At 38.4% G+C, this 71,950-nt stretch overlaps 4 protein-coding genes across 6 annotated transcripts; 3 read left to right on the top strand and 1 right to left on the bottom strand.

The window, feature by feature from the left end:
- The first annotated feature begins 11,608 nt into the window (after nt 1-11,608).
- LOC131431909 (fatty acid synthase-like) lies at nt 11,609-19,031 on the top strand. The gene is made up of 6 exons (XM_058597862.1): nt 11,609-12,083; nt 12,146-14,110; nt 14,166-14,586; nt 14,660-16,810; nt 16,872-17,221; nt 17,290-19,031. Exons 1-6 carry the CDS (start codon nt 11,653-11,655, stop codon nt 18,965-18,967), a joined length of 6,996 nt encoding a protein of 2,331 aa, XP_058453845.1. The 5' UTR covers nt 11,609-11,652; the 3' UTR covers nt 18,968-19,031.
- Nucleotides 19,032-19,071: 40 nt separating this feature from the next.
- Nucleotides 19,072-32,334, top strand: LOC131431910 (sodium- and chloride-dependent glycine transporter 2). Of its 3 annotated transcripts, none has more exons than XR_009229756.1 (7): nt 19,072-19,659; nt 30,695-31,152; nt 31,215-31,366; nt 31,424-31,552; nt 31,605-31,805; nt 31,900-32,033; nt 32,093-32,231. XR_009229756.1 is itself a non-coding variant. In XM_058597864.1 (7 exons), the coding sequence occupies exons 1-7, from the start codon at nt 19,166-19,168 to the stop codon at nt 32,189-32,191; spliced, it is 1,671 nt and encodes a 556-aa protein (XP_058453847.1). In that variant the 5' UTR covers nt 19,073-19,165; the 3' UTR covers nt 32,192-32,334. The 3 variants fall into 3 exon arrangements, 2 of the variants coding, with proteins under 2 accessions (XP_058453847.1, XP_058453846.1); XM_058597864.1 differs by having other exon boundaries at nt 19,073-19,659; nt 31,605-31,809; nt 32,093-32,334; XM_058597863.1 differs by having other exon boundaries at nt 19,083-19,659; nt 31,866-32,033; nt 32,093-32,327.
- Nucleotides 32,335-40,779: 8,445 nt separating this feature from the next.
- On the top strand, nt 40,780-42,635 carry LOC131429376 (uncharacterized protein K02A2.6-like). The gene is made up of 4 exons (XM_058593454.1): nt 40,780-40,797; nt 40,893-41,242; nt 41,320-41,976; nt 42,047-42,635. The coding sequence occupies exons 1-4, from the start codon at nt 40,780-40,782 to the stop codon at nt 42,633-42,635; spliced, it is 1,614 nt and encodes a 537-aa protein (XP_058449437.1).
- Nucleotides 42,636-62,535: 19,900 nt separating this feature from the next.
- On the bottom strand, nt 62,536-63,179 carry LOC131431912 (adult cuticle protein 1-like). The gene is made up of 2 exons (XM_058597865.1): nt 63,120-63,179; nt 62,536-63,044 (listed from the first exon to the last, which is right to left on the bottom strand). Exons 1-2 carry the CDS (start codon nt 63,123-63,125, stop codon nt 62,673-62,675), a joined length of 378 nt encoding a protein of 125 aa, XP_058453848.1. The 5' UTR covers nt 63,126-63,179; the 3' UTR covers nt 62,536-62,672.
- Between the last annotated feature and the right edge of the window lie 8,771 nt (nt 63,180-71,950).

Raw genomic sequence — 71,950 nt, 5'->3', positions numbered from 1 at the left:
AAATTGTTGCAAATAGGAAGACTCATTCGGAGTCGGATGGAAATCCCAGACGAAAGAGAAAAGTTATTTCAAATACTGATGATGAACCGCTTGATAATAATATTGTTAATGAAGGTAACGACGAAGTATTTGATAGAAACAACAAAAAGTCATACGCGGACGTTCTATCTGGGAAATTTTCTAGAAAAAGAACGAAAAGCAATAGAAATAGTAAGACTCGCTCGGTTATTATGATCAAACCTGCCGAGTCTTCGCAAACGAGCGATGACACGAGAAAGGTTTTGAAGGGTAAGTTAGATCCAAGAACACATAAAATTAGTAATTTTAAAAATGGTAAAGATGGCTCGATTATTGTTGAGTGCGCAGCAGGAGAGGACATTCAATCAGTGAAAGAAAACATTGAAAGTAATTTAGGAACTGAATACAATGCTGTTATACCCAAGCCCGGGAAACCAAAACTGAAAATAGTGGGGATGAGTGATCGATATTCCTCTGATGTATTTATTGACCTATTGAAAAGTCAAAATCAGGAAATTTCGATTGAAGATGTAAAAGTTGTTGCTGACTTTGAGAATCCACGCTTCAAATATAACAAATATAGTGTTATAATTGAGGTTAATAAAAATACTTATTCCAGCTTGATGGCAGCCGGCAAGGTTTGCGTCGGCTGGGATAGGTGTTCGGTTTTCGAGTCGTTTAACGTATTGCGCTGTTTCAGGTGTGGTGAGTTTGGTCACAAGAGCACCGAATGTTTAAACAGTGAAAATTGTTCCAAATGTAATTCCGCACATAGAACATCTGAGTGTTCTTCAACTGAATTCAAATGCGTTAATTGTCTGAAAATGAACAAAGAAAGGAAATTGAATTTAGACATTCACCATCCAGCATTTAGTAAGCAGTGTCCTGTATATCTGAGATTGCTTGAAACGAAAAAGAACAACATTATGTCAATGGAATAGCAACTAATCGATGGGAGGCATTCAGATATTTTGTATTTGAACATAGCCGGTTTGTCTTCTAATTATGTCGCAATGCGTCATCTTATAGAGGATAGACATCTTTCATTAGTTTTGCTCTCAGAGACACATATTGTTGATCAGTTCAGTGTTCCGGGTTACACTGTTGCTTTTTGTTTGTCCCATTCCAGGCACACGGGTGGAGTTGCAATTTACGCCAGAGAATCAATTAAATTCAGCATTCAATCAAACGAAGCAGTTGGAAATAATTGGTTCTTGGGTATATCAGTTGAAAGAGGCATGCAGATGGGAAATTATGGAGTTGTTTACCACTCTCCAAGTTCAACCGATCGCTAGTTTCTGGAAATTCTAGAAAACTGGTGGGAGAATTTCGTAGATTTTGGTAAACTAAATATTATTACTGGAGATTTTAATATCGATTGGCTCAGTGATCAAGGTTCGACTCAATTGAAACAGTTAGCAGAATTCTTCAATTTGAAGCAAACTGTGAATGAATTTGCAAGAATTTTGAGATACAGTAAAACATTGATAGATCACGTGTATTCCAATTTCGACGGTGTTTATTCAAATGTGGAATCCGATTGCAAGATTTCAGATCATGAAACAATTGCAATTTCCGTAATGAGTAGCTCTAGAAATGAGGAAGATACGGTGAAAATCAAGTGTTGGAAAAACTATTCAAAGCAAACCCTATCTCGACTTGTATCAAGAAGCTTGGGTTGTACACAGTTGACTGGAAATTTGGATCACAGGACATCTATTCTTACTGACATATTAAAAAAGTGTACTAATGTATTAGTAACTGAAAAGTATGTTAGTTTGAACAGCTCGAGTAGTTGGTACTCAATAGACCTCTTACGGTTAAAACGGGAGAGGGATAAACAGTATAAAAGATTCTGTAGAACTAACAATGATAGTCACTGGAGTAGATATACACAAGCACGAAATATTTATTCACGGGCCCTGAAGAAGACTAGATGTGAATACATACAGAGGAGAATCGATCAAAATCAACAAAACAGTAGAGAGTTATGGAAAATTCTCAAACAGTTGATCAAGCCTACACATAGTGCATCGAAAACCATAACTTTTAACGGTATAGAAGAGCACACAGAACAAATTGTATCTGAAAAGTTCAACAGTTATTTCATAAATAGTGTTCAGCAGATCAATCAAAGTATTGAATTGGTAGGTGAACCTGTTGAAATAACACAGCCGATGAATAACTATTGTAGACTTGATGAATTTCAACCAATCACTTTTGAACAATTGAAAAATATTTGTTTTAATTTGGGAAAATCGACGGGTATTGACAATGTAAACTCAAAAGTGATACAGGATTGCTTTCATGTTATCGGACACGACCTACTGGATTTGGTAAATGAATCGTTGTACACGGGGCACGTGCCAAAATTGTGGAAAGAATCTCTGGTTGTTCCTATCCCCAAGGTTACTGGAACGGATAAAGCCGAGGAGTACCGTCCCATTAACATGCTGCACACGCTGGAAAAAATTTTGGAACTTGTTGTTAAAGATCAGCTGATTAACTATTTGAACTCTAACAGTTTGCTGATACCGGAACAATCGGGATATCGTAAGGGTCACTCTTGTGAAACCGCTTTGAACCTAGTATTGGCAAAATGGAAGGAGAAAATCGAAGCCAAAGAGAGTATCTTTGCTGTGTTCTTGGATCTGAAGAAGGCCTTTGAAACAATTTCAAGACCTTTATTGTTTCAGACATTACGGCGTTTTGGCATCGGGGGAATGGCACATGAATGGTTTGAAAACTATTTATGTGGTAGATCTCAAAAGACTGTTTTTAACGATGTAGTGTCTAGTTCCCTCGGTAATTCACTTGGTGTGCCTCAGGGAAGTGTGTTAGGTCCTATTCTATTTATTATGTATATTAATGATATGAAGCGAGTTTTACGTTTCTGTGATATAAATTTGTTTGCTGATGATACTGTTCTGTTCATTACGGCTAAAGATTTCAATGAAGCTGTTGCACACTTAAACGAGGATCTAAGTTCGCTGGTTCGATGGTTAAAATTTAAGCAACTGAAACTAAACGTCGCGAAAACTAAATATATGGTTATTTCTTCTGTTAGCACCGGTCATGACGCCAATGTGGAAATTGATGGTGAAACTATTGATCGCGTTAGAGAAATGAAGTATCTTGGAGTCATAATTGATTAAAGGTTAACATTCAAATCTCATATCAATAACGTCATCAAGAAGATTGCCAAAAAGTATGGTGTATTATGTCGTTTGAAAAATGACTTAACGACCCATAGTAAGATTCTTTTATATAAAACAGTCATTTCACCACACATTGACTTTTGCCCATCCATTCTATTTCTTGCTAATAACACACAAATCTTGAGATTACAGCGACTGCAAAATAAAATCATGCGATTAATTCTAAAATGTAGTAGATATACCTCGTCAGGTTTTCTACTGAACGCATTACAATGGCTTTCAGTGAAACAGAGAATTTACTACTTAACCATGGTATTTATTTTCAAGATATTGAACGGCATGCTGCCTCGATATTTGTGTGATCGAATTGAAAGAGGAACTGATTTGCATAGGTACAATACTAGAAACGCGTCTGATGCTAGAACACCAAGCTTTTTGTTAGCCAGATCGCAAAACTCATTGTTGTACAAGGGAATAAGTTTTTTCAATTCGATGCCAAGAGAGATCAAACGCGCGGCCTCATTGGTGGAGTTCAAAAAGTTATGTATTTCACACATAAAGTCCGCTTTGTCAGCAAATATTTAGTTAGTTAGTTCAATTTTTTTAGATTTTTTATTTTTTTACGTATTACGAAGATTGTATTTTTTTTTGTTTATATATATTATTGTGAGACGTATTAGGTTACTATGTTCGGTATGATGATGATGGATTTTTAGTTTGTTTGAGAGTTAAAAATAATGAGCAATCTACAAACGTTTGAGCCTCGCGCGCGAAGCAGGTAGTGACTATTTGGAAAGCGAACAGGACTGGCCGAAGAGCCTTAGCATTCAGTGTGTTAAGTTTGCTCTTGGCCTTGATCGCAAGGTTTGATTAATAATTTAAGGAATTGATTCGGGAGATTAATTGGGATCGACAGTTGTTGATGGAATTGGGCTTGGCTCTGCTCATCCGCAGTCTCGTTACTCCATCGTAGCTGATGTGTGTAGCGATGAACTGGTCCGGCGGGAAGGGCCAGGTGAATTACTGTCTGATACTGGTAAAGATATCGGGTTCGATTCCTGATGTGATCAAGGATCTTCCCGGGTTGGAAATTTTCTTGATTAACCCTGGATAGTAAATCCGAGATATTTGAATGTTATTTTGTGGTCAGTCGTTCTTTTGAAGAAGAATCAATACCTGCTGGATTAATCAGATCGTTTTCTTTTGTTTACTGGTTAAGATATGTGCAAAAATATTAATTATCATTTAGATAACTCGTTCTGCTCACACCTTTGTAGGGGTATGAGGTGGGACCATCATCATCATCATCATCATCATCATCAAATTGCTCAAAAATTCTCGAAAATTGAACGATGCCAAAATAGCTCAAAATATAAAAACTGCTCGAAAACGGTAAAAAAAATTGCTTGAAAATTTATTATATCCATTTCGAGCAATTTTTTTAAGTAGGTTATTTCTGGTCAGTATCGATAAAAAATATCTCGAAAACAGTTCAAAAATAATAAAATACAACTGCTTGAAAACGGTGGAAAACTGCTAGAAAACAATTAGAAAAATGAACCATGAAAAATTGCTTGAAAACGATGAAACTGCTCAAAGTCTAAAATAGGATCTGCTCAAAAAACTGCTTGAGTACTGTTCCTACAGAACCGAATGAAACACTATTTTTGATAGCTGTACATATATTTACGCTTCAAACTGGAATATTTCATTTTTATTATAATATGCCAAAATAATTACTTCAAACAGTACTTACAAAATAGTGTAATTAAATCAAACTGACGGCGAGAGTGGCATAAAGAATCCAATAACCCTGTTATTACACTCGTTAAATCGTTAATGCAAACAAACTGTATCAAACATTTTCTTACCATCTAATTGTACAAAAAATCTATTATATTCTTATTATATCAGACTACGATCACTGCTTGCTCGAAGTCACTTCCTCCTTTCCACTTGTACGCGGCGGGCAGATTTCCCCCCAGACGGCTGGCTATGTCTGCCAGCCATTTTTGCCGGAATTCTGCCAGAAAAAAGAAAGAGGAAGGAAATAAACAAGACACGTACGGTGAGATAATGACGCAATTTCGCCTGGACAATTTTGACAGCAGCCGGAATGCAGCCAGCCTTCTGACGGTTGCCAGAATTCCTCACAAGCGGGTTGCTGTCCGAAATGTCAGTGTTCTTTTCCTCGCTCAGCCGTGTTGCCAATCGTGTTGTCTCCGCGGCAACAAGTACTTATAAAACACGATGAAAAACAACTCAAAAACTACAAGGATCAGCCCCAAGGGGTTGTTCGAGCCATTGATGTGGAACAAGGCAACCAAAATTTCTAATGATCGACATTTTCAATTAATCGTCACACTTTTGAATCCGCAAATGCACGAGAGTCTGCTTAGTCTTTATTATGAACCAACACCGAACACGCGAACCCAGAATATATACTATATTTGTCATGATTTGTATTTGTTTTTTAGCCGACGAAATTACATCAATAGCCCAAATGTATGAAATTATATGTTTGTATATGATTGTGATACAGATATCGATATTTAAGCTTCTTTTCGCCAAGCTTGTGTTCAAGTTTTGTATCCAAGTAGTTATTTTTATAGCGTTTCTCTACCATTACTACCATTCTGCGATTTCGGTTGAAGCGATAAACTTTTTCTCATTATCAATCGAGTTCATCTTATATAAATAAGAAGTTAGTCTTATGCACTCAAAATTTACCCTGGGGTAGTTGTCAATTTCTCAGGCGAAACGACATAACATGGGATTTCATCCAATCTTTCATGACACAAGATCAGGGCATAGTAATTAAAGCTTCAAATCGTTTTATGGCACTTTTTGTCTTGCTGTCTAGCAACAACCTACCTCTAGCAAGCTACGTGTAGGACTGAAATAGAGATGGGCAATTCGCTCCTGAGCTGTTCCAGTGAATCGAATCATTGAAGTGAGCTGACAGCTCACAGCTCTTTTCAAAAGAACCGCAGCTCACCAGCTCACTCATTTGCTACCCAGTTCACTGCATTATGACGAAAGGAACACGCTACGAGCTGATCGGATTTCGGCTCTTTAAGAGATTCAATTTAGTCGACATCAATCAAAGATAAATTAATTCGCATTGCATTCATTGCATCATTGCAAATCAATGAGTCAATTTCGATCATGCATATGAAAGAAAACCGGTGCATAAGAAAAACGGCGCACAAAATGAAACTTAAGTTCAAACTAAAATGGCTGATGAGCTGATACATCGAATCGATTCACTTTGGTGAGCTGATCGGTTCGGAGCTGTTCACCAAAATGAGCTGTTTTGCACGCCTCTAGACTGAAACGTTAGCTATAATTTTGCTTCTATTTATAGCTTCGCGTGCTTCTAACCAGGGTTGCCACATTTAAATCTGCATTTTTCAGAAGAAAAATCTGTAAATCTGTATCGGGAGCTCATAAACCTTATTGAAAATCTGTATGTAAAAGTTATAAGAAATCGAAGCACAACGGAATAAAAAAGTCTTTAGAACCCAAATTTAAAGAAACCAAAACTTTTCTTAGTCTGAATTTTATGATTTTTGTAGTTGAAAAAACGCTGGAAGTTGTTTTTGCGTTGGAGCCTTTCGAAATAATGATTTGACGAAAAACTTTCAAAATCCAATCTGAAAGTGAAACTTAATCTGATTGATCAATTGGTAATCTTTCTTCTTTACTACCTTACGTTATGGCCGAGGTCATCATCTTTTCATCGTATCAGAAGCAATTTTTGAAAGCATAAGCAATTACGCTACACTAGTTGTAAATAAATGTAAGCATGAACAAATCTTTATTGGCTGATAGAACATCTGTGTTTACTGTCCTTAACATACTCTTTTATATTTAGTTTTATCCTCATTTTAGAATTAACACACAATCAGGATAAAGTTTTCACTTTGAAATAATAATCAATACCATCATTTAATATATTTTAACTTGATCTTTATTCAATTTTCAATCCACGCTATCAAAAATCTGTACAAATCTGTATTTTTTGCCAAAAATCTGTAATCTGCATATACAGAATCTTGGTCACAAATTTATCTGAAAAATCTGTAAAATGCAGATTAATCTGTATATGTGGCAACCCTGCTTCTAACAGCTTCGCTTTTGCATCGTTTGACCAATCAGAACGATGCTTTCCCTTTGATATATCGCTTACTCCTTCAAAACCGTTGACTATGGCAGGGAAATCTGGTATGCCGGAGATTTTTTGCTGACAAAATAAGACACTTCTAGTTATTAACCAACATTTCAATGATATATAATTAAAAATTCATGGCTATGAACATTCAAATCAATACGTAGAAATATTTCCAATCAAATGGTGACATGATATTAATAATTGATACAAAATTGATTGAGCTGTAATTGTTCAAAACCTGACCACATTTCTACGTGTATTTTTCTTGGGTTTCTAGTTTGCACCCCTATATAGAAAACAAAAATGTGTTCCACATTAAAACGATAACAATACGCTCGAAAACAATAAAAATCGCTCGCAAACAATTAAACAACTGGCAGATAATGGCAGCATTTTCGAGTTGAAAGCAACTCCATAATTATATTGATTCAAACTACTTACAGCAATCAATGCTGGAAGAACATTACAGCCATATACCATTAGAATCAGTTCGTCGAGATCAGCAAATGCGTGTGTGACAAATAATTTCACTCAATTTTCTCGGAGATGACTCAACCGTTTTCTACAAACTCAGATCCATATGAAAAGTCGTACGCTCCCAAATAAAATGCCTGAATTATGTTTGGATCCGACTTCTGGTTCCGGAACTACAGGATATGTGAAACGAAATTAAAACTGTGTAACTCATTTTTCTCGTAGATGGCTAAACCGATCTAAGATTCAAACGATATCTAGGAACCATAAAATATTAAAATGAAAGGTCTTAAGATCCTATAAAACATCTCGCTTTTTAGTCAGATCCAACTTCCGGTTTGGGGTGATTAGTATAAAAATGTCCATTTCACATAAATTTTTCAGGTATATCGGGTATGTAGATTTGGATTGTCGATAACCAAATAAACTTATTTCAGTTTTAGCGGTAATCAGTTTTCGATTCGGAAGGTACCCAAAAATGTAATATGCACTACGATTTTTCAAAGACTACACTGATTTTCCAACATTTTGAATCAAATGTAAACTATACAGCTCCTGAGGAGGATTTACCTGACTTCGGCTACACCGGTTTTAGAATTCCGGTTCCAGTATCGAATCGTTTCTCAAAGCTCAATCGTTCTCTCAAAAAAGCCCAAATCGAATTTTAAAAACAAAAATTAAAACTAAAGGATTTATGGTCCCATACAAAATTAATAAATTCTATCCGAGTCTGGAATTACAGGGTGATGAGTTTTTAAAATTCATATCGATAGAGAAGATGACAATTCAAAAAAGCTTCCAATTTGGACTCAAAACAATTGCAATTTATTTGTCATATTAATTTATGGCCATACGAATACCGGTTCTGGTAGTACCGTAAATGTATGTATGTATGTATGTATGTATGTGTGAAGCCACCATCAGTTCAAGGCATTACCAGTGGATGCAGGTAGACTTACAGTAGATCCGAATTTGATTATCAGATAACTTTCATATTACTGCTGTTAAGAAGGCCAAAATGGGCGCCTTCCAGCAATAACATCCGGCCATATAATAAAAGAATTCGCTGTACCAGCTTAAACCTGCCTGATGGTTTGTTTGTTAGAAGGGTGCGTCTTACTCATTTCAGACCTTCTGGGGAAAACACACAGCTTTCCCCTGTGAATCGGGTTGACATTTCACTCCTTCATCCAGTCATTCACTTGTAAGATACCCTGATGCACTCCCATCCCTCTTCCCTTACAATGTACTTGAGCATAGTATTATATATAATGTAACATAATACACTTTAATATAATTTCCGGCAGTATAATACAATAAAATACAATATAGTATAAAACGGTGCAAAATCGTATGGTACAGTGTATTATAGTCTACTATAATATTTAATGATGAATATAATAGTATCATAATGTTATGTGACATAATATAGTAAAATATACCATAATATATTATAATATAGTTTGTTCACTATACGACACTGAATATAATAAAATATTATTATGCATAAAATATAAAAATGTAATACATCACAATGCAATATAATACACTTTTAATTGTGTATTAAAAAAATACCTTACAATACTATATAAAACAATACCAAACATTGTCCCATAATGTAGTATAATATAGTACAATGTAATATAATATAATACCACAAAATATGACGTAATATAATATGATACAATTTAATAATATATGTGTAAAGTGAAATGTTTAGTATGGAAATGTAAATTTAGCTGATAATGATAAAGATTATAATAATGGTAACAATAGTAATAATAATAATAATAATCATAAAAATAATAATAATAATAATAATAATAATAATAATAATAATAATAATAATAATAATAATAGTAATAATAATAATAATACTTAAATACTACAAAATAATATAATATAACATAATATAGTATAATATATTTTAATTTAATATAATATAATACAATGTCATACAATATAATATATTATAAATCAATATATAAAATAACAGTTAATGTAGAGTGTCAGTTATGCTCTTCTATCTTCGCAATACTGCAGGAAGTAAAATATTTCTCTTCTAATAACAATAGTAATATCCACAGCTATAAAAATAATATATGTTATTATTATTGATGACAAATTAATAATACTAACAATAAATATAATAATGAAAATAATAATAAAAAACAACATAATATAGTACAATGAATTATATAATAAATAATAGAATGAATAAAATGATATGTTGCGATATGCTATGATATTATATTACTTCAATTTATATGTCATTTCTCATCCTCTCATTCTGCCATCAACGCATTCCATCGACCAATTGTCACCACAGATATACGTGTAGGCATAAAACAGGAACCAGTGAGGACCAAGCTCACCTTGTGACGACCTTGATATTTAGTTAAAATTTACTTTAAAAATGATAACTTATAAGGAAAACAAATTTATATTTTGCGCAGAGGAACGTAGTACTACTCATAATAAACCCTATAATATAATATAATATAATATAATATAATATAATACAACATAATGCAAAACAATATAACATAATATAATAGAATACAATATAATATAATATATATAATATAATACCATATAATATGATATAATGCAATGCAGTATAATACCATACAACATAGTATATAATAACATAAAATAGTGTAAGACGATAATATGTGAAATAATATGCTATGATACAATATAACAGTTAATGTCGCAGTGTAAGTTACGCTCTTCTAATAATAATAATAATAATAATAATAATAATAATAATAATAGTAATAATAATAATAATAATAATAATAATAATAATAATAATAATAATAATAATAATAATAATAATAATAATAATAATAATAATAATAATACATGATGTAATAAACAACAGAATTATATGTTGTAATATACTATGATAAACACTGCACTTTAGGATGGGCTTCAACCTACATGCCATTTCGCACCCTCTCATTCTGCTACTAACGCAGAAGGCGATAGCACCCAGTCGACGCCGTTCTATTGACCAAATGTCATCATAGACGCTCGGGGAGGCATGAGATAGGGACTTGTGAGGACTTAGTTATCTCACCATTTGACGACCATACCGGTTCTGGTAGTACCGTAAATAACCATAAACTCTAAAGTAAAACTTATTTCGACATCTCATGGAAAGTTCCATCGATTATCACACGTTTAGATTAAAATTCGATCCGATTTGCAGTTTCGACATTACAGGGTAAGCACGTTTTTAGAGCAAGTTTCGAACAGTTTTGGAGCAATTTCTAAGCATCCTAAGCAATTAGGGAGTAAAAACCCTTTGCCCCTTAAACTTACCAAAACTGTACGGCTCGAAAAACTGTTCGAAAACGATAAGAAAGCACTTGATATTGTCAATCGAACTAATAAACATGCTTGGAAATGGCTCGAAAACGATAACTGCTTGAAAACGAAAACTTTGTAGAACTGTTCGAGAAGCTATTCGGAAATGAGAAAAAGTGCTCGAAAACGATGGATTAATGACTTTTCCGAACATTGTCTCCGAAGTATCAATTGACCTAGTTGCCGTGCTATAGTGAAATCATTTGAATTGTACGGAAGCGATATGGGTTCTGACAATTTAAGCAGCTTTCGCTTTATCGCATCCCTACCCGATAGCAGAAACGTGAGAAATTAAAAATTTAAATTTTTTCGTGTTCACCGCTGGGTCACTGACAGGGATCATCACGTGTTTTCGTACTTCACTATAAATTGGCCGGTGGTGAATTAATCGCCTCACTTAACCAATTAGTTCGCTGCGATCGTACCGAATCGTGTGGTGTGTTGTGTGAAAAAATGCCGTCACTGAAAGTGCTACCGACCGACTCCGACGAAAGCATTGTGATATCGGGAATCTCCGGACGGTTTCCCCAAACGGACAACCTGCGCGATTTCGCCCGTAATCTGTTCGAAAAGCGAGATCTGGTGGATGACTCGGAGATACGGTTTAAGTATGTACCGGGCATACCGAAGCGGGCGGGTAAAGTTAACAATTTGTCCAAGTTCGATGGGCAGTTTTTCGGGTACGATCGACGGCGATGTCACACGATGGATCCGCAACAGCGGATGCTGCTCGAACATACGTACGAAGCGATACTAGATGCCGGCGTTAATCCGGAGAGTATGCGTGGTTCGCGAACCGGTGTCTTCTGTGGGTTATGCTTCTCGGAGACCGAAGTTCGGATGTATTACATGGCATGTCCACCGGATGGGCTTGGGGTGTTAGGGTGAGAAGAAAGGGCGGTTGTTGTTGGCTAACGAAAAACGTTAAAACGAATTTCAATTCCAGGTGTGCCAAATCCCAGCTTGCGAATCGAATATCCTACTCGATGGATTTCCGAGGACCGTCCTTGGTAATGGATACGGCATGTAGCAGTTCGATGTATGCCCTGGATGTTGCGTACCGAAGTATTCGGAATGGGGTCTGTGATGCGGCCATCGTCATGGGAAGTAACCTTACGCTCCATCCGTACATCACGTATCAATTTGCGTTGCTGGGGGTGTTGGCGAAGGATGGTTACTGCAGACCATTCGACAAAAACGGTTCCGGTTATACGCGATCGGAGGCAGTTTGTTCTGTGTTTCTGCAGAAAGCTAAGGACGCTAAACGCATCTACGCACATTTGGTGCACTCGAAAACCAACTGTGATGGGTTCAAATCCGAAGGGATCACCTATCCGTCGAGGATCATGCAACAACAATTGCTAACCGAGTTCTACAGTGAGGTGGGTATAAAACCGACGGAAATTAACTATGTGGAAGCTCACAGCACCGGTACGATGGTCGGTGATCCGGAAGAGTGCGATGCACTGGACAAGGTTTACTGCACCGGACGGAAGGAACCGCTGCTGGTGGGTTCGGTGAAATCGAGCATCGGGCACTCGGAAGCGGCCGCCGGAGTTTGCTCGATCTCCAAGTGTATCATTGCGATGGAGACGGGTTTCATTCCGCCCAATATCAACTTTCAGGAAAATAAACCATCGATCGCTCCGTTGGTGGAAGGTAGGCTGAAAGTGGTAAATGAAGTGACTCCGTTATCTGGTTCTTACATTGGCATCAATTCGTTTGGGTTCGGTGGAGCGAATTCGCATGCTTTGCTGTTACGAAACCAGAAGGAGAAGAAACAGCATGGGCTACCCGTGGACGACCTTCCGAGGTTGGTGGTTTGGTCGGGACGAACCAAGGAAGCGTTGGAAGTAATGATTCGAGATATTGAAGAGCGTCCTCTGGACACCGAGTTTATTGCTTTGTTGTACAACATCCAAGAACAATCGATTCCTGGCCATCGCTATCGAGGTTATGGCATTTACCGGAAAAATGGCGATAAGCCTGCCTTTCGGCTGGAGATGAACATCTCTCGGATTCCACTGGAGTCGCTACCGTTGGCAGCGGTGTTCGGAGGGATAAATTCACGATGGCGACTGGAGCTTGGCGAGTTGAGAAAATTCGCTCAAGTTGAGGAAACATTAGCCAAATGTTGTAATATTTTAAAAGCGTTAAAATTTGACTTGTTCAGGAAATGCTCCGGACGAGAACCGTTGTTGAATTCGATGGTTGGAACGGTTGTGCTTCAGCTAACAGTCGTTGAACTGCTAACCTCCATTGGAGTGGAGTTTGATTCGTATGGAGGACACTCCATCGGCCAGTTTACGTGCGCTTACTTGGACGGCAGTCTCAGCGTGGAACAGGTTGTCCAGCTTGCTTTCTGGCATGGTCTGGTGTACACGGAAGCGAAAGCGATCGACGAATACAGCGCCTTCGTGAAATTGAACTCTAAATCAGATCGTTTACCTCTGAAGGAGGTCATAGAGAATGATTCGTCCAGCTTTGGTATCTTCGTTGGTTCAAGGCAGAGTACGCTTGAAGGAATTGGACAACTCAAATCGTCCGGTTATGTAGCAGAAGTGCTAGACTACGTAAGCCTTACGTGTGAATCTTCCAGGGAAGAAATACTCGGTGACAAACTGAGCCATGCGTTGAAAACTGTACTACCAAAGATGGTTGCTTCGACTTCGAAATGGTTCAACGCTGAACTGACGCAAACATCATCCCTGTTCCACTCGATGAAGTTGCATAGTTCAGATTCCATCGTTAACCTGCTGGATCGGATACCCAGGAACGCTCACATTTTGGAAATCGGTAGTGGCCAATCATGTAGTAAGGTGCTTAAGATATTGCATTTCAACCCCAACGGTTCGTCACTTGCTCCGAACTCCTCCGATAGCGTCACTGGGCTGCTTAGTAAAATTGGCCAGTAAGATAGTTGCTAACGGTAAACGTTTCGTATCTCAATATTGATCCCTTTTCAGCTTGTATCTCACCAATAAGAACCTTCGGATATTCGAACTCTATCCAGCAGTTCAGTTTCCAGTTTCGCGTGGAACGGCCATGATCGCACCACTGATCCGCTGGGATCACCGCGAGGATTCCTATGTCGTCCGCTATGGTTGGGACTTGACTGTCAAGACCAATATGATGCATTTTAAAATTTCGTTAACCAGCGAAGACAACAAGTACGTTCTGGGTCACTGTATCGATGGGCGTGTCTTGTTTCCGGCTACCGGATATCTGCAGTTGGTGTGGAACCTGTTGGCATATCTCGCCCACTGTGAGTTGTTTCACTTTGCGATTGAGTTTGAGGATGTGCAGTTTCTGCGAGCCACCACGATCACCAAAGGGCAGACGGTCAATCTGATCGTGATGTATCAGAGCGCATCGGGATTTTTCGAGGTATGATTCGGGTGGTGTTACTTCTAGTTTCGATACTAATGTAGGTTTTATCTTCCGATTCTTCTGGATTCAGATATTGGAAGGAAACACTGCGGTAGTGATCGGATATACGCGAGTTTTGGATCCGTCAGCCAAGGAATCGATCATGGAAATGAAATCTTCGGCCAAACTACTGCAGACCAGAGATTTCTACAAAGAGCTTCGCCTTCGGGGTTATCACTACGCGGAAATGTTCCGATCGGTCCTAGAAACCAAGATCGATGGATCCGAGGCTAAAATTGAGTGGAAGGGAAACTGGGTGGCTTTGATGGATTGCATGCTACAGATCGGCATCGTTGCCGTAGACTCTCGCTCATTGATGGTACCGACGGCTATCGAGAAGGCTTCAATTTCTCCCTTAGATCATTTGAAGGCTCTGAAGAAAGACGACCAAGGGCGGGAGTACTGCGAGGTGAGATGTTGTAGGGCGACCAACGTTTCGATTTGTGGCGGAATTGTTATTGCGAATCCCCGTGTGAGCACAATCGGACGCAGGAACCCTCCCGGTGTGCCGATATTGGAAGCGTATAAATTTATCCCGTATCGATCCGATCAGCAGGTGTCTACCTTGGAAGCTATCAGGATGTGTGTTCAATTGGCTCTGGAAAATGTACCGACGCTGTCGGTAGCGGTAACTGAGGTTCACAATAGCAAACTTCCGATCGTTAGTGACATGTTCGGAATGGCTATTGCCGATCTTCCGTTGGTACAAGCCAATCTGACTTTATTAACTGCTAAGCATCAAGAGGTCGGTACGGTCGTGCTGAAAAACGAGAAAATTGCCGATCAAACGAACTGTCTGTTTTTGATCGCGGACAACAGGTTGAATGATGTGAACTTCCTAAAGGACGCAAAGTCCTGTCTAGTGGACGGTGGGTTTCTTCTGATACGTGAGGCGCCCAACTTTGACCAAGACAGTTTTAATCCACCGAACGATTTCAATCTGATCGCTTCGTTCTACGTAGACCAGGAGGAAACATTCCTACTTCTTCAGAGCAAAAATCAACGGAAGTTCAACGAAACACCCACAGTAATAGAAGTACAAACGAACGATTTCAACTGGTTGGCAGAATTGAAGAGATCGTGCAAGTTTGGACCGGTGATTTTGTACTCCCAGAATGATTCAATATCGGGCATCGTTGGACTTGTCAACTGCATACGGAAAGAACCCAAACTTCAAAATGTTTGTTGTGTTTTCATAGATGATCCGGTAGCGCCACCATTCGCTCTGAACGATCGCTTCTACCAGAGCCAGCTGAGCTTGGGTCTTGCAGTGAACGTGTTCAAAAATGGGAAGTGGGGCTCTTACCGTCATGAACTATTGCCGCAGGTTCGGAAAACTGAACCTGTTAGGAACCATTGCTATGCGAACAGTTTGACCAGAGGCGATATATCGTCAATGATGTGGTTCACGGGGCCGTTGAATGAGTGTTCCGTCGTACCGAACCGGATTCGTGTGGTGTACAGTGCGTTGAATTTCCGGGACGTGATGGTCGCCACGGGCAGACTGTCGTCGGATGTTCTCAATTCCGACCGATTGGATGAAGAATGCGATATTGGCTTTGAGTTCGTTGGGGTTACCGAGGACGGTAAACGTGTGATGGGAGTCATTTCCAGTGGTGGTATGGCCACAATGGTAAACGCGGATCCATTGTTAACTTGGCCAGTGCCGGATCACTGGTCGTTGGAGGAAGCCTGTACGGTTCCGGTTGTGTATGGAACGGTTTGTATTGCATTCTATATGTGCACACACATTCAGAAGGGTAAATCGATTTTGATCCACGCTGGCAGCGGAGGTGTTGGACAAGCCGCCATCCACGTAGCTCTCGCTGAAGGTTTGGATGTGTTCACCACGGTGAGTACGAAGGAGAAGCGAGAATTTCTGCTGGAACAGTTCCCTGGGTTGAAGCAGGAGAATATTGGCAACTCCCGTGATATTTCCTTCGAGCAGATGATCAAGCTCAGAACCAACGGGAAAGGCGTGGACTACGTGCTGAATTCGTTGGCCGAGGAGAAACTGCAGGCCTCGGTTCGTTGTCTACGGCAGGGTGGCCATTTCCTGGAAATAGGAAAGTACGACATGGCAAGGAACTCCAAGATAGCGATGAGTCTCATGCAGAAAGGGTTAACCTTCACCAGTGTAATGCTTGATCTGATGTTCAAAGAGTCTCGCGAGAAAAAAATGGTAGGCTATCGTTATAGAATATTTTGATCCGTCGAAGCTTGAACATTATGATTTTTTGCAGCAATTCTGTCAAGTAATGAACCGTTTCATGAGCTCCGGTATGGCCAAACCGTTGAACAGAACCGTTTTCGAGGCTGTTGAAGTGGAACAGGCAATGCGATTCCTGGCCGGTGGAAAACACATCGGGAAGGTTTTACTAAAAATACGACGGAATGAAACCGACCTGGACACGATGCCGATTCAGTATGTTCCAAGGGTTTACTGCAACTCTGACCACGTGTATGTAGTCATTGGGGGACTGGGAGGATTCGGATTGGAACTAGCTGACTGGCTGATTTTGAGAGGTTGTCGCAGGATCGTACTCAGCTCTAGCAGAGGAATCACCAAATCTTATCAGGACTATAGAATTCAGTAAGTGGAAACAAGTTGACCGACCTACTGGCGACTTTATGTGATCAATCTTGTTTTTTTTTTATTAGGATCTGGAAAAGTTACGGCGTTCAAGTTCTAGTGTGCACCGCTGACATTACTACTATGGAAGGCTGCCGGACGCTTCTGCAGGAGGCTTCCGAACTTGGCACCGTAGCGGCCATATACAATCTGGCAGTTCGATTAAGGGATGCAATACTAGACAATCAGACGGCGCAGATGTTCGGTGAATGTCTTGCCCCGAAGGCGATTGCTACCACGCATTTGGATGTGGTCAGTAGGGAGCTGTGTCCCCAACTGAAGCAGTTTGTAGTGTTCTCCAGTGTTTCCTGTGGTAGAGGCAATGCCGGACAGAGCAACTATGGCATGGCGAACTCTGTCATGGAGCGAATAATCGAACGACGATACGAGCAGGGTCTGCCGGCAAAGGCAATTCAGTGGGGAGCCATCGGAGAGGTTGGTCTAGTTGCCGACATGGCAGAGGACAAGCTGGACATGGAGATTGGGGGAACACTACAGCAGAGAATCGCATCCTGTCTGCATGAGCTAGATCCCTTGCTGACATGCGAGCAACCGATCGTGGCAAGTATGGTTGTAGCGGAGAAACGGTCCGGAGCAGGTTCGAAGAATATTATCGAGGCTGTGATGAACATAATGAGCATTCGAGAATTGAAATCCATCTCGATGGAGAGTACCTTGGCGGATGTGGGAATGGATTCGTTGATGGCTGTGGAAATCAGGCAGGTGCTGGAGAGAGACTTCGAACTGGTGCTGTCTCCACAAGAACTGAGGACGTTGACCCTTTCGAAGTTGTTGAAACTGGATGAAGAAAAGAAACAAAACGATTCCGAAAAGGACAGCAAGGTGAAGAGCAATGCGGAACTCGTCAATATGCATATGATACTACGGAATTTGGGTAACGAAGCAAACAGTGACAAGACAATCCTGCGGTTGTCGTCCAAAACCGAAGAATGTCCAATTTTGATTATTCCGGGACTGGAGGGAGTTGCCGGTAATATATGGAGCACGATCGCCGATAGACTCGTTCGGTCGACATTCATCCTACAATTGATGGGCACGGTGGACTGTGAAAGTGTCCCGGCCATTGTCGATTGTGTGTTCGACGACGTGTGCAAAGTGTTCCACGGGTACGAAAGTTATACAATTGTGGCCTATTCATATGGATCATTATTATCGACGGAGATCGCCAAACGCCTGCAAGCAAAGGGTATGAGCGGAAAGCTTCTTCTGGTGGACGGAGCTCCAAAATTTATGAAACAACTAGCCCTACAGCAACTGGGCGATGATTCGGAAGAGTTCAAGAGAAGATTCCTATTCATTTTGATTTCGTTTGTGATTCCGAATCAACCGACTGAGAGAATACTGCCGATAGTGCAGGCTCCCTCGTTTGACGATGGCATCGAGAAACTGGTCGAACTGTCCAAGGAGAGAAATCTGTACTCGGCGAACTACATCCGTAGGATAGCGAAGGCAGTGCTGCAGAGGATACGAATGACCGCACAGATCTGTGTGGAAGAGGATCAGTCGCTGGATTTGCCGATAACCTTGGTTCGACCGACGGAGGTAACCGTCGCGAACAGCGATAGCGATTACGGGCTGTCCAAGTGTACGACCGGACCGGTAATTTTGCATACAATTGAGGGCAGCCACACCACGATGCTGGACAATCCGGCTCTCGTGGATATTATAAATAACTTCATACAGTAACCGAAGCGGTGTATTTTCTGTACAAGTGATTCCGCATAGCATCAATAAACGTAAGTGAAATGCAGGGCACATTGTTTTAGTGGAATTCTTATTCCCCGAACGAATTATCCTATTAAAGAAGATAAAGCGGGCCTCGAGCTAGTCGACTCCGGGGGGCCATTCATTCCTCAGTAGACGGGTTCACTTCATTCCGCTAGCATGGCATCCGTAGAGCAACGAGGGAACTGGGGCTCTAAAACGGAATTTATTTTGTCCTGCATGGGTTACGCAATCGGCATCGGGAACGTTTGGAGATTTCCGTATCTTTGCTATCGAAGTGGCGGCGGAGCATTTCTAGTGCCATACCTACTGATGCTGTTTCTGTGCGGAATTCCGTTGTTTTTCCTGGAAGTGTGTTTGGGACAATTTTCGGGAACGGGTTGCGTGACGGTGTTCAATATTGCTCCGTTGTTGAAGGGAGCCGGTCTGGCGATTGTGGTGATAAATTTTATTTGCACTTCGTACTACAACGTGATCATTGCCTACCCGATCTTGTTTCTGTGGAAAACCCTGCGGGTTCAGCTTCCGTGGGAGAACTGTGACAATCCGTGGAATACGCCGAGTTGTTTGGAGATAAACAACGGTGACGATCGGGTTGAAGTTTTGCAGAATACGTCCGAGCGGCTACGGACTCCGGCAGATGAATTTTTTCAGTTGAGTTAATTTTATTTATTTATTTATTTATTGGTGAGCAGGGAAAAGCCCGGTGGAGATGAAATTTGGCAATCTCTTTCTCTCTCTCCAGCAGGCATAAAACCTCCTCATTATTTATATCAACAGATTACAATGATCCAACAGATACATTAGACTTAACACTAGAATTTAAACTAACAGTTAAACCAAAATTTATAACACTATAACTAGTTGAAGACACCACGCATAACAGATTAGTAATAGTGCTCTTGCTAAAAAGGTAAGGGAGAGGAGAAAAGGAGAAAAGCACAGGAGAGCAGCTCAGGAGAAAAGGAGAAAAGCTCAGTTATTACTTGACCAATTTCGATAAATTTTACACTCTCGAATTTTGTGAAGTTTGTAGATTATTTCAAGTATATCACTATTGACGATCGTTTAGTAAAAACTAATGAAAATCTGATTGTTACCGTTCCAAGTTTTTTATTTAAGCTCAAAATGTGCCCTATCTGCATTTATGCGGCACCTGCATCGCGAATCGGATATTAAGAACCTCAAATTTACCGAGTCATAACTTTGTTGTTAGTCAACCGATCTTCAAAATGTGTTCACCATTGGAAAGGTACTACTTCCACAAATAAAATACACTTAAAAAATCGAAAAATAGGGTTGTCTACCCAAAGCTATAATGAAAACTGTAGATAGATGACCTAAAATAAGGTGAGACTTTTTACAATGATCGTAAATATCTCGAAATTCAAAGCGATGATCTATATATTTCTACACATAATTCGATTGCTAATGATACCAGCTACAATTTTCGCTCAACTACCATTCCTGCACAATCAAAAGAAAACATTAAGAAATCGATGAATTTATAAATATATATGAATTTTTCATCTTTGTTACATGTTTGTATATAACTAAAAAATTAAAGCGATGACTTGTACATTTTTTTGATTCAAAATATTGGAATCATTACCAGAAACAATGTATTGATGATCAAAATTATATATCCGTTCAAAGAATCTCAAGAAATTTGGTACAAATACAGAGAATTTCTATTTTTGGGAAAATTTTGCCAAAAAAAATAAACAAATTAAAACTTTGAAATTTTATGATATATATTTTTTTATTATTTTAGTTGGAAATTTATTATAAACAAAATTTACAAAAAAAAATTGAAACTTGGATTCCACTGAAAATTTTAAAAATTTTAGTAAATAACCTAAAACTCTAAAAATAGTTATATTTTTGTATTGGACAAACGATCTAAACAATTTTTATGCACAACCCAAACGCAATTGATAACTACTAAAATTCTGATTTTGTTGTAGGTTTGCCGTAGAATTTCAAAAAATAGGTAAAAGATCGGAAATTTCAAAATTTCCGAGTTAAATTGCATTGCACAGTGGTCCGGATCCACAGTTTAGGGGGACAAAGACATTTGTGGTTTAACCTTTATATTTTAGAGCTATGATGTCTTCAAAACAAATGATCAGTGAAGATAAGCCATATGTCGATGTTCATGGTATCAGGGTGGCTCTTATTATTAAGGTGATTCAAAACTTATTTTCCGGATGTATTGAGATAGAGGACTGCACTCTTCGGCAAAATTGTAGATAAACTTATATCGAGCAGCTTTGCTGAGGACACCATAGTAGTCTCTGCGACGGTTTTAGTGTTACAGCTATTTTTAAATAGCAACTCAGGGTGTTCCTCAAAAAATCAGATTTTTTGCTCTAGCATTTATATTTTTCTCTTTTCGTATTAGGTATCTTTGAACATCTTTTAGAGTTTGTTAAAACCAATTTTTTAATGACTGGCACATTCAGGTAGCGTTTTCTGAACCGAAGTTATGAGCAAAACTAGTCCAAAACAGGTTATTTTTAAACTGCTATGTTTACCATTGAGGTAAACGAAAAAATCCGTTTCTTGTATTTGACAGAAAATTTTTTCGAGCACGTTTGTAAAAAAAGGCGGAGGAGATATTCTTTAAAAAAAATTTAAATTATGTTCAAACATTGGGTTTTTTTATTGAAAAATATTCGTATCATGTAAGTCATTTATTAGCTATATATGAAAATAAGGTATTTTCGTCTTCTAATGTGTTAAATTAATTCAAGTGCATATTCGGGAAGAAATCGTTCTGCATTCTTCTGAGAATGCGGAATGATGTCGCTTTTGTAAAATTTCTAAGGCCTCTCGGTGGTTGCAGGTTTTATCGACCGTGCATTTTGGCACCTGCAGATCGTTCAGCATCCTTTCGGGGATGCAGGACGATCTATTTCTTTATGTTTTGTGCTGTTTTCCCACCTCACCTAATTCCCAATTCCCTTTCATGTTCCTTTTATCCTTCCCTTCCCATCAGGAAGTTAATGAGAAGCTACGGCACGGCACAAATCTCCAAATAACTAGGGGAACATGCCACTTGAGCCAATTAGTTCTGATAACATAGGTGCAGGGTTTCATTCAGTAAAAAGCATTAGAACGAAGAGGTTGTTTTTCGAGACGAAGACAACTGTAAGCTGCAAATAGATTGGTTGGTTGGTGCTAATCGCAAAGGCTGCTGCAAAGCCAATATTTGGGGCGATTCTAGTTTCATAAGTACCAAAAATAGTGGAACTCACTTCACTGAGAAAAATGGCCTAACCGATTTGAGAACTGTTTCATTTTGTAGGTTACACTAGTTCATGCACTAGCTTTCATGTTTTTCAAAAATCAAACGAAACTGTTTGAAGAATACATTTTTTATATGAGAATAAGAGAGATATGAGACTTACAAGACAGAGACAGACAAGTTTTACTTAATTTCGTGTAATTTTTTGTGCTAAATTTGTGCTAAATTTGGAATTCTACTTTTTCTGAATTGTTTATTAATAGAAAATTCAAATAATTTTCGAATTCTATACATTCCGAAATAATTCTAAGTTTGTGATATTTAAATTTTAATATTCTATCGATTATAATTGATGTCGTTTAGGATAGCGAAAAATTTAAGATATATGTTTTTGTTCTTAATTGCTCGTAAAACAAACATCAAGCAATAATTTTTTTTTAATTGTAGTTGGTTTCTTTGACCATGGGTTAGTATATGAAATTCATATAATTTTACGTTCTCTTTCTTACTGTACAAAGCCACTGAAATAATTTAATATTATTGTGTTGTCAAAAAATTTATTTTATTAATAAAAAACAAATTCTACGTCTCTTTGAAACAGATGAAATCAAAGCGGATACCAATATTTTCACTTTGATTTGCCGAAACGTTGGAACGCAATATATATCAGAAATTCTGAAATTTCCGATCTTCTACCGATTTTTTGAGATTTTACGGAAAACCTGAAACAAAAATAAACTAATTTTAGAAGTTATCAATTCCGTTTGTGTTGTGCATAAAAATTGTCTAGATCTTTTGTCCAATACAAAAATATAATTATTTTTTGAGTTTAGGGTATATTTACCAAAATTTTTGAGATTTTCAATGAAATCCAAGTTTCAGTTTTTTTTGTAAATTTTGTTCATAATAAACTAAAATAATAAAAAAATATATATCATAAAATTTCAAAGTTTTAATTTGTTTGCAAAATTTTCCCTTTAATAGAAATTATCTGTATTTGTACCAAATTTCTTGAGATTCTTTGAACGGATATATAATTTTGATCATCAGTACATTGTTTCTGGTAATGATTCCAATATTTTGAATCAAAAAAATGTACATGTCATCGCTTTAATTTTTGAGTTATATACAAACATGTGAAAAAAAATGAAAAAATCATATATATTTATAAATTCATTAATTTCTTAATGTTTTCTTTTGATTGTGCAGGAATGGTAGTTGAGCGAAAATTGTAGCTGGTATCACTAGCAATCGAATGATGTGTGAAAATATATAGGTCATCGCTTTGAATTTCGAAATATTTACGATCATTGTAAAAAGTCTCACCTTTTCTTAGGTCATCTATCTACAGTTTTCATTATAACTTTGGGTAGACAACCCTATTTTTCGTTTTTTTTCAGTGCATTTTATTTCTAGAAGTAGTACCTTTCCAATGGTGAACAAATTTTGAAGATCGGTTGACTAACAACAAAGTTATGACTCGGTAAATTTGAGGTTCTTAATATCCGATTCGCGATGCAGGTGCCGCATAAATGCAGATAGGGCACATTTTGAGCTTGAAAAAAAACTTGGAACGGGAAAAATCAGATTTTCATTAGTTTTTCCTGAACGATCGTCGATAATGATATACTTAAAATAATCTACAAACTTCACAAAATTCGAGGGTGTAAAATTTATCGAAATTGGTCAAGTAACAACTGAGCTATGATAGCTCAAAGTTACCGTTCCAACTTTTTTTGAGGCTTGGTATTATATTTCCTTACGCTGTTCGTTAACGTGAATCCAAAAGCTTTTAGGGTTATTTTTTAAATTTCGTTGCACACGAAGTAAATAAGCGTGATGCAAAATTTTGTTTAGTCGTTTATAGCGACTATTAAGATACATATAATAAGATCTCAGCTGGAGCGATGGCCGTTTACAGGGTCCGGCACTCGAAGTGTAACCAACTTCAGACCGCTCGCGCAGCTGACGCACGGGCATCAGCTCTCTAGAAATTTGCTAAATGACAGTTCGGAGTTGTATTGTTCACAAGCGCAAGAAAGCATTTTGCCAAAAGTGAACGCGAAAAAAAAATCAGTGATGGATTTAAAACGTAATAGAGTGATTGTTTTATATTTAGATGGAAAATCACAACCAGCGATTGTTCGTGAGCTCAAACACCTTAAAGTGAATAAAGTGAATCGCAAAATGTCATGGAGGTGGTCATCAAAAGACTGCAACGTCACGTGAGATGGTTCAAAAAGTGAAGAAGCGACTTGAACGAAATCCTCGACGAAGTGCCAATCAAATGGCAAAAGAACTGAAAATATCCGACCGTAGCATCCGCCGCATACTGAAAAATGATCTGAAGGTCAAGTCTTGCAAGATCCAAAAGGCGCATGATCTCACACCGAAGCAGCAACAAGTTAGACTTGAGAGAGCGAAGGAGTTGCTTCGTTTGGCCGAAAGCGGTCAATTTCCGAACATTGTATTTTCTGACGAGAAAATTTTTCCAATTGAGCAATTCGTAAACTATCAAAACGATAGGGTTTACTTGACCGACCGTTCATACGAGAATTTGAGTCATCGATTGGCCACCAGGAGGCAGCACCCGCAACAGATAATGGTTTGGGCCGCTGTAACCGCAGATGGGCGCTCTCCAATCGTTTTCATCGAGCCTGGCGTCAAGGTAAATGCGACATATTATCGGGAAAGTATTCTGGAGGTTGCTTTGAAGCCGTGGGCAGACAAACATTTCGGTGGCAGACCATGGACGTTTCAGCAGGACTCGGCACCGTCTCACAAAGCTCGAGTGAACCAAGAATGGCTGAAAAAAAAACGTTCCGAACTTCATCACGTCCACACAATGGCTCTCGAATTCACCAGATGCGACTCCAATGGATTATTCTCTTTGGGCCATTTTGGAGAGCAAAGTCCGAACTAAAAGATACACCAGTCTCGAGGCGCTGAAAAAAGTTATTTTCCGCGAGTGGGCCAAAATACACCTGCAAGTCACATTCGGGCAGCTTGCGATTCGTTTTTTGACCGTCTCAAGGCCATAGTCAAGGCAAAAGGTGGTCATATCGAGCAAAAGTGAATTGATTCTGAATTTTGTATTATTTTTACACATTTTGTACTTTGAATTAAGTAAAAGTAATTTTCCAAACTGAATTTATGGCCTTTTTAATTGGTTACACTTCGAGTGCCGGACCCTGTAGAGAGTTTTTTCAAAGCAGATCTTTTGGCGCACTTATATTGCTTCAAAGTACGATTGGACCAAGGGGGATAAGCTGGTTTGCGGTGTTGTCTTTTTGGTACGAACTGACCAATGGAATATAAAACTACATTCGTCCATAATGTGGCCGCTGAGTTACTATCGCAAGCATTGAAGTTACCATTCTTGAAATCGTAATAGTTAGTCTCAGCAATGTTTTCATAAAAGACTGGTTTACAGTCCACCAGACTAACGTGAAGCGGCGGATGATGGTGGCATGATTTAACGAGAGCAGAAGGAACAGTAAATACGGTACAGGTACTGACTAAGTCCTGACTGACAAAACACAAGTCGAGAAGACGATTGTTGCTATTGTGAATTCCATTTAGTTGCACTAAACCTGCGGTACTGTAGTCGTCCAAGAGTCGTGATGTTGTGATCGTTTTCGATGAGCGCATGTAGCATCCGGATACAAATATCTGGATGAGCAATAAATCCATTTAATGCCAGGAAAGTTGTAATCACCAGGAAAAACAATTCAAGCCCATTTGATCCATAATTATTGGAAGAGAAGACAAATGTCGTTCTATCATATCAATATCATTCACGCGATCTGGCGGGAAGTAAAGAACGCACAAATAAAGAGTATAATGCGTGAAAGAGAGAGCTATCCAAATTTGTTCTACACTAACAGCATGTGGGAGTTTTTTGGCATTAAAAATGCCTTACTCTTCACTATATGGGGCCGGGTGTCAATTAAAAGTTTCAAAAATAGTCGCGTAACCTTTTTGTGTCATAATTTCTAACGTTAATAACTCGACCATTTGTTGATGGATTGTTATAATTTAACAACCAATCGATTCGGAAACTTTTAACTTAAACATGTATGACGACGTCGTTTCAATATTTCAATAGCATACTATTGAAAAAATAGTTGGAATCGACCTATGTTTTCATCCACCAATCCCTGTTGTACAAAATGACGTCAACTTCTTGTTCGGCATAGGAGGCTTTGCGTCATGCATCAAAAACACCGCATCGTTATGCGTAGTATGAAGTGAAATCTATAAATATAGGCTGCACAATATTTCTTTGCCTAGTTGATGTTTGACTGTGAATGAAACAAGTAGCTTGTCCAGTGAGCTGATGATTGGATTGTATATGCGTTCACTTGCTAGATTGTCGCTTTTGCATTATGTGTTCGCTTGAGTATCTTATTTATCATCTAGCTATTGAAGAACCGAATCAGCGTGGTTACCGATTCTTTTGCAATATCCCATGTATTTAGCAAATTTTTGGTCGATTTTGCCATTAAAATTGCCTTACACTTCGCTTCCCGAGGCTGGGTGTCAATTTAAAACATGCAAAACTAATCGCGTAACATTTTCCTGTCATAATTTTGAACGCTTATAACTCAGTCATTTGTTGATGGATTTATATAATTCAACAAAAAATCGAATCGGAATTTACTTAAACTTATGAGACAACGTCATTTGAATATTTCAATTGCATACCATTGAAAAATTGGTTTGAATTGAGTATTTTATTATGGTTCTCTGGTAACTATCGGACCAATTTATAATTATCGGCAATAGATTTTTCGGATCTAATTTGCAGCGCTTGTTCCTCGATGATTTATTGATGGATTTTCCTCATTTAAGTAACTCGAAATCTTCAAAATGTTTTAATTTGGCAACGGATCGGTTTGTATACTTAAATCTCCATTCCCATACGAACAAAACGGTGGAGCGCAAATGGATTCAGTATAAAGTTGTATTCATTGAATGTTGCTGAACAAGTTTTGTCCCACCAGGAATTAAACGCTTCAAAAGATTCAAAATTAAATTCAGAAACTTATCTAAAAGCGGCCTTCTCGGTTTAGTAGTATAAATGAGTTCCACAGGCTTACATATACAGAACAATTAGATGCAATATCGTATAGTTTCAAAGACAAACTCAAGGTAAGTTTACCTGCGATTTTACATGTATCGTTTGAATAGGAACCCTCGTAGAATTTGGTTAACCGCCAGTTTCAGTTCAATTATTATTTGCTTCAATCGAGAATCAATGTAAGCAAGTAACTATTTTATGCAAACTGTTTCACATATTTTCTTCCTCGGATCGATCAACTGTTTATAAAATTAATAAGTTTGTAAGTTTTTCGAGAATTATCATCATAAAATAAAAACGTTTCATTTGTCCAGGTTTAAATCTTTAGGTTGTTTGTATCTAAAACTAGCTGAATTACCCGGCGTTGCTCGGAAATGTTTCGTGAAGGGAAGGCCGAAAAAAATTCTCGAAGTTGTCTTGCTTAGTGAAATACTCTTGTAGTGAAACATAACTTAGACGGAAACCCGATCGAACAATACTCCGTTCATGTTCTGACTGCGAATGATCAGTGTCCCATCTCAGATCTCACAATAATCATAATTTTCCTGGTATTCTCGACAAATTGTCTAGTCTAAATGTCGATTCTATTCAAATTTCGTCATTGATCCTCTCCCCCCACGTTAAGGACACTTTCCTCCCCGAAAATGTCCTGAAGAAATTTCTAAAGAGCAAGAAGTATCTGTGCCAAATTTGATAGCAATCCGTTCAGTAGTTCCGGGGTTGCGCCGTTACAAACATTACATCCCCTTTTTAGAGGGATGTACTACATCCACCCCACACGAATACCCTAAGTTGCACAAAAAGTATCTATGGTCTCCAAAAAGTATCGATTCTCGTCAAATTAAATAAATTTTTTCATTACCCCTGTTAATGATAGTTGCTACGCTCTTTCCCCCATTAAAATACCCTTACAATTATCTCTGAAGAGCAAAAAGCAGTTATGCCGTTACATCCCCCTTTTTTAATGCACTTGCTACATTCACTCCCCATATCTATCATATCTAATGTATGGAAAATGTTTACATGATCTTCAAAAATTATCGATTCTTGTCAAATTTTATGAATTTTTTTTCTTGGCTCCTCCTGTTAATGATACTTGCTACGCTTCCTCCGCTATAAAAATACCTTTATGGCTATTTATGAACAGCAAGAAATAACTGTACCAAATTTTATAGCAATTCGTGCAATAGTTCCGGAGTTATGCCGTTACAAACATTGCACTCCTTTTGTAGAGGCACTTACTACACCCTCTCCTAACAGAATATCCTTATAATCTTATCTAAGTTTTGCAAAATGTGTCTTCAAAAAATACCGATTCTCGTCAAATTAGATAATATTTTTAATGACCACCTTTGTTAAGGACACTTGTTACGCTCCCTCCCCCCATGGAAATATTCTTATAACCATATCTGAAGAGCAAGAAGTACATGTACCAGTTTTAATAGCAATTCGTTAAGTAGTTTTGAAGTTATGCCATTACAAACATTACACCCCCTTTTAAAGGCACTTGCTGCATCCATCCCCCATTAAATTATATCTACGGTATGCAAAATGTTTCTAAGATCTTCAAAAAATATCGGTTTTCATCAAGTTATATGAATTTTTTCATGACCCGTCCTTGGTTATGACACTTGCTACGCTCCCTCCCCCCATAAAAATATGACCATCTCTGAATAGCAAGAAGTACATGTTCCAAGTTTGATAGCAATCCGTTCAGTAATTCCGGAGTTATGCCATTACAAACATTACACCCCCCTTTTCAAAGGCACTTGCTACATCCACCCCCCATATAATCATATCTAATATATGCAAAATGTTTCTATGGTCTTAAAAAAGTATCGATTCTCGTCAAATTAGATCAATTTTTTCATGAGCTCCCCCTGTTAAGAACACTTACTACGCTCCCTCCCCCCATAGAAATACGCTCATGACTATCTCAGAAGAGCAAGAAGTATCTGTGCCAAGTTTGGTGGCAATCCGTTCAGTAGTTTCGGAATTATGCCGTTTTAAACATTACACCCCCTATTTAAAGGCACTTGCTACATCCACCCTCCATATAGTCATATCTAAGGTATGCAAAATGGTTCTACGGTCTTCAAAACGTATCGATTCTTGTCAAGTTATATGAATTTTTCCATGACCCCCCCCCCCCCTTGTTTATGACACTTGCTACGCTCCCTCCCATATAAATATACTCCCTAAACCATCTCTGAAATACAAGAAGTACCTGTGCCAAGTTTGGTGACAATCCGTTCAGTAGTTCCGATGTTATCGCGTTACAAACATACAAACTTACAACTTTGAATTCATCATAATTGACTTCTAGTTAAAGGACGTTATTCAAAAACTTAACAATTTAAAATTTTGTGGAAAGGGATCAAAATTGAACAGAATCAATTATCAACAAAGAATCTAATTGTCAATTTCATCATTCGCTAACAATCTAAGCGCTTAAACTAGAGCAAGTTTGTAATTAGTCAATTGAATAAATTTTTAGTTCAGTGTATCATCATCATTATCATCTTTAGTTTTGTATTTATTATGGAATCCCTAGAAACGTTTCATTTTTAATGTTATTGTGCTCGGTCGTGTCTTGCATACAACCCTCTAATTTTTTTGTTATTGTTTTGATCATTTCGATCCTGTCTAAAGACAGTATTACTGCTATCAAATATTTGATGAGACAGAGTGTTCTCGTTCAACCAGGTTTCAGTAAGTATATAAATATTATAGGCAGCATTCGGAGCAAGCAAGATGATAATCAACGAGAGAGCTCCAGTATTTTGATAATAAATTTCTATACCAGAGTAGTTACTATCTCTCCGCTTGTTTGGTGTGATATTGGCAGAGATGGGTATCTTGTTGGAACGAGAGGGGCAATTTGTAAACGGTTGGGCTGAGGGGTGGTCATGAACGAACGAGGAGATAGAGCTTGCGTGTTGCTGTTGCGTATAATTTGCATTCGTTGAGACAAGGGTAGCGATGGATTCGATCTGCGTTGGGCTTGGGGCACATGTATATGTGACTTCAGAACTGGGTTGCGTTCTAAAAAAGCGGCGATCGTCACACCGCTGGGCCAGAAATTTGATGACGTTATTAGTTGCTCGAAGCCTGAAGGGATACTTAGTTTGAAGGAGATACAAGAAAGTGGTCTCTCCTGATACTGTTTAACGAGTTTGAAACACTGAATAAAACCGGCGATTACAATTTGTTCGCGATTCCACATAGCTTATTATTTTCTCCTCAGTTTCACTTGGAAGAAATTTGGTTAAATAGTACCAATTGCCGTTACTGGCATCAGTAGATAATTTTATTCCTGCCGAATTAAAAATTTGTATCTCATCTCGTTGTGCAGCAATGAAATTCTTCGCATTTCGGACGGAATCGATTCACCGGGTGGCATCGTGTGGCCGTTGCAGGCCTGTGACTTGATCGCCTGGTTGGTGATCTATGCTTGCCTGATCAATGGAGTGAAATCCGTCGGCAAGGTGGTCTATTTTACGGCCACCTTTCCGTTTGTGATCCTTGCCATTCTGTTCGTTCGCGGAATGACACTACCGGGAGCGATGGACGGCGTTCGGTTCTACATCATGCCCAACTGGGCCGAGTTGACGAATTTAAAGGTTTGGGCTGATGCGGCCGTGCAAATATTCTTCTCACTTGGACCCGGATGGGGTGGAATCATTAACATGGCCAGTTACAACCAGTTCAAAAATAATACCAGATTTGATGCGATCCTCGTACCGATCGTGAACTGTGGGACCAGCATCTTTGCCGGGTTTGTGGTATTCTCGGTGCTGGGATATTTGTCACGTAAGCTTGAAGATGTGTTGCTCACAATGCTGCTCGAAAAAACCGATGCAAAAACGTTTCAGATCGCACGGGACTTCCGGTGTCAACTGTGGCCACCGGAGGACCTGGCTTGGCATTCGTTACCTATCCGGAAGCAATCGGAATGCTACCTTTTCCACAGCTTTGGGCTTGTCTATTTTTTGTGATGTTGTTTCTACTCGGTGTCGATAGCATGGTAAGCTGAAATCGTTTTTTTTCAACAATACTAATTTTCACTTTCTTTTGTTCAAAGTTTGTTCAAATAGAAGCAATTTTATCATCAGTTGTTGATGTCTATCCGGAACTGAGGGCCCGCAAGCGTTGGATTACTCTCGGAACTTGTTTCTCAATGTTTTTGATTTCGATTCTTTTCACGACACAGGTTGGTTAACGAAGTTCCGTTAACATCAGTAATTTTCGTTTCGTATTCCTAGGGTGGAATGTATTTGCTTCAACTGTTCGATTGGTATGCGGCCTCCATCTCCGTCATTTTGGTGTGCATCATGGAAATCGTAGCCGTGGCATGGATCTACGGTGTACGGGAATTCGTGCGAGATATCGAGTTCATGATCGGGAAACGCATCGAGTATTACTGGGTGGTCTCTTGGAAGTACATAACTCCGCTAATATTGACAGTAGGTGGTGTTCATTCATTTGATTCATTGAACAAGATCTGTATTCCATTTCAATCCAAGTTTATTTTTTTCACAACTATTGTGTACAACACAGAGATCTCCTACAATGGTGTGTCGTATCCGCGTTGGGCAGTTGTGCTAGGCTGGGTCAGCTGTTCACTATCGATGGTTTGTATTCCAGGATACGCGATATACGGGCTGGCTTCAGCTAAGGGATCCTTTGTTGAGGTAAGTTATTGGATTTCTGTCAATAATATGACGGTGAAAAAAAAACCTTTTTTTTCTAGAGAATGAAGCAAATGCTCGCCCCTTATGATTGGGGTCCAGCTGACGAATTCCAGAGAACACTTTGGAGAGGACATATTGCGATGCTCAATAAAAACTGAAGCGAAAATCAGCTGAAGTTCTTGTAATTTTTTGTTTTCAATATCATTCAGTAGTAAAATTGTAAATTAAATGTTTTGTCTTCATGATTAACTAGCTGACCCGTCGAACTTCGTCTCTCCCAAAAATTATTTGTCCGAATTAATGTTTTCAGACAGCCGAATTGGTAAACGACTAAGTAGTTAACGTTTATCTCCATTATTCTTCTGATTACTTAACCTACAACCAACGGAATTCGACACACATTCGCTTTAGCTCAAAAAAGCAATATCACCGAAAATTAATGTGAAATACTTCTGTTAAGAAAAATTGAGCAAATGCACAGATTGTCATCCTATCCTTTGAGTCAAAAAAGAATCTCTTTCTAATGGCTTCGACATAATAGATATAAGGTGTCACGCTTTCTCTTCCAGATGTGATTCTCGCTTTCGGTAATGGATTAAAAAGCTCACTAACCAGAATTTTGTTTTGATAAACTTAACACATACATACAAAGCATACAAATCATTCTGAACAGTCCGTTTTAAGGAAACACTCATACTTCAATGTTCACCCGACGCAACAGAATAAACTTTGAAGCAGTTCCTTGTACAGTTTTTAAGCAGCGAGAAAGTTTTCTCAGAACTTGTTCTGTATATTCAAGTTGCCAAAAAGTGCCACGCGTACTTTAGGGCTCTAATAAAGTGGATTTTGTTCAGGTATTGATCTTACCAATTTGAACATTCTTCTCAGAATAGGAAATTAAAATGGCAGTATAAATCCATAATGATAATCATATTGAACAATTTAGTGCTTCTACAGAACAATCTTTTCATTGATTCATTTAAAAAGTTTCTGATGTGTTAAACTCGCGCTCACAATGACCAGAATTATTTATCGAACTCCATTACACACAATCCATCAACTGGTAAACGATATCAGAACTTTTTCTACTGCCTACAGGGGTTTTCTATAACATTCATATGCATTCCGTTAATGAGTCATTTGCAAGAAATATTTTTGATGTCCAATTAAGCACGTGGCTCGGAATGACGAACCACATGAATCAAGTATGCATGTGAAAACTTCACACAAATCAACTCGTTGCGCGCCAAAAGATTCTTTCAACGATCTAGTATTCCTTCCTTTCTTCGACGGCCAAACACTTATTCAACTCGTTATGCGCCAAACACCTATCGATGATCTAGCAATCATTGGCGACTTTTTTAGTGGAAAATTCCATTGTCCATACAAAATAACTTTATTGGTTTTTCTCACTTTTCCGGCAAGTTTTCCTATTTTTTATGTACGAACCCGGTGGGGGTAAAAACTGATCAAACAAAAAAATAATCTTGTAAATCCGCCCATCCGTTCTTACGTGATGCGATTACAAAGAATGACTTCTGCATTGTTATATATATACTAGCTGACCCGTCGAACTTCGTCTCGCCTGAAATTATTTTTTTTAAATTTGTGTTTTCGAACAGCAGAGTTGCCAAACGTTTATGTTTCTTTCCATTATTTTACTGATTACTTGGCTTACAATAAACGAATTACGACAAATTCATATCCAACACAATAACTTCGTCTCGAAGAAGAAATATCATCAAGAATTATTGTGGATATGTTCAATGCTTTTGTTACGCAAAAACTAAACAAATGCACCGTTTGCCATCTCATCCTTCGAGTCAGTGTATTGAACAGAGATTGTATATCTCTCTCAAACTAAAGATTTGACATGTGGGATGATAGATTTGATTGAATCATATCTGACTGGTCGTAGTATGACCGTGAAAATTGGCGGCTGCGTTACTCCATCATTCATCGTGAGCTCTGGCATTCCTCAGGGAAGCCATCTAGGACTATTCATATTTCTGCTATATCTAAATGATCTAAATTTCGCATGCAATGCATGAAGCTATCATTCGCCTACGATTTCAAGCTGTTTCATCTCATCAAATATCTGAAAGACTCAAACTTCTTGCAGTCACAGTTGGATGTATTTTTTAACTGGTGCAACGTCAACAGAATGGTTATAAACGCCTTCAAATGTTTCGTTATCTCCTTCTCTCGTAAACGAACCACGATCATGTATGATTACACTATTTCGCAAGCTGTACTAAAACGGGAGACATCAATTAAGGATCTAGGAGTGTTATTGGATTCAAAGCTTAGTCTCAAAGATCACATAGAATATACCCTATCTAAGGCATTAAAGATGCTAGGTTTCATCTTTCGCATCTCAACAAATTTCAATAACATATACTGCCTGAAATCGTTATATTGCGCTCTAGTTCGCGAGTATGCTGTTGTTGTTTGGGCACCATATTATCAAACAGATAAGCTACGCATTGAAACTGTTCAGTGCAAGTTCATTCGTTTTGCTTTGCGTCGCCTGGAGAGATCCATTTAATCTTCCAAGCTACGAAAATCGTTGTAGACATACACTTCGATTTGCTATCTGTCCGCTGTGATACACAAAAAGCTGTTTTCGTCGCGGACCTCATCCAATCTCGAATTGATAGTGCAGATCTCCTACAACAGCTAAGTTTTGACATTCTTCGGCGTAATTTGCGGTTTAATCCCTTTCTCAGAATTCCTCGTACTAGAACTAACTAAGGGTTCATTGAACCGTTTTCTAGTATATGTCGCGTATTCAATACTTGCTCTGGATTCAATTTCGATTTATCTCGTAACGCCATTAAAACCCGTTTTCTCCAAATCTTTTCCCGCTAGTTTTATTAGGATAATTAGTCAATATGAATAGTTGTTAGTTAGCTTTGTAGTTTAAATAAGGGTAATTAAAGATTTCGTTATGTATCATTTGGTCAAATGTTATTTGTTGATACAAAAGATGAGAATGTTTTATGCCTGCTGGAGAAGGAGAACCAAAATCTCAGCTCCAACAGGCTTTTCCCTTGCTCCTAAATAAACAAACAAATAAATTAACAGATGGATGAAAAAGAGATGACCAAGATAAATACTTTAAATTGACCCCACAAATTTCCAAAAGCAGCCCTCGGGGATTGTTGTTTATCATTGAATATTAAGACTTATTTGTACTGAATAGTACTAGTATTTGTACTTAATAGCAAATCCTTAGGGATTATCGAAAGTAATAAACTAATTTTGAACGGTTGTCCATAACCTACTTCACCGCTACTGATATTACTTAGTCGTGTTTGATGAATGTTCGTAGCAGGATAATGACAGGATCAATTTTCGATTAACGAATTAGCGATAAAATGAAAAATACTTGGACATTCGAAAGTTCATATTACCCTTTTATAAAATATTGTGTCCATTAACTTTGACATGACATCAAAAGGCTTCTCATTCGTCGAGCCACCACGTCGTTTTGCTTAGTATTCAGTCCTGAGAATCAATATTCTGTTCTAGCGGAGTGAACATGAGGAGTGATTATTCTTATCGTTAAAGCCAATGTATAAAACAGCAGATCTCACAACTAATGGTTCTTACATGCCACGATTTCTCCTTCAGATATGATATTCACGATTCGCATATGGTAATTCGTCAAGTAAACCAAAGTTCGGAAAATTAAATGATTTGGCTTAAGCAGCTTACAAATGTCATGATAAAAAAATATTTTCATCTGAACTCATTATTTCAACAGCAGAATCTATCATTGATACGTAAAAAAATCGTTACATAATTTGATTTGTTCAACTCACGGCCACGATGGCCAACATAATTCATCTAACTACATCTACTGTTAAATGACATTAGAACTTGTGCTTCTGTTTACGTTATAGCTAAAACAGTCATTTGGCAAGTAATGATTTTGATACCCTATTAAGCACGTGTTTCCAAATGACGAATCAATCATGCATGTAAAATCTCCACCCAAATCTACTCGTTGCGCGCCAAACGATTTTCCAAAGATCTAGTATTCTTTTCTTCAACGGCGAAATACTGAGCATCTCATTGAGCGCCAAACATCAATTGTAGATCTAGCAATCATTGGCGACTTTTGCAGTGGAAAATTCCATTGTCCATACAAAATAACTTTATTGGTTTTTCCCACTTTTCCGGTAAGTTTTCCTAATTTTTTTGATGTACGAACCCGGTGGGGGTAAAAACTGATCAAACAAAAGAAAAAAGCATCTCAATCCGTCCATCCGTTCTTACGTGATGCGATTACAAAGAATGATCTCTGCATTTTTATATATATAGATAGATAGATAGATAGATAGATAGATAACAGAGATCAATCATTTATTTATTTATTTATTTATTTATTTATTTATTTATTTATTTATTTATTTATTTGTTTATTTATTTATTTAATCAACAAACAAATTTAAGCCCTAATGACTGTTTCTAAGAATATTAAAAAAAATTCTCTTATTCGGCTGCGGGAAAAATGAAAATCGAGGCCCGTAGAAACACCGTTGAAGGTTCGTTGCAATCCAATGACGGCACCGTTTTTTTAAATAACTATTTATTGGAATATGAGTTAAAATTAAATTATTAGGATTTAAATTGGGTGTTCAGTCACAAGTGGTGACTTTTCAGCCCTATTATATATATATATATATATATATATATATATATATATATATATATATATATATATATATATATATATATATATATATATATATATGATTTGGTTGATACCATGAGGACATCATTTGCTTCCGCAATTCTGAGATTTTTGTGTAGGGAAAATTCTAAACCTACTTGTATTGTGTAATGGAGAAAAGGAACTTATATACTAACTTACTCACTAATACAGAGAGCGAATCGATTCAATTGAATATTGCATCGATTTTTTTCGGAATTTGCTTATAATTCTATGTGACATTACATCTAATGGTTCTATATTTGTGAGTCTGTGTAACTCATTTGTACTAAACCAGGGAGGACGCTTCAAAATCATTTTCAGAATTTTATTCTGAATCCTTTGAAGCGTTTTCATCCTGGTGGAACAACAACTTGACCAAATTGGTACTGCATAAAGCATGGCTGGTCTGAAAATTTGTTTATAAATTAACAATTTGTTTTTTAGACAGAGCTTAGAATTTCTGTTTATAAGAGGATATAAACATTTAATATATTTATTACACTTTACCTGGATTCTTTCAATGTGATCCTTGAAAGTGAGTTTTTTGTCATACGTTAAACCTTTCAGTATTTAGCTTGATCAGACCATGTCAATTCCAAGCCATTCAATTTGAGAATGTGATTATTGTTTGCTTTAAAAAAAGAAGCTCTTGGCTTATGAGGAAAGATAATTAATTGCGTTTCGGTTTAATTTTCCATTTTGACAGATAATCACCGAAAATATTTAAACTTCTTTGTAGGCGACTGCAGATCACTCTTATATTTCTACCTGTGAATAGATTATGAAGATCAGAAGGTAGATGAGGTAGATTTGGAAGATCAGAAGTGAAAATATTATACAAGATTGGAGCTACGCTCGAACCCTGCGGAACACCGGCTCGTACGGGTAGCAATTCAGATTTACAATTCTGATAGCTAACCTGAAGAGTGCGATCAATTAAATAATTTTGAATCATTTTGATCAAATAAATAGGAAACTGGAAATCAGACATTTTTGCTATTAAACCTTTGTGCCAAACACTGTCGAATGCTTTTTCTATGTCTAGAAGAGCAACTCCTGAAGATTTATTTGCTTTTATCATGTTCGTGACTCTGACAAGTTGATGAGTAGTTGAATGTTCATGACGTAATCCAAACTGCTCTGGTAGAAAAATTGAATTCTCATTTATATGAGACATCATTCTCAACAAGATAATTTTTTCAAAAAGTTTACTGATAGAAGAAAGTAAGCTAATTGGTCGATAACTTGATGTTTCTGCTGGGTTTTTATCAGGTTTGAGGATAGGAATTACTTTAGCGTTTTTCCATCTTTTTGGGAAGTAAGCTAATGAAAAACACTTGTTGAAAATTTTAACCAGAAGTCTCAAGGCAACATCGGGAAGATTTTTAATAAGAATATTAAAAATTCCATCATTACCATTATTAGGAGCCTTCATGTTTTTGAGTTTCCTAATAATTGATTTAATTTCATCAAAATTCGTCTCAATAAAGTCATCTTGTGATAACACTTGGGTTGAAATATGATCATATTTCAGTGAGACTTCATTTTCAATAGGACTCACAACGTTCAAACGTTAAAATTGTGGACACTCTCGAACTGCTGAGCAAGTTTTTGAGCTTTTTCGCCATTTGTAAGAAGTATTTGATTTCCTTCCTTGAGAGCAGGAATTGGTTTCTGAGGTTTCTTAAGAACCTTAGAAAGTTTCCAGAAAGGTTTAGAATAAGGTTTAATTTGTTCAACTTCTTTAGCAATATTTTCATTTCGCAAACGAGTAAATCTATGTTTAATATTTTTTGTAAATCCTTCACTATGTTTTTCATAGCAGGATCACGAGAACGTTGATATTGTCGTCGACGAACATTTTTTTACATTTGTTCCAGGGCAATTTGCGAAGAGCGAAACGAACGAAACGTCGTGGGATTGACTCAATTCTGAGAACACCGTTAACATAGTGAGGGTTTCATATCACCGAGCAGTATTCGAGTGTTGAGCGAACAAGTGAGCAGTAGAGCGACTTCAAACAGTATATATCTGTGAAGCGCTTAGCAGTTCTCATAACAAATCCCAAGCAACGAGAAGCCTTCGTAACTATGTAACCAATATGCTGCTTGTAATTCAGTGACTCTTTTAATCGTTGCATCATGGAGGCAATAATCAAACTGCAAAGGGTTTTTTTTACGAGTGAATGTGATAACAGAGCATTTACTAATGTTTAAAGTCATTCGGTTGATCTCGCACCACCTTGAAAAAATGGTCAGTTGACGCTGAAAGTATGAAGCATCTCTTGATTATTTGGTATAACTTTAAGTCATCAGCAAAAGATAGTCGTGGGCCTTCCAGCGAATAATTTACATCGTTGAAATAAAGGAGGAAAATCAGTGGACCGAGATGGCTTCCTTGAGGTATTCCGGAAAAAGCAAAGAATTCCTGCCATAGACTGTCATTGATTTTATCCGCCAGCCGTCGATTGCAGAGATACGATTGCATCCATCGAAGAATACTGGAACCGAAACCCAACCTATCCAGTTTGGCGATCGTGATAGCGTGATTGATTTTATCAAACGCTGCGGAGAGATCCGTGTGAATAGCATCCGTTTGGAAGCCATTAGACATAGCATCCATTACGTACGTCGTAAAAGATAAGAGATTAGTAGCAGTGGAGCGTTTCGGCATGAATCCGTGTTGAGTTTCCGCGATGTATTGTTCACAGTGGTCGAAAATTGGCTGAAGGACTACTAATTCGAACAATTTAGATATGGTGCTTAGGGCAGTAATTCCACGATAATTGTCAATGTTCTTTTTGTCTCCTTTTTTGTGAACTGGAAACATGTAGGAAGATTTCCACATAACGGGAAAGACTCCGGTCGTGAGTGATAGTTGAAACAGTTGGCATAAGGGAGTTACTATTGCACTTGAACATCTCTTCAAGACAACTGCCGGGATACCGCCGGGTCCAGCAGAGTGTGAAGGTTTAAGTTTTACGATTGCCGTTAGTACAGCGTCGATGTCGATATTGATTAAATTCAAAGACTGGCTCGATATGGGAACATTAAGAGCCGCCTGAGAGATTTGGTACGGGCTTAAGGTCTCTCTAGAAAAAACGCTCGAAATTTTTTTTATAAACATATCGCTTATCTCTTGCGTGCAGGAACCAGTTTGTTGCTCGTAAAACATGGTCGAGGGTAGATCCGATTACTTTCTTAGCTCGTTAACATGTTTCCAAAATGATTTTGGATCGGAATTTGGCCTCCTCTGCACCTTGCACAAATAGTTCAAGTAGCAACGCTTGGCTGTCTTTTTATATACTTTGTTTATTTGCGTGTAGTTTTGTCGAAACACTAAGCCGCCATTCTTCGAGAATTTTTTCAATGCAGTCCTTTTTGAAATTTCTAAACGTATTAGCTCTGCGGTTTACCACGGAGCCTGATTGGAGGTGTTGGGAGACCCCCGGTCACGATTCACCACATGGGCTCATCAGCTGACAGGTGTCAGCATGACAAATGCCGTCGAGGTCATCGGCGACCGGATGTACCGAGTTTGTCATCGAAGAGAATAAACTACAATATTAGCAGAGCTACACGCGTTTTTGTACCGTCAATTTTAAGTCGTTATTAAATGTACCTTTTATCACTAAACGCGAGTCGATCAATCTGCCGAACCCCCACTATTGCAACAGTGGCGACGACGCTGTAGAAGTTTTGCTGTTTCGGGCGCGTTTTTTGAGAAAAAAACAGCATTTTTGGTCAGTGCGGTAAAGTGCAAGAAAATCAGCGATGGCGGAGAGAAATCCGGGACAACCTCGAGATGTATCGGAGGCGGTGTTGCAGATACTCGCTAATCAACAATCGCTCATGCAGCAGATGTCCCGGCAGCTGGTGGAAACACAAAATGCCGTCCAAGGTTTGTCTCGCAATGAAACTGTGCTGGATTCCCTATCAAGCAACATGGTGGAAAGACAATGGGCACACTTTCGACGCGTGGTTTTCTCGCTATGCCGATCTCTTTGATAGAGATGCCGCCAGAATGGATGACGCCGCCAAAGTAAGCTTCTACTACGAAAACTGAGCCCACTGGATCACGAGCGATACAACAGCTTCATTTTGCCAAGTTTCGCAAGGGATTTTATTTTTGTGCAGACCGTCGAGAAGCTCAAGTTGCTGTTTGGAGCTGCCGTATCCATCTTCCGACGCAGATATCATTGCTTCCAGGCAACCAAAGAAGATAGTGATGATTATCTGGCATACTCGTGCAAGGTTAACAAAGCTTGTGTTGATTTTAGGCTGTCGGAATTGACTGAGGAACAATTCAAGTGCTTCATCTTGGTCAGTGGCCTCAAGTCAAAGGACGACGCAGAAATTCGGATACGCCTGTACGACTTCGACATTCGCTACATTTCCACGGACAGCTTTGGACATGCCGATGTACTGTCACGTCTCATTAACAGCAACATTCGGCCAGAGGAGGAGTTCGTGATTGCAACCATGGAGTTAGGACGAACAGTCAAAAGCGTTGTCAACCAAGCGCTAGATGGCTTACCGCTCTCATTCAAGCAAATCACTACAGAAACTGGAGTCGATGGCACATTGCAGCAAGTTATCCGTCACGTCACAACGGATGGCCTACGAAGAAGACGTGCATTTCGGACTCGCAAATTCAGCAGTTGTACCTGCGCCGTGATGCCCTGTCAGTTGTCGAAGAATGCTTGATGTATGGAGAACGAGTGGTGATTCCGCAAGCTTACCGTAAACGAGTGTTGCAGCAGCTGCACAAGGGGCACCCTGGTGTGGAACGTATGCGATCGATTGCACGCCAGTATGTCTTTTGGCCCAACATCGACGACGACGTTGCCAAAACTGTTGGGAAGTGTAACGATTGTGCCAGCGTAGCGAAGACCGACCGGAAGACTAACCTGGAATCCTGGCCATCTCCGGAAAAGTCATGGCAGCGAGTACATCTGAATTACGCCGGTCCTGTTGGAGGGCAATACTATCTCATCCTGGTGGACGCTTTCTCAAAGTGGCCCGAGGTTATCCAGACGAAGGACATCACCACTGCAGTTACCTTACGCATGCTTCGGGGTATTTTCGCCAGATTTGGATACCCGGAAACACTGGTCACGGATAATGGGACTCAATTTACCAGCGAGCAATTCGAGTCCTTCTGTTGCAGCAATGCCTTCATTCATCTGAGAGCAGCACTGTTTCATCCGCAAAGCAACGGGCTTGCAGAGAGGCTCTGCAGGGGGAGGAACCGCAGATGAAGCTATCGACACGTTCCTGCTGTGCTACAGGTCAACGCCCTGTCGCAACGCTCCTGATGGGAAATTTCCTGCCGAGGTTCTGCTTGGCCGAACAGTTCGCCCATCACTAGAGCTGCTTCGTCCACCTACACCGATAAACATATCCGAAAACACCATCCAAGAAGAACAGTTCAACCGCAAACACGGAACAAAGGAAAGGCGCTATCATCCTCAGGACTCCGTGTGGGCCAAGGTGTTCCGGAACAACAAGTGGTACTGGGAAGCCGGTACTGTGATCGACCGTCTTGGGAAGGTGATGTATAACATCTGGTTACCGGAGAAGAAGTCCTTGATCCGGTCTCACTGTAATCAAATGCGAAGTCGTCATCAACCAGAGCATCAGGGCACGGAAGCAGTGGAGGTCCAGATTCCGCTCAACATTCTCCTAGAAAGCTGCAACCTACCAGGTGCAGTGTCACAGGCGGACGTTGGGGCTGAAGTTTTGTCACCAGAACTACCAAATAAACAGATGCCGACTCAAGGTCAACCCCAGAGCAATCCTCAAGAGCAACAACCGATGCTTCGTAAGTCTTCACGGATTCGAAGACCACCCACGAGGTATGAGCCGTATCAACTCTAAAAAGGGGGAGGTGTTGGGAGACCCCCGGTCACGATTCACCACATGGGCTCATCAGCTGACAGGTGTCAGCATGACAGATGCCGTCGAGGTCATCGGCGACCGAATGTACCGAGTTTGTCATCGAAGAGAATAAACTACAATATTAGCAGAGCTACACGTGTTTTTGTACCGTCAATTTTAAGTCGTTATTAAATGTACCTTTTATCACTAAACGCGAGTCGATCAATCTGCCGAAACCCCACTATTGCAACAAGAGGGCTGGATAATTCGCTTAGGAACGTATTGATCGATTGCATACGTCATAACGTTAGAAAAGGTTTGAGTCGCAAGAGTAACATCGTCGTTGTCACGAATTTCACTCCAGGTCAAGTTAGAAAGAAAAACAATGATACTATTGTAGTCGGATTTTTTGAAATTGTAGCTGACGATGCGAGAATTATATCGGTCGTGCGACGATCCATCTGATTCGAGTACAATGTGGAGCGGAGGGTGGTGTCTAACGGATTTCACCAAAGGAAAGGGTGCTGCGATAATTCTGGGTGCACAATCGGATTGGCTCGAGAAGCAGAGGTCGAGTATTCTGCCATTCTCATTTTGAACGTGATTCATTTGACGTAACAGGTTGAGACTGTATCGGTCAAATTCAAAATACGAGGATATCAAAACACTCGTCTGAACAGGCTAGTCGGTAGTTCTCCAAGCATGAATTCGGTATTATGTGCAAAAAAAAATCGCAAATATCTCAAAAATAAATAATCTACAAGATTTGAATGACAATGACTGGCAATAATTGGCAAGACTGGCAATACTGGAAATGATTGGCAAGACTGGCAAAATTTTATTTTTTTTCTGAAAACTACAATAAAATTTTATTTCTGAATTTTTACAATCAACATAAACATCTTTTTGGAGCTCAAATTTTGTTTCAACCATTTCTAAATGACATTAGCGGCAATCAGTGGAGTTTTGCTAATGTACTTGCTGACCACTGGGGCGCCTCCCCAGTAACCATTATTACCCCAACCGTATGCACCCGCTCCGTAGGTTCCCCACGGCAATCCCCACGAGTTGAGTGCACCAACGTTTGCCTGAACTACGGTTTTCGGTCCGTACAATCCGGACGAAACTGGCCAGCCGGCACTGGCCCAGGATTTGGCATAAATTGACTCAGTATTCCAGTCGTTCCAACCGTTCCAGCCATTCCAGCTGTGGAGGCCATTGTTCCAACCGTTCCAGGGTACAGCGGAAACGGCGGCAATCGTGACGAGCAGGGTAATGATGACCTATAGGAAAAAAAAGAGATCGTTAATTATTTGTGGTTTCAATTTAGGAAGCTATATCGCAGAATACCTTCATTTTCGTTTAGTTGCTTTTGCTGGTGACTTGCGTACTGACTTCTCGTGTGAATTGGGGCTAGCTTTTATAATTGCGTTTACCAGGAAATGGATCACTTTTCGGGCATTAATTATTGATTGGTGATTCCAGTTCGCAATTTGCACCGTATCCGAAAAATTGAATTGGATTTTGGAAAGGATGATTTCGATTATACCGGTGGCTAATATCGAATCGTCTAACAAATCGTGGACTAATACAAATTTGTTCGAAAGCTCCCTGTAAGTATTTTTGAATTTTTTCGGTTTTTTAACGATATCAAACTAACTAGAGATTATAAGAGGAGAAAGAATATGAAATTATAGAGCCATAGTACTCAAGGAAGAGCAAGGATGTGAAGGATAAAGTGCGGAAAAGTGAGACCTGACAAGGGTCATTTAAGTAAGCAGAAGGCTTCTTGTATCTAAACTTTTACCTTCTACCAGAGGAGTCGAACTTAGGCATATTAGCGATACGAGTCATTCGAGTCTCTGATATGTCAGAAAGTAAAGGCAAAGGTCGTTTGCCATTTACTGTCCGAACCGGCAAAAGTAAAGTTACGAGAAGTTCATGACATGAATTTTGTAATATAAAAATTATTTATAAACATACTTTTTTTTTACAAAAACATTTATTTTAGAAGAATCGGTTACGTTTTTATCCGGGTGTTTGAGTACAAATTTTATTGTTCGGATCTTGCAAAAAAGATATGAATTTTAACAATTTTTGTGTTCCCAAATTCGCGTCCGGTTCCTGCATTCAATGTTTTCATCCGGTGTTTGCATTCAAAAATCTTGGGAGCATAGATTAGTTCGGTTCGTTTTCAGAAGATGTCTTCGGATATTTGGAATATTGAATAGTAACAGCTGATGTTGATAGTTTCAAGAGGTTAGACGTCTGTTATTAATATTCAGTCATCTGTCATTCGATACAGTTCATAAAGCTTCCTTCATTTAGAATTGGAACAAACTTTTGCTCATAATTTGGCGCTCCTGGTGGATGGATTTAGAAGTTAACGTAGGATTTTGACATTCCGCAAATCGAATGTACTTTGTAAACAATCAACATGGAAGCCGAAAGAAGGGAAATTGTGCAAAGTTATTTGGAAAATCCATTGTGATCTGCATCTAGGCAAGCTAAACAGCTGAAATTGCCAAGAAATACCGTATGGCGCGTTATCAAACGGTATAAGAAAACATTGACGACGATTCGGAATCCTCAAGCCAATCGTCGGAGTGGAACTGTCGACCGGAAACTACGTGGTAAGATTTTCAAGACGATTAAGAGGAATCCTAATCTGTCGGACCGTGATTTGGCAAGAAAATTCGGTGCTGCCCATGGTACCGTGAGGAGAACTCGACTCCGGGAAGGAATCAAGTCGTATCGAGCTAGCAAACAGCCAAATCGGACCATAAAAAGTACGGGAGTGTAATGTCAGAGACATAACTGGATGTCGTGAATACGAATAAAACTGACACGATTTCTTTACACTTTCGAATTCGAATTGATAGTTGATCGATTGTGTGAAGATATGTGCCTGACTAACTCAAAATCGTCGTTCTTGCACGAAAAAGCCAAGCAAAAATAAAGAGTTTTCCGCGTTGTTTTAAAATTTTCAGAAAACTTAATTTTTGATTTGTTTGTGGTTAACTCACACTTCAAAATATTATCCTAACTTCCTGATCATATTTTTGATGAAATAGTGAAAGAATTATGTTGCTGCCATCAGTACATGTCGAGATATTCACGATTAAGCTCTGCCCATTCTTCCATATGGCTAATTTTAAAAAAAGCGCCCATAGTAAAGTAAGTCGTATTCACGATAAAAAGAACCTATTTGAAGAATCCTGGAATTAGGAACTGGACCTGAGTTCAAGAACTTAGAACAGACTCAGTATTCAGTTGGATTTTAGTTCTAGAACTACAATTTCGAAACTGAAATCAGTTCCGGAATCTTTTTCCAGAATCCAGTTCAGCATACAGGGTCTGAATTCTAAACCCATATTCCGGAACTAAGCTCTGAAAGTTGAAGACGATTTTTCGCCACGACCATCAAATGGGTTGTATAGAGTAAAGCAAAATTTCGCAAAAATCTTTGAGAGTATTATTATGGTTCTAAACAGAACCGAATAGAAGAATTCTAGAATAAGGAACTGGACCTGAGTTCAAGAACTAGTCCAAATGAAAGCACGACCTGAGCGTTTTAGGCTTTATACCACGCAAAAGGTCTGCTTTCATTGACGACTGCTCCACCTGACGACTGAAGTCCAAATGAGAGCATGACCTGAGCGTTTGAGGTTTTAACCACGCAGAAGGTGCACTCTCCGAAGCTGCTGGTCCCACGACGTCTGCTTGCATCCAACGCACAAGAAGAAATGATCGTCCTTGCACGAAAAAGCCAAGCAAAAGTAAAGAGTTTTCCGCTCTGTTTTCAAAGTTTGAGAATTTGAGAAAACTTAATATTTTAGTTAATTGTAGTTATCTCACACTGCTCAAAATATTATCCTAAATTCCTGATCATATTTTTGATGAAATGGTGAAAGAATTATGTTGCTGCCTTTGATACAAGTCGAGATATTCACGATTAAGTTCTGCCCATTCTTCCATATGGCTAATTTTGGAAAGGCACCCCATAGTAAAGTAAGTCGTATTCACGACAAAACAGAATAGTGTGTTCAAAATTTGTGCTCGGAAACTATATGACCAGGTGCTGACCAAGTTCGACGGGTCTCTTCTGATGGACGATGAAACCTATGTCAAGGCTGACTTCGGGCAAATCCCAGGTCAAAAATTTTACTTGGCAACGGCTCGGGGGGATGTTCCAGCCAAATTTAAATTTGTTTTTGCCGACAAATTTGCAAGAAAATTTATGATTTGGCAGGGCACTTGCAGCTGTGGCAAAAAAACGAAAGTTTTCGTTACAAATAAGATAATGACATCGGAACTATACCAAAAAGAGTGTCTCCAAAAACGAATTTTGCCGTTCATTCGATCCCACGACCATACCGTATTGTTTTGGCCAGATTTGGCTCAAGTGGGACATTTTACAACACCCGTCGTACTCCCCTGACAGGGCTCCTTCTGATTACTGGTTGTTCCGACGAATGCAGCACGATGTGACAGGTCTGACGGTTTACTTTTTTCGCAGAAACCAAAAATTGGCTTCTGTCGTATTTTTTATTTTCACGCTGATCCGCCATCTTACAACATCAAATTAGCTTGCAAACCTCTGCACATTCGTACGCCGCGAAGTTAGTCAAGTGAATATTTGCTCAAATTTTCTCTTTTCAATGTAAACCTACAACCAGTGATGCCAACGCTACGGATTTATCCGTAGATCTACGGATTTCTGTCTTTTCTACGGAAGTACGGATAGACCACTCAAAATCTACGGATTTGACATAATATCTTCAAAAAATTATTGTCTATTCATTTTTTATTTTCTCTAGATACCAAAGAAAAATAATTGAATATTGTCACATCGTTATTAGAGATATTTTTTCCTCATGTCTAATTATCAAACATCTATCGTCACCGATTAGTCAGTCTGTTTATATCGCTTTGAATTCCAAACTGTTAATTTTACGTACCTTTTGATTTTATTTTTGTATTTGGTGTTTACTAGTTTTCATTTTAAACATGTTGACGTGTTTAGTGAGTTGTTTTGTCTTTATTGGGAAGGATGTTTTGTCAGTCGAAAGACTTCCGCACGGAAAGTTCGTCTCAATAGATCATATACGAGCATAAGTAGACATGAAGCCAAATCTACGGATTTGACCTCAGGGAAAGTGGCATCACTGCCTACAACCAACACAAAACACCTATGTGCAGCTCTGATTACACATACACCTGGAATTCGTTTCCGGTTGGTGCATGCATCACCCACACCATTACAAGTTAATATTTTTCGGTGTACATATTCCAAACAAGTTCCTCAGTTACATCGTCTTGCTTTCAACATAAGCGTTAGTCACTAACGCTTTACTGCACACGCTTAGCAATTGTTTAACCCCTTGCTATTTTGTCGTATTTTGACAACCGCAACAGCTCTCATAGTTCATGATTTGAGTTGAAAACAATTAGGTAAATAGGGTAAGGACTCCCTATTTCATCTCATTTGTAAGGACGTTACCTGATTCAGTCACCAAAATCACTACGATTTTTTCATATTTCTGCTTAATTCGCCTTGCTCCACATTGGGAATTGATTCACATTCCTTGGAAATTAAAATAATAATTGAAAAATCAGCTAAAAACACTTCTGATATGTTCACTACTGTGCTCCTAATTCCATCTCAAAGGTTTTATATTCATCCTATCGTTGGTCCTTTATTCATCCCATAAATTAGCAATGGCGACAGCAATCAAAACCGAAATATTGCACTATTACACTCTCAGGTTCAAAATGTCAGAATTTTCGTTAAAAAGGGCATAATGCCAACTATGACACAACACACGATATTTTAAATAACAGTTAGGAATCATTTCGACGTTTAATATTTTTTGGATTTATTACCTTTCGTTTCAAACGGTTCCGAAACAGTTTTACTTATATATATATATATATATATATATATATATATATATATATATATATATATATATATATATATATATATATATATATATATATATATATATATATATATATATATAAATATCAATACCAAAAAATACTTGTTGATGATATTTTGAAGAAGAAAAAATATTTTTTTTTATTTAACATTATGAGAAAACTTGGCAACCTTGCGATACGAAATGAGATGAAAACAAAGCGCAATCAAGTGAATTAGGTGCCAATATTCATCTCATATTTTTCATTGCTTTTATTGCTTATCAGGTAATTTCAGAAGTCTTTAATCGTTGAATAAACAAGTGGAAAGTAAACATTGCTAACTATAAAGTCATCCAACATTGAATAGTGGTGTAATTATGTGATATAGTGATCATGTTTTGAGACGAATCGATTAGTGAATATTCAGAAACATGATGAATTGTAAAACTTTAGACGAAAGTGGTTTCTAAATCAAAAAGTGAGTTTATTTTAAATGAAAAAAGCGATCGTTGAAGGTTTTTTTTAACTATTTTTTTTTTCAATTGGAAAGTGTGGCAAAACCTAGAATAAATGTTTTAAAACGTTCCACAGTTTTGTTTAGGTACGTTTAAAGATATGATTAATGTTCAAAGTTATGAAGTGAAGGAATGAGATGGAAATTGGAGCTGAGATGAAATAGGCGGCCCTTACCCTATGTCATAAAATATGTTTTTATTAAATGTTTTGCTTATTGCAGGATTATTCCACTACAGCTTCAAACTTGTATCACCTAAAAAGACAAGGTATTTTTTCGAGATGGAATTCAAAAATTGCCTGAGAGGTGGGAAAAAGTAGTGACTAACGATATTTCAATTATTCTGTAAATTCTTTTTTATTTTGAAATAATTGCTTTTTTGACAACAAAAAGAACGGAACGAATTAATTTTTAAGTAGCAATCGGATGGCGTTAAATCTAAGAGATGGGTGTGTCAAATTTTTCTTGTAAACTTTTATCCTAACGGTTTTTGAGCGGAGCTGCAACAAATGTAACGAGGGTTGCTCGATGAGATATGGCAGCACTTATTGCAATACGTTAAATTGTATCGTCTAGTTCAATGTTTCTACCGAAATTAACCAAAAATTGTCATAGCGCTGGGATGATTTCAAAGTTGTAGTTAAAATATTCAATGAAATCTTCGGAGTGTTGGTTATAAATCTGATGTTTTATTTCCGAAAGATCAATCGAGCGTCATTAGCGGCCCTTACACGAGACAATATTATTGTCAATACAAGGAGTATTGACAATACTTTTGATCGTGTAATGGAAACTTCATTGGATTGACCTACACGCTTAGAAAAAGTTACTCAAAGTTTGAGTACAAGTTACTCATTTTCAAATGATACATGGAAACGTCAAAAATTGAGTAGTTATCATCAATGATATTGAGTAACTCCTACTCTAAATTTGAGTTTAACGCATTAACTCGTTTTTTTTTGTTACTATTCGCAAGATCAGTCTAAAAGTTGTAATAACCATTTGTAACAACAGGTTGTATATTTTGTTAGTGAGATCGCGTATTTCGAGGGTGAGTCGCTCAACACAAACGGTGTTGTGTCTGCAAAAACCGGAATGATAAACTCCGTGTTGTGCTTTTTTTTTTTCAAAAATACGTTTATTTCTTAAGGCAGTTTACATAAGTTTTTCGTCGCCGTAGCATCACTTTTACATAATATTCTTATCCTAATTTAATTCTAACATAGTCACAACGTTTTGCATTTATTAAAACATATTCTCTTATTACTTAAATATCATCTTAGGTAACTCGTCATTAATTATGAAATCTACTCGGAAATATTATTTGAACCAAACGATTAACTTCTATAAATTATAAAATAAGCTGTTATTTTCATACATTTTATTGATAATTTCATAAACTGTTTCGAGTTTGTTTGTATCATTACATAATTTTTATTCTAATTTAGCTATTGGTTGAACTCATGGACGCAGCTGGGATCAGAACTAAGTCTTGAAAGGGGCCTTTATTAAATTGAAACTCCAGTTTTCTTTATGAAATGATAAATAAGTTTCATGTATGAAAGGTCACGACAAGCAAGAATGTCTCGAACTGGGATATTGGATAGTCTACCTTGGGTACGCAAAGAATTTATTAGTTGAGATCTGACATCACGATACTCCACGCATGTCCAAACGACATGATCAATATCTCGATAACCTTCGCCACAAGCACAATGATTAGTCTCGGAGAGCCCAATTCGAAGGAGATGTGCATCTAACGTGTAGTGATTGGACATGAGTCTGGACATCACACGAATGAAATCTCTACTCATATCCAGTCCCCTGAACCATGCCTTTGTCGATATTTTCGGAATAATTGAGTGCATCCACCGACCCAGATCATCTTTATCCCAAGAAGCTTGCCAGCTGGCAAGTGTTCTTTGGCGAGACGAGCTATAGAATTCGTTGAAAGCAATTGGTCTCTCATAAATTTCACCCTCAATAGCACCACGTTTGGCTAAAATATCGGCTCTTTCATTGCCAGGAATGGAGCAATGAGCCGGGACCCAGACTATAGTGATTAGATAATTATTGTTCAATATGTCGTTCAGGCACTGTTTTATTTTGCCCAGGAAAAACGGTTCAGTCTTGCCAGTCATGTTTGAGCGAATGGCTTCAATTGCACTCAGACTATCTGTGAAGAGGAAATAATGGTTTGGAGATAATGTGACGATTACACTCAAACTATAATGAACTGCTGCTAGCTCTGCTATATAAACAGATGCAGGTTCTTGAAGCCTAAATGAGGCCGAAACATTATTGTTGAACATACCAAACCCTGTCGCTTCTTCAATTCGCGATCCGTCCGTGTAAAACATTTTCTCAGAGTCAATATGCCTGAACTTACTTGAAAATATTTTTGGGATTTCCGTCGAACGTAGATGATCCGGGATTCCACGCACTTCGCGCTGCATGGATGTATCGAAAAATAAAGTTGAGTCAGGGACATTTAGGAGGCTGACACGGATAGGAATATATCTTGAAGGGTTGATTTCCTGTGACATATGGTTAAAATATACTGTCATGAATTTTGTTTGAGATCGAAGCTCGACTAGTCGTTCGAAATTATTAATTACCATGGGATTCAGCACCTCACATCTTATTAGCAGGCGTGATGAAAGCTCCCAAAATCGATCTTTTAATGGAAGAACTCCCGCCAGAACTTCAAGACTCATTGTATGTGTCGAATGCATGCACCCTAAAGCAATTCGCAAACAACGATACTGAATTCGCTCCAGTTTGATAATATGAGAGTTTGCAGCGGAACGAAAGCAAACGCATCCATATTCCATCACTGAAAGTATCGTTGTCTGATACAGTTTTATTAGATCTTTCGGATGAGCACCCCACCAAGATCCTGTTATTGTTCATAGAAAATTTACTCTTTGTTGGCATTTTGTTATCAGAAACCTAATGTGTCCTCCCCACGTGCATTTGGAATCGAACCACACCCCGAGGTATTTAAAAGTTAAAACCTGTTGGATCATTCTTCCCATCATATGGAGCTGAAGCTGCGCGGGATCATGCTTTCTTGAAAAGACGACTAACTCTGTTTTCTCCGCAGAGAATTCGATACCAAGATGAACAGCCCAATCGGGCAAGTTATCTAAGGTATCTTGCAATGGTTTATGCAGATCAATAGCTTTGGGTCCAGTAACTGAAACCACGCCATCATCTGCCAATTGTCTTAGTGTACATGGGGTTACTAGACAGCTGTCAATGTCATTTACGTAAAAATTATAGAGGAGCGGACTAAGGCATGAGCCTTGCGGGAGACCCATGTAACTATTTCTGATTGTTGCCAAATCGCCATGTGAAAAATGCATGTGTTTCTCTGACAAAAGGTTGTGCAAATAATTATTTATAACCGCTGGGAGTCCATTTTGGTGAAGCTTGTCTGAAAGAACATCAATGGAAACTGAATCAAATGCTCCTTTAATGTCTAAAAATACAGATGCCATTTGTTGCTTTTGAGCGAAGGCAATTTGGATGTCAGACGAAAGTAATGCAAGGCAATCATTCGTCCCTTTATTTCTACGGAAGCCAAACTGAGTATCTGACAACAAACCGTTCGTCTCGACCCAAGTGTCGAGACGTCGTAGAATAATTTTTTCGAACAATTTTCTGATGCAGGACAACATCGCAATGGGTCTATATGAGTTGTGATTGGAAGCTGGTTTCCCCGGTTTTTGAATGGCGATAACTTTCACTTGTCTCCAGTCAGGTGGAACAATATTTTGCTCAAGAAACTTGTTGAACAATTCCAACAAACGTCTTTTTGCGAGGTTGGGCAGATTCTTCACCAAGTTGAATTTAATTCTGTCCAACCCTGGAGCGTTATTGTTACAAGACAAGAGTGCTATAGAAAATTCCATCATTGAAAATGGGTTATTAATAAAACCATTATTTGGAGGAGATTCCCGTATAATGCTCTGCGTAGGAACAGAATCTGGGCAAACTTTCCTAGCAAAGTCAAATATCCATCGGTTCGAGTATTCATCACTCTCATTGCCCACGTTACGATTCCTCATTCGTCTGGCCGTGTTCCAAAGAGTGCTCATTGAGGTATCTCTTGACAAACCTTCGACAAAATGTCTCCAATAGCTACATTTTTTGGCTCGAAGTATGCTCTTGTACTTGGTTTCTAAAACCATAAGTTTTTCAAAGTTCTGAGGAGTTCCTCCTTCCCGTTTTAGAAACGTCTTGCAAGCATTTTGTTTTGCGAGTTTAGCCTCTGAGCACTCTTTGTCCCACCAGGGGTTGGGAGGCCTTCTGTTAGTCGTTGGCCCAGGAAAGCGTTTAGTTTGGGATTGTTCTGCTGCCTCCAGAATCGAACAAATGAGGAAGTCATATTCTTCAAGTGGAGGGAGCTCTTCCATTGAATTCAAAATACTAGAGATACTACTTTGGTATTTAATTCAGTCGATATTTTTTGTCAAATCATATTGAATACTAGCGGAAGTAGCAATGCAATTGCTACTGCTAATTGAGATGATGATTGGTAAATGATCGCTACCGTGTAAATCAGGCAGTATTTTCCAGGTGCAATCTAGTCGAATTGATGTTGAGCAAAGAGATAGATCTAATGCACTTGGGCGTGCCGGAGGTCTTGGGATCCGTGTCATGCTACTCATATTTAATACCGTCATGCTAAAATTGTCACAAATGTTTTGTATTAAAGATGATCTGCTATCATTGTAAACGGAACCCCACATCATTCCGTGCGAATTTAAATCCCCCAGAATCAATCGTGGAGCAGGAAGGGCTTCAACCATTTCATTAAGCTGTCGCTGTCCAACTTGTGCTTTTGGAGGAATATAAACCGAAGCTATGCAAATATCTTTGCCTTTAATGTTTATTTGGCAAGCAACAACTTCTATACTAGAAGTTGAAGGGATGTTTAATCTATAAAAGAAATAGCATTTCTTAATTCCCAAAAGCACTCCACCATACGGAGAGTCTCTATCGAGACGTATAATGTTAAAATCATTAAAATTTAAAGCTATGTTTGAAGTAAGCCATGTTTCGCATAAAGCAAATACATCACATTTTTGACTATGCAATAATATTTTAAATGAATCAAGTTTTGGCATGATGCTTCGACAATTCCACTGCAGGACAGTGATTGTATCATTTGCGACGGGTGATAAATTATCCATCAAAAGATACAAAACCTGAGACAATTGGCCATTGAGCTGATAACTGCTTCAAAAAGGTTCTAGCTATTGGAAGGAATGCCATTATGAGGGTCTTTAAGGGTTCAGATATATTGAATGCTGAGAAAATCCATTCAACAATTTCCGAAAACTTCAGTAATCCTGTTGGTGTCTGTGAAATGGAGCCCACTGGATTATTATCTTTTTCTGTACTAGATCCTGGATTGGTTTGTGAATTTGACAAACCAGGAGGCACAGTCTTTGGTTTTGACTTTTTTTGTTTAACACGGGGATCTTTTTTTGAAGATGAAATTTTAGGTGTCTTTTTTGGTAATTTGGAGGAAGACTTCTTTCTCTTAACTGACCCTTGGGTAGTGATAAACGAATTACCTTCACTATTTTCGTCAGAGTCAGAGTCCTCTGGTTCCTCTAGATTTGAAAACCCGTTTTCGGTTTCCAAAGGGGGGACATCAATGACCGTTTTAAGCATTTCTGCATATGTGCGCTTAGACCGTGCTTTTAAAGAAAGCTTAATTTTGTCTTTGTGCACTTTAAATGCAGTGCATACTGAAATATCCTCATGAGGACTTTCCCCACAATAAATACATTTTTCAATTTCCTTGTTGCAATCATTATCTTTATGAGGTCCTTCACACTTAATACATTTTGGTTTATTGCTACAGTAAGTAGCTGTGTGTCCGAATTTTTTGCAGTTCGTACAATTCATTACATTTGGAACAAAAAGCCGAACAGGGAGGCGAATTTTATCGACATAGACATGGGACGGCAACGCAGACCCGGCAAATGTCACTCGAAACGAGTCTGATGGGCGATAAACTTTCTTTCCCTCTTCATGAACTACTGAGTACAGTTGTTTGCACTCCAGTATTTTCACACCCTCAAGCATAGAGTTCTTGAAACGACCAACACCATGCTTGAGTAAATCATCTACCGAAAGACTCGCTTCGGTAACAACACCGTCAATTTCGACATCTTTGGAGGGTATGTAAACTTTATACTCTTTATTGAAATGTTCCGAAGAGACAATATCATTCGCGTGTTTCAAATTATTTACCACAACACGAATTTTATCGTTATTTACTTTTATGATCTCTTTGATTGAAGAGTATCGTGATGTCAAACCTTTATTAATTTGAAAAATGTTTAATGGCTTTGATATACGTCTAAAAAAGACTATCCAAGGCCCAGAAGAGCCCTCCTGATATTTTTTCGTTCGTGGGGGTATCGGATTCATGCTAGGATTTACGTCCATGGATTCATCCATTACATTAAAATTTTTAACTAAACTTTAAAATAAAATTTGAAACCAACACTACACAGTACTCAATCAAAAGGAAAAGAAAAAAACTTCTACCTTGAAATTGTTGTCTATCTCCGTTGCACTGCCGTGTAGATCCTCGTTGCTCTAGATGTTCTTGTTGGATGCTGATTGTTGGATGTGATGCTACTGCTACCTGTCATCCAGCACCACTCGATTTCCGATTTACTTTTGTCTTCGCCAGCTGCAACCAGCGCAGGTCACCGGTGTATACCTGCGTGTTGTATGGCAGTGGAAAGACCGAGTTGTCTTGTCTCCTTCTTCCTAGTGCTCCGCACCGATATGCTTCTGCACCGAAGTGCCTTCGCACCGGTGTGCCTTTGCACTCTCCTGCTTCTATGTGCCTTTGCACTCTTCCTCTTCGATGTGTCTTTGCACTCTCCTGCTCAGCACTTGTGGCTGTATATTGCGACCTGGGTAGAGTTTGGGAAACGCCCTTTGTTGTTTCCTTCACCAGCTTGGCCCAGCACTAGGGCTCTCTTATGCAGCACGATTTTACGTTTTAACGGCTGCTGCCAACAGGTCTCTACCTGTAGTTCAACCGTTGTCGTATTTAACGCGTGTAAACCAACCAGCGTTATTAAACTGTACGCTTCTATACACAACCTTCTCGGTTGAACGGCTATTACTGAATGACCGTGTTGTGCTTTAGAATGAAACCGAATATGCTCAAATGTCATTTCTGAGGAATAAGTGTATGATTGGTGCCTGAGCATAACTGACATGTATGTTAATTTGCGATTGACACACTACTCCAAGCAACCACCACTTGATATAGTATTGAGTTCAATTACTTAATATTTTAATACAATACACTCAGAAAAGGAGCATTTTTTTTGCAAATTTGGTATATGTGAAATGAAATTTCACTCAAAATTTGAGTGATAGTTACTCTATTTTTGGTACATGTACAAATAAAGTATTACTCAGTAAATAAGTAGATTTTACCCAAATATCGTTTCCAGTGGAAGAACTCAAATTTGAGTAACTTCGGAGTTACTCTAAATTAGAGTTGTTCCACTTTTTCTGTAGATGAGTGAGATCTTACTCATTTTTGAGTAACTATTTTTAAGCGTGTAAGACAATACCTGACAACTGGCTTCTTATTCTTCCTTCCGAGTCATTCTTCTCGTTATTTTCGCCCTGTTGAATAAATATCAACTGCCTGTTTACGTATCGGCTACAGTGTTGCCATATGCACAGATTTAATAAAAATTAAGCGGAGAAAAAATATTATTTCATTTGAAATTTTAGGGCTCGGTCTTTGATTTGAAATAAACGTGGAAAATGTTGTGTTGAATAAATTTTTGTTTAATAATTATTAAAACATAAAAACAATTAATTCAGCATACTTCTGCTGTTGAATTTTTTTTGCGTTGTTTTTTATCCTCTCCTGTCTTCAAACGAAAAGCAACAAATCGCTTTATTAAAGAGTGTTTAAATTGTTCGCAGTGAAAAATCGTTCCTGGTAAAAGCTTCATTTCACGCTCAAACCTCATTTGTAAGTTCGATTCCTCAAGTGTAAGACCTTCTCTAAAATTACGGTACAGTATTTCCATGGCTTCAAAAAACTGAAATAGTTCATCGGTTACAAAAGAATATTCTTTTTTTGCACACTTCGCTTTGAAGCTCGAGAATCTTTTAGCGACCGAGGTAGAGGGAGCATATTCTGAAAATTTATTCAAGCAAGCACGGCAAGTTGTACGTGATTTGGACATTTTTCCGATTAAATAACCGGCAATATGGTAGGGCGAATTTTTTTCCGTTGTTTCTAAGGCCCGTTTTGCTTGTTCAAGAATGAACTCGTAATCGCACTATATGTAATATGTAATTCTCCCATCACGGCTTGTACTTCATTAGATGTATCAGGAATCAGGAATCAGAACAAATTGGCTCAAATGGCACGTTCCTCTTGACATTTGGAGATTTGTGCCTTGCCATCAATTTGTTTTTAGCATCATTTTCCCGATATATAAGAGGGAAGGATTGAAAGGAAATTGTAAGGGTTGGACTAGGAGGATGGGAAAAATTGACGACACAAAAACACATAAAAGCAGAAGTAAATTCTGCACCCCTAAGGGATACCGAACAATCTGCTGAGGATCACATTTAGTGGAAGCAGAAGTAAATTCTGAACCTCTACGAGGTCCCGAACAGTCTGCTGTTAATAAAACCTCCAACCCCCGAGAGGATTTAGAGATCTTACAAAAGCGACACCATTCTGCACTCCCGGAAGAATGCAGAACGATTCGCAGTATGTACGAGCAGAAGTAAATTCGGCACCCCCTAAAGGATGCCAAACAATCTGCTAAACCCTATTTAAGGTGAATACAGAAGGGATTCATTCACTCCAGGAAGAACGATGAACCCTTCTGACTATAGCTCCTTACCACTTCGGGTGAGAAACGAGAGAATATCCTTCAATTTTAGCTCCGCATACACAGACTCAACCATGTATGGAGAACCAAAAACCCGGATACGTAGCTGCGTCAATGCGGGACAGTTACATATCAGATGATATGAAGTACCATAATCGCATTCACACAAATCACACGAATAATACTCAGCACGTTGAATAGTAGCCATGTGATAATTGAGTTTGCAATGTCCAGTCAGAGCTCTGACCAGAATACTGCAATGTTGCTTGGAGAAATGCAGTAGACACTTTGACATTTTCAGATTTAAATCTGGTAGAAATGCTTTTGTCTGAGCGCAAGTTTGTAAGCTGCGCCAGTAGCTGGCATGTTTGGATGCAGCCCAAGAACGAATCTTGTGCTTTATCCAACTAGTTGAAAGTGGTAAAGCTGGTTCAGGACCAACGAAATCATTCGTTGCACCAGCTCTAGCCAACTCATCAGCCCATTCATTTCCAGTAATACCAGAATGGCCGGGTACCCATAAGAAGTAAACAGCATTTGAAATGCTGAGGTCTTCAATTTGAGTTCGACATGCGATCACTAGATTCGACCGTGAGTCATTCGAACTGAGTGCTTTTAAGGCTGCCTGACTGTCGGAACAAAAATAAATTCGTTTACCACAGATCCTCTGCTGAAGTGCCGATTGTACTCCACACAGAATCGCGTAGATTTCTGCTTGGAACACAGTACAGTATTGACCAAGTGAATGAGACTGCTCCAGCCTCATTTCACGACAGTAGACACCAGCACCAGCACGACCATTCAACAGAGAACCGTCCGTATAACAAACTATGTGTTCATCAAGTTGTCGTTCCAAATAACCAGTAAACAATTCCTCACGAAGAGGATAGCTCACATTGAATGTTTTGAAAGGAAAACTGCATGTGAGAGTTAGGTCACTAGGAGCGAGTAAATACTCATCCCACGTAACCATTTGAGATCACAAGCGAGTGTAGCTAGTAGCATAATCTAAAGGGTTACTGTTCCAAAGCTCTGTAACCTTAAGACGGTATGCACAAGATAATGCTTCTTGTTTTAGGAACACATGTAGTGGTTTAATGCACAGTAGCGCCTCTAGAGCAGCAGTAGGAGTTGTCGTGAATGCTCCTGTCATCGCCATTAGGACCATCCTTTGGAGATGATTTAGCTTTGACTGAACTGTCGCGACTTCTCCTTTCTGCCACCATACAAGACAACCATATGCTAAAATTGGTCTAACAATAGTTGTGTAGATCCAATGAATATATCTGGGTTTGAGTCCCCATGATTTTCCAAAAGCTCGTCTGCATTGGCCGAAAGCCATACAAGCTCTCTTAATCCTGAAGTCAATGTGAGCAGACCAATTCAGTTTTGAGTCAAGAATAACCCCGACGTATTTAACTTGATCGACCACAGATATCTCCATGCAGTCCTTAAAAACGAGAATAGTTTATTTCTTAAGAACTTATTTTCATTAAGGAAACGGTCGTGTTCATTAAAACAAGTAACAGAAAGATATTGAGTCGAAAAAAGTTCTAGTAGAAATTGATACACGATATATTTGTTTCATTGCAACAATAGCAAATTTACTTGCTTTGAAGACTGTTGCGATTCCAAACAAAAAACAGATGCCAAGAATATCAAGTACAATTCTAAAGTATGTGATTTCGAACAAACATTAATTCATTTGCATAAATGTTTTAAATTGAATTCCTTCGATCTGCCTGTTTTAAATTGAATTCCTTCGATCTGCCTCAATAAAGTTCTCGTCGATGGATAGGGATAACCACGTTTTATTAATGTTTCATAACCTCCGAGACATGCAAATCTGATTTGCAGACAGTCAATTATTGTCTCATCGGACCATTGTTTAACTCGTCGAACTTCTCCTGACAACAATTTCAGCTGATCCTCGCGAAAAATTTTGCGCTCGGGCAGCGTTTGAGTATGAGTCGAAATAGATGCTTTAAGTTTCTCATATTTTTTTCCAATACTTTGCGTTGCTGTAAATAATGAATGTTATAAAGGTAGTTTGGAATTGAATTGAAGAGATACCAATGGATTTTTGGACCAATATTTTGGTTTTCAAAGCCAGATTCATTATTTGCGCGATTGTTCTCAACATTTTCCACCTCAGTCTCACCGCCATATGGCACTTTTAACGATGGAACATTGGTAAAACCATCCCCAAGTAACAATTTTTGTTACGCTAGCTTGTTTGTGACTAGTTTGCAACCAGATATTTGAGTGATTGTTACTAATATCTAACCACTTGCATGACTCAAAAAGCGCAGTTTCTACTAGTTGTTAGGTCGGCTAAAAATAAGTTGTCGTTACGTTGTAATGTCATACTGAAAGAACTTATTTTTTCATAACTTGAAAATAACTTGTTTTCAATTAAACTAGTTGAAACTTAGTCACCATCGACATTATAAACATTGAATGAATACAGAACACTTTTCTATCATCAATAAAAAAACAGAAGAGTACTTTAAATCACAAACTTGATACAAGGTACAAATTTCACAACGATTTTCAAACTGTCGAGCGGTATTAAATTTTACTTAACTGTTTTTTATGCGCCTTCAATCAATCTGTTTATAAAGATATAACAAAAAAACAGGAAAATAACACTATGTTCAGAATGCTCAAAATTATTCCAAGTAGAGTGATTTCTCATCATTTTTAAATCATATATCATAAGAATTATAATATTATCACAATCGATGTTCAATCCCAATATTATTTTCTTCGTGTTTATGACAGTGCATAGAACAAAAATGACTATTCTGCCTTTCACTATTTTCGGCAAAAAGTAGTTTTGAAACAAGTATTATCATGGTTTTATTTATGTTTCATACACTTCTTGAGACTCCATATTGTGTTCGCCATATTCGAGCCAACAAAAGTTGTTTTGTTTGCATTTTCGTTATCATAACGTTGGGAAAACCTACCGATAACTATCTGAATCAATGAAGAAATTATATGTTATAATCTTAGTAATATCTAAGTTATTACTACATCAATTCACAGTAACGATTTACATATACGCTTACGTATTTATAATGATTTCGCAACGGAAAATGAACCTTTTTTCAACTAGTAGCTAAAAGCATAGCTGTGATTAAAGATATGTTAGAATCAAGTAACGATAACTTACAAATGATAGTTAGTTCAATGTTTACGTTATAAAGAAACACTGCTGTCACCTTGTTTTAACCAGTATAACATAAAAAACATGTTCGTGCTCTTGTTGCAACATAGTTTGGACTTTGTCGTATCAGAACTAGTTGCGGATTGCTACTTGGGTCTGACATTTTTTTTTCATTTGGAAAATGTAGCTTTAAAAAATATCTAGTTATTATAATTCATAAATATTCCTACAATTTGACTTACGCCACAAATTATCATTCCTGCTTTGATGACAAAACACGAAATATCACTTTCATGTGTAACGCAAAATCGAACCCATTGTTGACGTATTACCGGATCTTTTGAAAACCGGAAAAAGGCAAATTTGGATAAAAATGCTTAGTGCGACCACAGTGTACAACGCAACACTTCATTCTCCTTGAAAAAGTAAACCCAACTTCGAATTAACACCAATTTAAAAAATCTTTTTTGGTTACACTTTGATTCACTAAAAAGAAAAATGACTTGATGTTGATTTTAATTACACAGTGTTGCCACTATAAATATTTATTAAGATAAGGTTGACAAAAAAAAACAGTGAAACATTCTCTAAAAAATTTTATTTTCATTGGTGAGCTAAAATTATACATCTTATTTAACTTGTTTTACGATTTTCTTTATACTTGGCATCATTGCTCGCGTACCCTGCAAAAGTTTTTTTTTCTTTTCACAATGTGCGGGTAGCAACATCAAAATCAGCCAATCAGAAACTGGTCCATTTTGGACCAAAAGCAGCCCCCCCCAGATGTCAGGTCTTGTCTTAGGGATTGACGAAAATATTTTCAAAAATCAAAACTGCTCATCAATCCGACAATACTTTCTCTCCAGAGAGGAAAATGTCAAATATGTGCAATGAACTCTTCTCTCAATGTTTCAATGTTCAGTTGCCTTATTTGAAGCTTCAAACGCTTGATTTTTTCGAAATATGCAGACTCAAGTTACCAAGTCAATTGGATTGACGGTATTGACAATACTTTGGATTGACAATAATATTGTCACGTGTAAGGGCCGCTATTGCTCTTGACCTGATTTTTCATTTACTACACGGATAAAAATCCATTGCCAACAGCAACACGAATGATAACATGAACTCGACCTCTGCCGGTCCGTTTAAAAGCTTCAAAGGGTTCAACGCGAAGGTCGGATGCCCTATTATCGATGCTTTCGGCTCCGAAAGAGCGGCGTTAGTGTTTGTGAATGGCCTGAATCAATCAGGAAATTCTGTGATCTATCCACATTTGTGTCAAAGATCAGCTCTATGAAAAGCAATGTTTAAATGAGTTTTGAAAGAATATTTCAATGGTTAGAGAAAGGCAATTTCACACCACTAAGTGGATTATTGTTAAACTGTGAGTTCACGTTATTTATTTGAACTAGAATTTACTAAAAAAAAATCCAAAACACTTTCAATCAGACACAATTGTTTTCACATTACACCAGCAGTCGTACAGTCGTAAATTCGTAGTCCACAGTTCAAACGGTTCCCGCAGCTGGTTCCAGGTTGAGCTGCTGCTGAGAGATGGCGTGTCCAGGAAGGGGAGCCTCGTGGATGGCACCACGATTGGCGGCCAGATAGCGAGCTTCCTTCTGAAGCAACAGTGTCGGAGCAGTGTAGGTAAACGGGACACTGTAACTGTAATACGGAGCACCATGGAAGGGCCAGGCAGTGGCGGCGGTTGGCGCAAAAGTCCATCCGTTGAAAGGTGCCGGGGCCGATACCAGCTTGGGCACCGAGTTGCTCTGGACCACCGTCGTGTGGGGCAAAGTGTAGGCCCACGGGGCACTGTAGATGAGTCCGGCTCGGGTGACTGCGACAAAAAGCACCATGACTACAGCTGCGATGCACTGTTTTTTTTAAAGATTTTATGATTATGGCGTGAATAAGAACCACTTGTCTAATGGTGAGTTCAGATTTATTACCTTCATGATTGCTTTTCTACTACGTAATGAGACCGAGATGATTTTCTTACCGCAAACTGTTAGATTCTGATGCCCGAAAGACCCGCTGGATGGCTTTTATATGGACGATAGGCCAACGATTCCCGCCAGCTGTGGACGCACATCCCGGATCCAAGAATGGGGGTCGTGCCACGTATGGTGGCAGTTTGTTTTGCCTTTTCCGTCCTCCGCCCCAGGTCCGTGATCATATGATATTCCAGTGATGCCTGCCTGATCTTCCTACATACAGCCGCGGAAGTTTAGTTCTTTGTAAAAGTCAGTACATCAAGAAAGAAAATATCCACCACCGGAGACGGAATGAGGCAAGACAAGAAGCGATTAAACGGTATTTCAATCAAAAGAAAGATTGCCACAGAGCAAGACACGGTCATAACGCCTACGATGTGGTGCGCCTTCTGATTTAATTTGGAGCGTTAAAATGGTTATTTGATTGATTCGGATCAGGCAAACCTTTTACGGCAGGACACCGACACTGCGGGTTGTGTTTTTGTTTTGCGGTGGATGATTGAATTGTAACGATGTATTTCCATCAGCCGCTTAATTTGTTTTTTATAGAATGCATTCTTGAGTTAGCATGCAGCGATGCAATTTGGTAATTGTTGGTTTTGAGTTTTTGATGATTTGGGATTGTTTTATCTCTGGTGGGAAGGCTAGATGGGATTGGCATATAAACTTGATTCGGCACTAATAGTTTCCCATTTCATGTAGTGAAGAAAACTGCAACAGTAAAACTTCCTTCGATTTCTCAGCGAAGCTTGAACCGCTTTTCACAAATCTTGATTAAAATTGAAGCTCTTACTCAATTGCATCCGGATCTTACTTCCGGTTCACAATAACAATTACAGGGCGATAAGTGTCAAAGCTTTCAATCAAACGAAACGAAACCAGTACGAACCGCGTTACGAGCTGGCACGGAAAAAGAAAACACAACTCGCCTCTACAAACAATGTACTCAGTGGGCTTTGTTCAATTTCGTACATGCTATATAGAAAACGAAAACCAACACCTAAGCCGATTACTTATTCACTTTCCTCAGATAGAGCATTACCGATTTTAACAAACTTAGGTTCATCCGAATATAACTTTCGGTTCCGGAATTACGGAATGAAGAGTATTAAAAAATGTATAGCGTCACATTAGGCGTCGATGCCAATAACGTGGAAAAATACTAAACTGGGCTCGAAACTGTTCCAACTGATAGTCATTGTTGAGAGGACGGCCAATCAAACTAATTCCGGCTGCCCTGGTTCCCGATCTCAGATTCTGGAAAATAAATACTCCAAAATGAAACTATTTTCTCATACATGGTTTGGCCGATGTTCATGAATTTAGGTGTAAGTAGAAGGTGTTATAATCCCAAATAAAATTCTGGGTTCTCGATCTGATTTCTGGTTCCGGAACTACTGGGTAGCGTTAAAAAAATTTTACCGCTACCTAAAGCGACGAAGCAAAAGAGGGGAAATTTCTTTTCAATTAGGTTCAAAACTGTTCCGATTTGTAGGTCATATTTATTGCCGTGTGATACGAATCAACTTCGGCTATTCCGGTCCTCGAAATTAGGTTTCGGAAATATTGAAAATAGTGGTCAAGAACTCCAATTACAATTGTACAATTAACGGTTTCCGAGTTACAAAGATTTAAAAAAGGCAATTTTTTGTGAAATGCAAAAATACATACGCCCTTTTTAAAAATCAGTCGTGAGTCGGATTGACCTCTCCATCGGTTCAAAATAGATGGTTTGCCATGCTGAAGCCATGAACAAAGTTTCATCCAAATCGGAGAAGGTCGAGTCTGATGATCTGCTAAGCATTTCTGGAATTGCTCTATAGGATAAATGGTTGTATTAGTTGGAATATTATTTGTTAGTTTTTGCCCAATGCTAGAGAAATAGTCATTAAAGGTTTGGCCTTTCGCATATTAACACATGGATCAATAAGTCCCGAGACTAACAATGGAAACAACATTTTTTTTTTGCTAAATTTTTTTTTATTCATCAACATAATCACCTTTTAGGGTGATACAATGGTTCCAACGTTTTTCCAATTTTTCAATACCATGTTTATAAAAAAATTATCTTTCGCTTCAAAATAAGCTTCAGTTTCAGCGATGAACTCCTCATTTGAGCCAAATCTTTTTCCCTGGAGCATTTTTTTAAGATCAGCAAAGAGCCAGTAGTCACTGGGGGCTAAATCTGGCGAGTATGGGGTGTGGGGAAGCAGATCAAAGCCCAATTCGTTCAATTTCGCCATTGTTTTTATCGACTTGTGGCAGGCAGTTTTTGTTCCATCGAAAGCAATCGCGGCACCCACTTGGAAAAAACCTTTTTTCATGCTCAATTTTTCATGAAGGATAGTAAATACACTTCCATATGATATCTGTGTCATCTCAGCAATCTCACGAAGCTTCACTTTACGATCCTCCATTATAATTTTTGTCACTTCACTCACATTTTCCGGTTTAACGGCTTCCACAGGTCTACCCGAGCGTTCCGCGTCATTTGTGTCGGTACGACCACGTTTAAACTCGGCGAACTACCGACAAATCGTTGCTTTTGATGGACAAGAGTCCGGATAACATTTTTCAATCCATTGTTTCGCTTGCACGGTGTTTTTACCCATTAAAAAACAATGTTTTATCAAAACACGAAACTCGGTTTTTTCCATTTTTTAAACAAACAACAAAACGACTTTACTCCAACCTCGATAACTCAGCTGTTTCTGGTCGGATCGACTTAAAATTTTGACCCGTTTCAAGCAAAGGTTAGTACTCTACAAAGACGTGGTTACTGGTTTACTACGAGCGCCATCTCTGCTTTAGTCTCGGAACTTATTGATCCATGTGTTACTTACGTTTTTAAAAACATTACTGGAAGATTCTGTCAAGAATTTGTTTTTCAAACGTGAATAAAATCAAAAACTTTCCCACCATAACCTTAATTTGAAAACAGTTATGTGAAGTTAATATAGATTTAATTGTGGCAACCCTGCACGCTATACAAGATTGAACAAAGCACGTTCGTTCGCAAAGGCGGTGGTGTTTTTGCATGACGGTTCAAAAGTTTTGACACTCATCGCCCTATATTTTCGGAACCGGAAGGCAGATCTGGATGAAATTGCATAGTATCATAGATAATAAGAGTTTTATTTTGAATCATGATTTGTGAAAATCGTTTCTGAGAAATCGAAGTGAGATCCCTTTATGGAACTTTTCTTCATTATTACCGGTGCTTCCGAAAGCGGGAATTGGGGACTAGTAGTCACAAAGTAGGTTTAGATATCCACTAATTAAAGAGGTCTGCCAACTAGATGATATTACCAGTTGATTTTATAAAAATTTGCCCCTCGTTTCGCCATCACTTTTGGAAGAAATCTAATACTGGAACCGAAAGTCGGCTATGGATAAACTTTTCAGAGACTTTTTAAAAAGCTCTCAAACCTTTTGATTGCACATTAGTTTGAAAAATTGGGTTAAGAAATTTTCGAGAAAAACGGATGCGCATTTTCTCAAAGATTTGTACATATTTCCTTGTAATTCCGGGGCCGGAAGTCGGAGCTAGATGAAATTAAATAGCAAGTTATGGGACCAGAGGACCTTTTGTTTGGATCTAAGTTTGTGGAAATCGGTTCAACCATCTCCGAGAAAAGTGAGTGACAATTTTGTTCATTTTCTATGCTATCACCCTGTAATTCCGGACCCAAATGTAGGATCGGGAGAAAGGTAAAAAGAAACTCTTGAAATCGATATTTTTGCACTAAACACTCTATTCTCGGAACGGGAAAATCTGATCTGAATAGAAATCGGGATATTATCATGGTATCTGAAAACCTCTCAATTGAATCTAAGATGGTAAAAATCGGTAGAGGTATCTTCGAATAAAGTTACTGACATTATCATTCGTTTTTTGGTGCTTATTAGCCTGTAATTCTGGAATCAGAAGTCGGATTCTAATTATTTTCAGGAACTTTGTGTGGAACTCTAGGACCGTTTATTTGAATATAATTTGGTGGAAATCGGTTCAGTCATTACCGAGAAAATGAAAAGATATTATTTGAATTTTCGGTGCATATCACCATGCAAATCCGGAACCGGAAGTTGGATTCTAATGGAATATTGGAATTTTGAGTGAGACCATAAAATCTTTTATAAGTTTGTGAAAATCGGTTGAGGCATTTTTGAAAAAAGTTACTGAAATTCTGTTCACTTTCTGGTGCATATTACCCTATCGTTCCGCAACCAGCAGTCGGATTCTAATGATTTACAGCAACTTTGTGTGGGACCATAAAACCTTACATTTGAAGCTAAGCTTTTGAAAACCGGTTCAGCTATCTCTGAAAAAATTGAGTGACATTATTTTCACCTTTTTGGTGCATATCACCCTGTTATTACGAAACCGGAAGTCGGATCCAAATAATATTAGGGAGTTTTGTATGGAACTTTAGGACCGTTCCATACAAAACTCCCTATTTATTTCAATATAATTTGGTGAAAATCGATTCAGCCATTATCGAGAAAATGAAGCGATATTTTTTCCATTGTTTGGTGCATATCACCTTGCAATTCCTGAATCGGAAGTTGGATTTTAATGATATTAAGATAGTTCGTCTCACCAAAAGACCTTTCATTTGAATCTAAGCTTGTGAAAAGCGGTTCAGTTATGTTCGAGAAAATTGAGTGACAATATTTGTCACTACCTCTTACATGCACATACACACACAGACATTTGCTCAGTTCGTCGAGCTGAATCAAATGGTATATGTTTTTTCGGCTTTCCGGGACCGGGTTGGAAAGTCGGCTTCCACAGTGATTGTATAGCTTTCGTTTATTGTCGTTTTCGTTTGAAAAAACTAATGGCGTTTTCGTTTTTAATTTGCACTACACCGGTGCAGTGCTACACTGAGGCATGAATAAACGAACAAAAATGACGAAAACATAAACAGTAACCATTGACTACAATAAACGATTCCATTGCGCAGGGCTACACCAAACTTTTGATGAGTGCTACACCAGTGGTATCGGTGCAGAAAAAGTGTAGCACTGGTGTAGTGCAATTGGTAAAAACGAACGGTTTCAGTGCAGCTTTCGCTACACCAGTGTAGTGCAATTTAAAAACGAAAACGACATAAAACTGTCCCAGGGTAGTTTCATCAAACAAACATTTTTCACGAAACTGTGTTGGTTTCGCTCTTAGCAACGGGGGTTCGGGCAAACCTGGTTCGAAACTGAATCGATTTTCGGTTCAACAACGTTGAAACTAGATTCGAAACTGGCTTCCAACAAACGGTTTGACAGCAGTTAGGGTGGAAACTGGGTTAGGGTTGGCATCAAGCGAAAACGAAATATGAGATACGCTAAAAAGATAAAAACGATCACAGTAGGCGTTCGCATCGGACGCGAAAAAATTCTGCTTCCGTCAAAATTGTTCGAAAATAGTTTTTGCTAGTTTGGGTAGAAAATGTACTAAATCAAGTTCTTTTGATTGTAATTATTTGGTGATTCAATGCTAAACAGAAGTGAATTTTTATTTTTCTTATGGAGACGCGTTATACGAGGGGAAAAAGTACAAAATCTATGCGGTATTCAATTAGACTAGGGCATGAAGTCTCTCTATCGTCACCAATCTTTTGTGTTTGTCAAGTTGGTGATTACTGAGAACTAGTGTTGATGGAAGTTGGCTTCCCGATTGGACAGGAATGACGAAAGGTCAAACCGCATTCGGCCGACATTGCCATCTTTTTTTCGCTCTTTGGTTATGACTGAGCTGCCGGCGTGCGCATGTATAGGTACGCCGGACCCGACATAAAATTCATATCTTTGGCAACGATATTCCTCACCGAGCTTCTCGCACCGTAGCAACTGTGTCGGGTCCGGCGTACCTATACATGCGCAAGCCAGGCCCGAACGTAGATCGTCTAGGGAATGGGAAGGGATGTTAGTCCAACACTTGTTGTTACTAGAGGCCGTATATACTACTGCGCACTCCACAAGTGTCACGGGAGAAGGATATTTGTTAGTAAAAAATTCAGTATTGGTTTCGCGCGCGACTCAGTATGTTCCGGTTTCAAGATGCTCGGATGCTCCACTAAACTCACTGACTTCCCGAGTGAACGTTTCAACAAAATCCTATATTGAAGTCCCGGAAAGCTCTTATTCGAGTAAACTGAAGAAAAATTTTCAATACTATCGCGTAAAAAATAAAAACTTCCCTATTTTTCATAAATAAAATTACAAAATAAACGAGTGAATGGGATTTAGACAAAATAGTTGATTCATTGCATTGACATATTCTAAATAGTTGTTATAAAATCATTTTAAATCACCAAATAAAGGTCAACAGATTTCACGCGCGTCTTCATTCTGTATTATTTTCGCTTCATTATTTCATTTATTTATTAAAATTATTAATCGGTTATACTGGTTGATCTGGGCAGCCGGCTACCGAGAAAAATATTAATTTATTGTTTGAAATAAATTAATATCAAGTGTTTTTTTTACTATGTATTCAATATACCAATATATGTTATCTCTGTTTTCAACTTTGTAGTATCAACGGATTTGCGCAATAGTTGATATTTATCATTCAATTTATATTCTTGAAAGACAATCAATAACGTGGAAGAAGAAAATAATAAAAATAAAACTTTTCTCCGAAGCTAGACGGAAATTGATAGGTTGAAGGAAGAGATAATTTAGTAAAATAGAATAATCAGAAGTTAAACATTTAAAGTATCTGATAACTGAAAGGAAAAAGAAAACATTATAGCAAAATATAACAATATATTAAAAGATTGCACCAGGGTAGTCACGAAGCATGCTAACATCAAAGACACACAATGTCCATGGATAAACTTTTATGTGTGGACATTAATAAAAATTAAAAACAACTACCTAAAACGATGTCGTCGAGACCCCAATGATGTTCGCTGAGCGGGTTTGCTGAAGCATATTTCTAGAAAACTGGACTTTGCTAAAAAGCGAGCAAAAGGGAGTTATTTTGAGAGGTTATTGAACAACACACCGCACTCAAGAATGTGGAAGAACATAAACCTATTACTAGGTAAAAAGCAAACCAAATCAACTCCATCTTTGATTGTCAACGGAAATTGTATAACTGACAAGAAAAAAATTTGTGAAGCATTCAACAAGCACTTTGTTACAGTTGGTTCCAAGTTAGCAGAGAATATAACCCCAAATGGGTCTTATCTACTGCAACACATAGATCCAATTGCAAATTCAATTTTCCTTCAACCATCGTCGGTGAATGAGATTATACTTCTCATCAATAAACTGAAAACGAACAAAAGTCCTGGCCCTGATCTTATTCCAGCAGAAATAATAAAAAAAAACAATGCCGAATCCTTTTCTCGGATCTTATATGACTCATTCAACTTGATGATACAAGGAGAATTCTACCCAGACTGCCTTAAAGATGCTAAAGTTGTTCCAATTTTAAAATCAGGTGACTCTGCAATACCCGATAATTACCGACCTATAGCGACACTTTCAGTTTTTAACAAAATCTTCGAAAAATTGCTGATAAGGAGTGTATCGAAAATAAGCTATCCACATACATTTGTGTTGTACGCATGTATTTGTGATGGTTTTTTATGCTCATATCACAGCATGCTGTGCGTTTGGCTGTCAGCTTTCGTTCGTTTACTGTTTGTGCGGTTGAAATTCTGAGTGTTCAAAATGTCGCGTATTGAAAAGGAAGTGAAAATTATGGTTCTGGACACATGGCTGAGTGAGAAGGGTATTACTATGTGAAAATTGGCGAAGCGGTTTGGAATTCATCATGCCAGTGTTAAAACCATCATTAATAAGTTTAGGGAGCACTATTCTTTGGATGAGCTACCAGGAAGAGGCAGAAAATCCGGTTCTTCCAACCCGAAACTGGAGCAGAAAGTGGTATATCTAATCAAGAAGAACAAATCAATGTCAATACGTGATTTGGCCAAAAAAGCAGGAATGAGTGTCGGAATGATCCAGGGAATCACGAGGTGAAATCACCTGAAGACCTACAAGAAGCAGAATATCTCGAAACAAAGTGTTGAACAGAAGAAGCGAGCAGAAACAAGGGCCCGAAAATTGTATTCGTGTTTTTGCAGTGTCATGCGTTTTGATGGACGATGAGACTTATGTAAAAGAGGACTCAAAAACCCTTCCAGGTCCACAATACTTTACTGTCGTCGTTGGGGAGAATGTGAACGATGCGAACAGGTCGGTTCAAGTGGAGAAATTTGATCAAAAGGTACCGGTATGACAAGAAATATGTTCCTGTGGTTTAAAGTCAACAATTGTTTACACAACCGGAACTATAAATGCAGAAATCTATCGATCTGAGTGTCTCCAGAAGAGAGTGCTGCCTTTATATAAGAAGCATAGTACACCCCCACTGTTTTGGCCGGATTTAGCGTCGGCTCACCATACCAAAACCACTCTCAATTGGCTTGCGGAAAAGGGTATAAATTTCGTTGAGAAAAATATCAATCCACCAAATTGCCCCCAGCTTCAACCCATCGAACGTTAGTGGGCAATCGTGAAGAAGGGCTTCAAGAAGACTGTTAAGGCAGCTGGGAACATACAGAAGTTCACAAAAATTTGGGCTCAAGCGTCCAAAAAATGCGATGCAACATTTGTCCGGAACTTGATGAAGAGCATTCGAACGAAAGTTTGAAAATTCGTGAAGGAATAACTTAAATTTCATTCGGTTTTCATTATGCTCAAGTTTAACCTCGTACAATAAAGGATCAATTTTTAGTTTGAATGAAATATCGTTTTTTATCATAATTTGA

This window comes from Malaya genurostris, chromosome 2, assembly GCF_030247185.1.
Source record: "Malaya genurostris strain Urasoe2022 chromosome 2, Malgen_1.1, whole genome shotgun sequence".
Taxonomy (NCBI): domain Eukaryota; kingdom Metazoa; phylum Arthropoda; class Insecta; order Diptera; family Culicidae; genus Malaya; species Malaya genurostris.
Note: the sequence above shows the minus strand (reverse complement) of the source record. Positions and strands in the feature narration are given on the sequence as shown.

What these genes read in the sequence shown, in the direction of transcription:
- LOC131431909 (XM_058597862.1), top strand. Translation starts at nt 11,653, where the DNA reads ATGCCGTCACTGAAAGTGCTACCGACCGACTCCGACGAAAGCATTGTG. An exon ending in GCGCATCGGGATTTTTCGAG is followed by an intron (nt 14,587 to 14,659) that starts GTATGATTCGGG and finishes TTCTGGATTCAG; the next exon opens with ATATTGGAAGGAAACACTGC. An exon ending in AGTCTCGCGAGAAAAAAATG is followed by an intron (nt 16,811 to 16,871) that starts GTAGGCTATCGT and finishes GATTTTTTGCAG; the next exon opens with CAATTCTGTCAAGTAATGAA.
- LOC131431910 (XM_058597863.1), top strand. Translation starts at nt 19,166, where the DNA reads ATGGCATCCGTAGAGCAACGAGGGAACTGGGGCTCTAAAACGGAATTT. An exon ending in CGATTCTTTTCACGACACAG is followed by an intron (nt 31,553 to 31,604) that starts GTTGGTTAACGA and finishes TCGTATTCCTAG; the next exon opens with GGTGGAATGTATTTGCTTCA. An exon ending in TAACTCCGCTAATATTGACA is followed by an intron (nt 31,806 to 31,865) that starts GTAGGTGGTGTT and finishes TTTCAATCCAAG; the next exon opens with TTTATTTTTTTCACAACTAT.
- LOC131429376 (XM_058593454.1), top strand. An exon ending in TTCGTGATTGCAACCATGGA is followed by an intron (nt 41,243 to 41,319) that starts GTTAGGACGAAC and finishes AAATCACTACAG; the next exon opens with AAACTGGAGTCGATGGCACA. An exon ending in TTTCATCCGCAAAGCAACGG is followed by an intron (nt 41,977 to 42,046) that starts GCTTGCAGAGAG and finishes GCTGTGCTACAG; the next exon opens with GTCAACGCCCTGTCGCAACG.